At 37.5% G+C, this 72,089-nt stretch overlaps 1 protein-coding gene across 3 annotated transcripts; it reads left to right on the top strand.

The window, feature by feature from the left end:
- Positions 1-15,938: 15,938 nt before the first annotated feature.
- LRRC28 (leucine rich repeat containing 28) lies at positions 15,939-70,259 on the top strand. Of its 3 annotated transcripts, none has more exons than XM_055715851.1 (10): positions 15,939-16,055; positions 18,756-18,984; positions 23,532-23,572; positions 26,092-26,129; positions 26,887-27,024; positions 49,632-49,838; positions 56,238-56,340; positions 60,016-60,191; positions 62,813-62,972; positions 65,825-70,259. In XM_055715851.1, exons 2-10 carry the CDS (start codon positions 18,817-18,819, stop codon positions 65,895-65,897), a joined length of 1,104 nt encoding a protein of 367 aa, XP_055571826.1. In that variant the 5' UTR covers positions 15,939-16,055; positions 18,756-18,816; the 3' UTR covers positions 65,898-70,259. The 3 variants fall into 3 exon arrangements, with proteins under 3 accessions (XP_055571826.1, XP_055571825.1, XP_055571824.1); XM_055715849.1 differs by lacking the exon at positions 65,825-70,259 and adding an exon at positions 65,345-65,538 and having other exon boundaries at positions 15,951-16,055; XM_055715850.1 differs by lacking the exons at positions 60,016-60,191; positions 65,825-70,259 and adding an exon at positions 65,345-65,814.
- The last annotated feature ends 1,830 nt before the right edge of the window (positions 70,260-72,089 follow it).

Here is a 72,089-nt window from a genome sequence, read left to right as displayed (position 1 = left end):
AAGCTGCCATAGTGTTAAAACCACTGAGCTGTTTTTATTTGGAGATGATATAAGCACTTCCTACGAAAACACCTATGTTTACATCGACATGTATGTATTTTATTGAGTGACGAGAAAGTAACTCTATAGCTGGGTCTCTCATGAAAAAGAATTTGTATTTTTGATGGTTGGCTATTGATGGTAGAGATTAAATGTTGAAAACCAATGGCATTATACACGATCCATGTTAAACCTCTGATCATTGCCGCAGACTAGTATTATACCATGATATTCTGGACAGAAGTGAGAACAATAGTTTGGTTCTATTCCCAGTTATGAGCATTTTTAGCAAATGATAGGAGTACTCTGAATCCCAGTTTAACCATCTCTCAAATGAGTTAAAAGAACCAAACAGGCTTAGTGAGGCATAATAGTATTTAGGAAATGTTTTTTAGATCATCGTATCAAAGGTGCCACAAAATTGTAATACTATATTTTACATCATAAATTTTAAGGAAAGTACTAATGTACGTGTTTTGCATAGCATAAGGGATGACATATATAATAAGCGTGAAATATAATTTGGGAAAGTTTACAGCAAATAGAACTGATTCAAAAATGAGTGTGAATATGGCCCAAATCTGCTATTGAAATCCAGTACAATTAGCTTTGTACTGAACTGTGACAAGTGCAACCTGGGGAAGAACAGCAGGGTTAAAGAAATGTGTCTCTGTCTGGTGCCTGCTGTGTTGTGCGGACTCTGTATTCAAAATGCTCTTTAAAGAACACAGTCTGGAAGGGCTCAAGCATTGAAAAACAAAGGAGACAATTCCAAACAAGGCTGCCTGTGTGCAGCTCTGTTTCTGGTATCCCCCTCTGAAGGTTTCAGCTGAAGTACTCTGCCTCACAAGCAACTTCAGATTAATATCTTTTATGGAAAGAGCTATAAACAACAGGCAAATGTCTTGAATGCTTTTCAGTGCTGGGGAGAAGTGTTATTACAAAAGTCTGACACCAGCTGACATTGGACACCCTGGTAAGGCTAGTCTACCTCAGGTTATCATCATTTTGCAGGCTAGCATAGTAGAAAACAACTACAAGACTGTAATCAGTTTACTTCCCCTCTCTAAACTGACTGTGCATTCAGAAGAATTGTACTGAAAAAAAAAAAAAAGATGACCAAAATTTGTCTGATATAGCTGTTTCTGCAGTCATCTAAACCAGTATGAGCAGTTACTCAATACAGCCTGTAAAACTTGAAACTGGGACTGAATGCATTTACATTCTAAAGGTTTAGGGAAGATGATTATTTGTGGTCTGTATGTCTTTGTGAGTATTAGGAAGTCTAATAGAAATAGTGGTGATAATGACCTCAGAATGGACATCTGTGCCCTTGCATGCAGACCAGCCAGCCACCACAAGCGTATATAAGCATTAAAACTTGTTTTGAAATGAACCAAAATTTAGGATGGGTGAAGTTGCCAACATATTCTACCTAAATGTACACTATCAGTTTGCTTTTGGTGCAATTCAATTACCATTTCATAAGCCCCGATTGTTCTGAAAGCTGGTTTATCTGTGTGATCCCCTCTCATCAGCCCTGTTAATTAAGAAAATCAGGACATTACTTTTAATGTCATCTACAACTGACTGTCTTTTGGAATTGACAAAAAAGTCTTTGCAGAAAGTTCTCACCTCAGGGAATGACTGTTCACAGGACTTCTGTGCTTCAGGATGTAGCCGAAAACATTTTTAATTTTTTTCACCCTCTTTCTTCCATCAGCCGAACAACAGAAGGACAGTGTGACCACAGAAACTTTTCTGGCTGCAGTAAGAGCAGTGGGTTTTCTTACCCTTTTAAGGAATTTCTCTTTGTGGTCTCTAAGACTTGTAAATAGCTCCAGGAAATTAAAGCACTTAAAAATCTCAAGTGGACAATTTACATGTGCAGTTGCAGTTTTCTGGGAAAAGAGCTGACTAGCAAGCTGTGCCTAGAATTTATATGGTACTGCAGTCATCAAATATTGCTAACCTTATCAGCTGCACAGGTGAATTTGACTTTGGATTGTATGCCATCTTAAAATGTTTGTCACTGTCACCACAATGGAGATTCAGTGCAGCTGTATAGTCCCAGCAGTGATACAAGTCTAACCCAGGGTTTATCTATATTGGTATGTTAGTCTGGAGCCCAAACTTTGATCACTGCACTGGCTATATATGGGTTCCTTCCTGTCTCTCCAGGGAGGGTTAGACATGGAGAAAGGCTTGTACCCAAGCCCTGTATCTAAGGGTTGTGTGGGTGCCAATAGTTGGAAATATACAGAGCCATCAGCAAGAGTGCTCTTCTGAATATAACACAGATAGAACCAATGGTAGATATGCCCAGAGCTGCAAATTTGCTGGAACAGAACAAAAGTGGAAGGGGTATGGTGCTACCTCATGAGGGGACAGCCCCCGTTAAAAAACAAACAAACAAACAAAAAACCCCAAACTACAGGAAAGCTCTAGCAGGCAATAGATGAGGTATGAAAAAGGAGGACAAAGATACTGTTGTTCCATTCACCATGAGTTTGGGATTGAATCAAGCCTGTAGTATCCTGATGTAACCAAAGCTCCTTTCTCTGCCGCAGTGCTCAACAAAAATAAAGAATTTTCTGCTTGGAAGACATTGCTGTGTTTCTTCCAAAGTTCGTGAAGCAAGAAAGCAAAACTCCTAATAATCTAATTACTAAGTTAAAATAAGAAGGCAAATACACAGAAAAGCACAAGGGAAATAAAATGGTTTGTTGGCTAAAACACTGGTAGGAATAATGTAAACTTAGATATGATAATTATCTTTTCTGATTAATGTGTATTTCTACTTCTGTAATTTCACCGGACTTAATATCTAAGCCTTTTGAAGATAACTTATCTCTTCTCTGAGCAAAAGAAGAAAAGTCTAAAGGATCTGAAAACAGCAGAGAGTGGCTAAGTGTCATGAACAGTGCTACAGGTTTGTTTATGTCTATCACATGGGTTGGAAAAGTCAAATATTGCTGCAAAGGGGTTTTATTTCCCTAGCATTTACTTTCCTTTTATAAACTTGCAATCCACAAATCTTTCATGGCCTTCCTGTCTCTGGTCACTTGAAATAGCCTTTTAAAATATGCATGAAACTACCTTGCTAGCAGCGCTCATATAAACCAATGCAATACTGAGCATAAATCATTCCGTGGAAATACAATCTTCCTCCTACATGTTGCATTTAACTGATCTGCTTGAACTGGATAGCTAGTGCATGCAGGAAGGTTAAAGGATATGGGCCTATCTTTATCTTTGAGTGACTCTGTCTGCAGCAAATGAATTAGAAATATTTTAAAATAATTTACTCGGTTCTGCAAAATCCCTGTTTTACCTTGGTTCCTTCTTGATACCAATTCCTATTAAATAAACGTAGTTTCTTCCTTGCAGTAATATTCACTGGAGTTTGCTTTCATTGTACTTCCAGAGATGAGAGACTCTGTGCAACCCCTTGGCCATTTCACAGTATCGCAGTTAGAGCTATAATGTGGAAAGCAATACTATGAAGGAAATTGTGGTGTTCTCTGCATTGACATGAATTTCAGTTTTACTGAGTAATGTCTTTTTTGCAAAAAGATCCTCCCCTATTCTAGCTTTATATAAATAAAAGCATAGAGAAATAGTACTAGCTTTTGAGTAGAGTTGCAATGTTGTTCTTAAAATATCTACATATTGCCAAGCTTTCTGACACAGACAGAATTTAAGGTAGGAAAAGAAAACTGAAAAATCCCAAGAAAATTTAAAAAAAACAAATAGGACAATATGCTAATTGTGGAGGAATCCTAAACAGACATTAGTTAAGATGGGAAAAATTGATGTTGCTGCCCTCAAGATCAATGTTCTTCAGCTGCAGCAAAATTGTCCAGCAATTTACTCAAACATGTGGTTAGTTTGATGTTAACACAAAGCTAAGCCTTATCATTATTTTACGACCTGTCCCAAAGTAGCTGGGCATGTTATTTTTAGTCCCTCTATAGCTCTATCCTTTAACTTAGATGATGCTTATAAAAGCCACGGATTAGATGAGTAATACATAGCACAGAAAACTGCCAAGATGCCCTGAGAAAAAACAATATTCCATCAAAAGTACCGTGGAAAATGAAGTAAGAGATTTTAAAAGTTGAGATATTTGACTTAATGACACAAATATGATTGCATTCTGTGGGATAAGAAAAAAAATAAGCCAGCAGTAGGAATATCTTTTTTGAGGAAATCAAACTTAATAAATGCAATGTTGTATGCATTCCAACATGGTTTATCTCATTGCCTTCAGCTGACTTCATTAGTCATATGAACCAGCTTCATTCTGAAGTAAAGGGTAGTTTACAGAGCAGCTTCTTATCAACTTGCCAAATTAACTAAATAGCTATGTCATTTATGAGACATAAACTCACCTACTTTGTAACAGTCACTGAAATGTTTAACAGAGGGGAAAATAGCTAATTTGTTCTTACTTACATACCTGAGTTACTGTTGTTCACAGAAAAGTGTATATATTACAGCAACCAAAAAAACAAATTCAGCAGTATTTTGAAAAACTCAAATCAGCAACATGAATGGCAGTGATCATTTTTAACATATTACAGAACTTCTGTTGTGAGTTAACTCCAGCAGGCAGCTAAGCACCGCATAGAAAGAAAACTTGGGAGTTGAAATAAAAATTGTTTAATAGATGAAGGAGAAGCGGAAGAAGACAGAAATCCATTGCACAGGTTATTAATGAATGTGAAACACCGCATAAATAAACAAGCCAAGTGAGGAAAGCCTCTCCAGTATAAAGGACAGTGGCTGCGATAACCATACAGGCAGGCCTTGCAGATTGATTCCATCACACTGCCCTGAGCCTGCCAAGGAAAGTGTCATTGCAGGCCTCGATGCTATGCAAATGCTGTTCAGCAATAGCTAAGACATTAGTGTGCTATCAGGGTTGTTTTGGTCACAATTCTAAAACACAGCACACTGAGCTGCTATGAAGAAAAACAACTATCTCAGCCAGGCCCAGTACATTTTTAAAATCTGCCAGATGCAAAAATATTTTTAAACTAGTATACAAACTGTGCAAAAATACTTTTCTTACAATATTGAAATTAAACAGTTCAAGGACTCAAGAGTGCTGTGTTATAATTCACAACAAAGACTGAAAAATAAAACTCTCTCCTTGAAGAAGGAGAAGGAGCATACTTGAATATCTTAGCATGGAGCCACAGCACTAAATTTAATAGAGTGCTTTACAACAAATGCTCATTGCTAGTTCTTTGAAAGATGGTGCTTCTGTCTGAATAGGGCTTCCATGCTTACTTAACAAGAAAATTCCCCTTTACATGCTACATTTTCTGTGGGTTTTGGATTCTTCTTCTATTAGGTATTGCACAAACTCAAATGCTTTATGACAGCAGCAGAGGTCAGAACATTAAGACTCATCCATGCACTTATATTCTGATGCTTTTATCTACTTAACTTTGCTCCTTTCCCCTTTTGCTCTTACCTTTCGGTGTTGCTGATGTGCATTGATCCTTGACTTTCTCTTTCAGCAAGGAAAAGTACTGTCCTCCCCCCTAAGGAAGTGAAGGAAAACAATCAGATATTTTTCAGATGCAAAGGATTTAACATTCAGCCTGTATGGCTTTGAAAATCATGTACATGTGGTGAAAGAGGTCAGGGAGGGAACATCTGCAAACGGAAGTAGGAAAAAATTATGTGCTTCATTGACAGAGCTTTCTCTGCATCAGGGATGGCCAAGTCAGTGAGAGCTAAGCCCTGTCTTCAGCAAAATAAAATTTACCTTGTCATCAACCCATACAAACTTGACATATGCTATTAAATGCTGGCATGCTGTACCACATATATCATCTGTGGAAGTGTGCTTCTTCATTTCTTAATATCAAAACACATTATCAGTTTCCTCTCTTTCTCCACTTATATGTATTTTTTTATATATATACCACGTATACTCAGTGCAAACTGGTTTCCCCAGTCTATAACAAGGATTGATTAATGCTATACAGTGACCACATTTGTTATAGTAGCAGCAAAATCACTGTCCCCATAAGGGAACTCAGGAGGCCAACTGGCCCACCCCCATTCTGCTTTGAGCAGAACAAATACAGTGTTAAATCAGGTTTCTCACTACCCTATTTTCTCACTACCCTATTTCCCCTTATTTATAAATTATCTAAAATATAAGCAAGGGTGTGGAGATTGTCTATTATAATGAACAACTTCTCTGCAAAGTTCTGTGTCTACAGCTTAGAAATAGAATTCCTGTCAGATGGCTATTTAGCAGCCTGATCAAAGTGTTCAGAACAGTAACAGAACTGATAAATCTAGCGCAAGCCTGTGTTTCTTTAACTATATACTTTGTTTTTCCTGATTTTTGCTTTATTTCCCTAGATTATATTAGCCTGCAGAACTTGGTCAGCTGTTCTTTACATAGGCAAAGGAAAAAAAAAATTTCTATTGTTGTTTCCATAAAGTAATTGGGACGTGCCAAAAGAGTAAATGATTAAATGAATGGTCCCTTTGTTTGTTGACTAGAATGTTAAAGTCATATAGTAGTTACAGTACTTAAAGAGGAAAAGTAATGATATCATCTTGGAAGTTTTGTATCCCAAAAAACACCTGAGGGGGAAACATGAAATGAACAGATCTTCAACTGTGTCAAAATAAGGAATGAAGCTGTAGCAGTTTCATAGTTTACTTTACCTGATCAGTCCAAGGAACTATAACAAAGTGACCAATCCATAAACAAATTCCAAGATACACATCTTTTATTGCACTTTCTATGGAGAGATTAACCAAAGCATTTTTACATGTTGTGCCAAGTTCTGGGTTAAAATAGTCTCTGCTGTGGTGCCTATGTGTCACCTGAAGCTGTGTTTCCTTTGTCTACCAATATCAAATTCCTCAAGTTAGAATGCAGTCTGAATTATGGCTCTATTTACAGCTTGATTCTTCAAAACATTTACTGCTATGATTAGACTTTAATGTAGGGCATACTCCTGCTCACATACAAGATTATTGAGTACTGGTGTGCTTGAGATACTGAGTACAAAAAAGGTTATTTGATTAAAGCAAGAAGTAAATTTTTTTTAGAGATTTTTACCCCACATTTGATAATGGTAACAGAAACATACACTGAACCAATATACACTCTAAAATATTTATATTCATGAATGTATTGATAAACTCAGATCCCAATTTAGTTCTTTTTTTTCCTGCAATGAAATAAAAGGAAAAATTGCTTTTGACTTTAAATTACAAATTCTAGCCCCGATTAAATTAGAAACATTATAATCTTGTGGCAAAATAACAAATAGGTGGGTCAAAGCATATTTTAAATTCATCTTTCCTATTGTTCTAAGAGATTCACAGTAATTTACTGAGGACACACTGGCTGACTGATCCACCAATTCAAGGCAGGGTAAAATTAAAGAGAAACAAAAGTCCCATCTATGAAAATTCCTTTTCAGTTGCACAAAAGAACTGCAGCATTGGTACACTGACAGATGTATTCTCCAGCAGCCAAATTTTGTAAGTGTTTTGTATGTGGTTGTCTGTCTCACTTCTATTTTATGAAAGCTACAAATATTAATCTAAGCATTATAATAAAGTAGCAGCTATGCTTCTTTGGTAGTCTGTATTGGTAGGGCTATCTCTAATTTGTCACTCTATGTATCGATGGATTACTGTCATAAAGGTGCAATCATTCACTAGAGGGCAGCTGTTCTAAGTATATCAATGTGTATTTAAGAAACTTGAACTCACAGAGCATGACTTTAATGCTAAAAGCACTAGGTCACTAAAAGGGTTTAATAGACCTAATTACTTCAGTGTTCCAGAATTATGGGGCATTAATCCCTGGAAGACAATGAAAAGCACATGACTGTTTTTCCTGTGCCATTGGTAAAAAAAACAGTTTCAGTGTGAGGGTCTAGTTATACTCATCTGAAGTTACCCTGAGTCTCTATTTCAGATTTTGAATGGAGGCCAAATTAGCTTCTTTTGTCAGACAGAACATGTTAACCTGCTACAGGCATATGGTCTGGAATAGTTCCTAGGAGCAGAGCTGGTGCCAGGCACAATGCCACGTTGTCCAAAACACTCCTTACATAAGGAAAATGGGAGCTGGTAGTTAATCTTATGCCACAATTTTATAATTTGGAAAGGTCTTTATCAATGCTGTACTGCAAATGTGACAAAACCAGCAAGGAGGTAAGGACTCAAAAAAAAAGTACATACGCTAGTCAAGATTGCAAGACTCTTAACTGACCACTGCCTAAGAGCCTCCTCAAACCCAATTGTATGATGTCTTTTGTTACCTGTTTTAGCTCAAATATTGACTGTTAGACTTCCCAGTAACAAAGTGCTCAGGAATTCACATGAAAATTTTCTGAAAGGATACACAGAGCATAACAAGACAACAAGTACCTTTGACTCTTCTAGTTTGCTCTTGAAAACTAAAAATTCTGCATTTAACAGAAAGCAGTCTATTGAGTGTCTCCCCAACATGTGGAACACCTAGGCATATATTTAAGCTATTCCTAGTTTGCTCAATAAAAAGAAAGGTCAGACCCCAGCTTTAACCAGATGGATGATTTATATGAAAAGGAGAAGCCCTGCAAGATCTCTAAACGCAAATGGCCCACTGGTCTCAGGAACAGAAGATTTCTATATCTGACAGCACTATAACAGGTTCCACAATATGCTTGCATAAATCAAAGAGCTGTGTGTACACCATGCTTCCCCCTTTCACTATTTATATTCACTCGGAATGAAAAATAGCTCAGCACCTGCCCCATTTCTATCATAATGCAACAGGCCACAGAGTTAACACCTTTCTGATATGAATGGCAGAATAAAATTTCAAAAATGGTTGCTCTAACACAACCAAGATATCTGTTACCTTGCTTGGAACTTTTCCATAAGAAATACAAACATCTCATAAATATATGAAAATGTTATTTCAAGTATGTGTATTGTCACTAAAAAAAAAATTGCAACACAATTCCATTTCAAGATTACATGTAATAAAATTGTGGAACTGTGTGGACAACAGTATAAGGATTTAATATTTTATTAAAGGTTTTAAGTAAATTTATATGAACAATGAAGTTTTACTGACCATATGGAGTCTCTCTACAAGGTACGACTTTGTTCCAGCACACAGAAAAACATGAGACTTCTCCCTCAGAAATATAAATGGCTGAGAGAGGAGGAATAAAATGACATTAGGCAGCCATAGTCATATCAGATTAAGGAAATGGAGTAAGTTTGGTATCTGGAATAGGAACAGCTTCAGAATAAGCTTAAAATCACTGTTTTCAGGTGAATGAATAACAACTTTTGGTTGATTAGATCCAATGAATCCTTAGAAATACCCAAGAATCTTTTGACAATTATTGCAAGCTCAGCAAATGTGTGGGTTGAACTGAAGTGCAGTGAAGATGAAAGGAAAGCAGATCTTGGGCCAGGCAGGCAGAGAGATAACCACGATACAGCCTCAATAACAGCAGAGGGCAGTAGTAAAAAATGTTACTGAGGTCATATAAAAATAGACCAAAGAACATTTAATGTCATTTGCTGCCTGAATCTAATAAACATCCGTGGGCTGGCTAAATTTTCTTTCTAAGTTTTACTACTTTTCTAGTTTAAAGTGAAGCAAAACTGGAGAAAATACTCAAAGTGGCTTTAATTGAACCAAATCCACCAAGTTCAAGGAGTTTCACAAGGTGAATTCCAAAAGGCAAAATTTTATTCAATAATGCATTTGTGACATACAGCACTGCTGATAAGTTGAAAAATAATACTTGGTTAATCAAAATTAATTTTAAAAGTCTTGATTATCTTTTCAACAAGAGGTAGCACAAAATATCTCCGTATCAGCTAGACGCACTTTTAACAGTCATTTAAGAAGGACTAACAACTGAATAAGCCACGGAGAGCTGGCTGATTTGTGGTCATCCCATATTGAGATTTCTCGATGAAGCGGAGGCAGAAATGTTGATTCTACCTATTGTTATATTTGCTTAGCGCATTAACAGAGGAATTTGGTTTCTGGGGCAGTCAGTGAGGCATTGTTCTTTTCCCAATTGAGATTAATTAGATCAGTGGGAATTTAGAATGAGCAGAAACTGCATGATCAGGGCCCAAATCCACTGCTCGTTTATTCTGTGTTAGGGCTGTTCCATTCAAACTGCAGTTTGTCCAAACTACTAGTACTTTCCATTACTTCTTAGGAAATCTATTCCACAACATAATCAATGTGACTACCAGGAAATTTCCCACAAAAATTAATTCAGCCCAAACTAGCGATACTCTTAAAAGCTGCTATTTTGAGCAAGGCTGATTTGAACCATACCAGCAGTACAAGTAACTTTTTTTCAAATTAGCTTTTTCATTAGCATTATTGTGCCATTGAAAAAGGGGTCAGTTAAAGTTTAAAAATACAGAAACAAATAAACTTAAAACAAAAAGACTTCAGCCAAAGTCTAAATGTCTATGTTTAGACATCAATGGATCATGTCTAAACATTAAATACTGGCATGTTGGCACTTGGCATGCAGGAGCTCCATCTGCCTTCCAGTTTTCGGTACTGCTGCAAAAGCCAGTTTTAAATAAAAGGTTTATGGAATCAAAGTTAGCAGTACTGTGATGAGTCACTGTAACTTTATCCCACTCAAATAAGACAGCTTTGTCACTACACAAAAATTACTAACTGGAAGTTAGGAAAAACTTTATAAGAAGATTCAGGACTTTCTGGAAAACAGATTCTTTCTCCATCAGTAAAACTAGAACATTTTAGTGAGTTTATTTCTTCCTGGTATGAAAGGGGAATCAGTGCATGTATGTGTAATTAAAAAAAAACCCTCCTATGGAAGGAACAGATCCTAAATTCTCAAAATTTATACCAACTGAGATATTGTATCATTGTATATATGAAAGCTGTATATACTGGAAAAGCGTTATGTAAGACATGGTACAGTGAAAGCAAAGGTAAGTAGAATTAATAGAATTGAAATTCCAGAAGAATACAAATGCAAAAAATCTTAGCAGCAACAATCACACTGGCATATATTGTCTCCAGTACAGTAGGAGTATACTTCTTAAGAAGTAGGAAAGTATACTTCTTAAAGTCTCAGTTTGCAGAATCTCGTGATGACACAAGGCCCTCAGCTCTTGTTTGAAGAAAAATGTAAGTCAGTAGTCCTCACAGATGAGGGGAAAAAAAACACCCTCAGTGTCTGCAAGAGCAGAAAAACGAAATTGTGTACTCAACTGCACGAGAACTGTCAAAATTTTAAGCAATGTATATTTTCTAGGGATAAGCAGAAGTCAAAAGGACAGCACAAACCATCGAGCCCCCATACTGGAATCCTGCCATGTAAGGGAGAGCTCTGCCATTTTCCTAGAGTATTTCAAATATCCCAAGCATGTGTTAAGCAGATTCTTCTCCTGTCTGACCACAGAAAAGAAGTTCACTAGCTGTGAGACCTGGCAGATGTTCCAGACAGTCCACTGAGTTACTACTGCTTTCCATGCTTGTGCATGTCATATGCTAACACTCTAGTACACACCAGCCCTTCAGTAAGCAGAACCTAAAGACAGCTGAAACTGCATCTGTTGATCACTCATCAGTTGTTTCCTTGTGCCTACAAGATTCCTCCAACCCTCTGGACCTCTCTGTACCAGGTATAACTGCATGGGTTTCATGTTTAGTGATGGATTTTTGCTTCACTGTAATTCTCAGAATACAGTGATGTCCCAGAAAACCCATCTTGTACTGCTAGTTAACGCACTAAAGAGTGATGGTTAACAACATTTGTTAATTATCCAGCCTTAAAGGAGAAGCACACTTCCTGTCATGCATCAGCCACACTAAAGTTTCCTGCTGCTAAAAAATTACTTTTAATTGCTCAGTGAATATTTTGATCATAATCCAAACTTACACCATCTAATTTAATGCACATGATTCAGTGTAAGTGGTATCCACAGTACTGGGTGGAAAAGACTTACCCAGGATTAGGGAGGCTGAACCTCAGAGTGTTCAGAACTCAAATTCAGAAGCTCAGTAAGACATTTTGGATCTCCTAGTTCTGTGAAATTGAGAGCTAGGAATCTTGTCACAAAAACCTCAATAAAAATAATTTCTTCATGTTTCACTTGGCAAAACAAAAGAAAATGGTTGCATAAAGCTTTACTATATAAAGATATTTCCAATTGCATCTTCTCAAAGTTGTTAGTCTCAAATAAAGACCTTGTGTAATAAATCTGGTAATGTATCATCACCTCTTTTTATTCACACCACATTCATCTGGCTTGTGTAAGTCTGCCACAAACAAGGGATCACCAGCGAAGCTGTGCCCGTTTGCTCCAGCTACTGGATTTGTTCCAGTAAACCAACTGATGAAGATGCTCTTCAAGACACTGGCAACTGCAAATTACTTAAATAGATCTACTTCTTAAAAGCTGCACTTCAAAACAAGTTTTATGAGTTTCTTTATGTAGGCTCAGTTAAGATCAGACATCCTTCTGAGCAAGATGTAAATTTCAAGCCCTTTTGTTCCTTGCTCTCGATTAAACTAGGGTAAAGAAACAGTTAACGTATACTTAGCAAAGGGTATCCCACTAGTCTCACTTGTTAAATGGGAATGACTTGGCAACCACGAGGCAACCTTAACACAAGATCAGATTCCAACGCCCCCTACTCTGCTCATCATTTTTAGCCCTATGACTACACAGGCAAGACTGTACACCTGTGCTGTGCAGGATCAGAGCTTCAGGGATTGGCTTTCAGATCTGAGAGAGCAGTGCTTTTTAGAAGCATTGCACAAAATTTGATGACACAAGCCTGGGAGAGCGTGATGACATTGGTTAAGGAGAAAAAAAATCAGACTGAGAATGAATGAGTGTGACAATTGCAAGCTATGCAAGACTAAATAAAGACAGAATCCCGAGTGACTGCTTAAGGAGAAAAGATACAAGATAAAATAATGTGTGAACACTCAAATCATACTAGAAATTCTAATGAATATCATAAAGCTACAAGGTAACTGGCACTTACCTCTACATAGCTCATATGAAGCTGATACAACTCTAGAACAAGCAAGAAAAATGTAATATATTTGATGTGGGTGAGGATGTTTATTTGTCTTGGCAAAGAATAGTTCATCTCATTCTACAGACTTCTGAAAAGCAGTCTGGAGGGAATCATATACATTACTATTATCAGTAGGAAGAAGATACTTTAAATGCTGCTAGTAGAAACCCTCTCACTCATAAAACATAAAGGAGATTTAAAAAAAAATCTTTCAAATCCTCAGTTTTAAATCTCCCCACTGAAATATTGACAGACCCAGTACTTTATAAGTATTATTAATATCATTAACAGTTTCAGTGATCCTAAACTGCTCCTGTAGTTGTAGTTTACGTTGAATCCATGTGTATATTATGCTTTATAATCACTGAAGGCACACTGAGAGATGAATTTGTTTCCTTGACAGAGCAGAACCAAAGACATTTTAGTATTGCTGTCATCTCTTTAGTCCCTTTGTTGGTGTGAGCAGAAAAGAATAGACAAAAGGTTGCTCTCAAAAATATCAGAGTTCATTAATCTTATCTGCTCCCTCTTACTGTCCCCAAAAAATCCCCAGTGAAAAAAGCCAAAAACTTTGGAACCTATGTGTAAAGAAACACATTAAGTATCCTGCCTCTGTTAAGAGCTGGTCTGCAAAGAAGAAAGCTTCATCTTTCCTGTCTGTACTTTAGTGGACAAAGGCAGAAACAGTTTCTGTCCTGATCAATGACAGTCCTGGAGAGGAACATTTGGTTTGACACATCACTGAATTCCCTTTGAGGAATGTGTTGCTAACTGTGCTCATATTTAGCTTCTACTTTGGTCTGAAATATGCTTAACTTGGAATTTCTCAAACATCTATAATGTGGGACCAAAGTGACATTAAGAAGTGTGATGTAATTGCTGTTTTTATAACAATGGTGGTATACAAGCAGGCCACTTCCTGGAGTTTAACATCCGGCTGAGAAAAACAATCACATCAATAGGCAAAAACATCAATCACAGTAAGAACAAATGTGTGCAATATGATATGATAATGTCCTGGTTTCAGCTAGGATAGAATTAATTTTCTTCTTAGTAGTTGATACAGTGCTGTGTTTTGGATTTAGTATGAGAATAATGTTGTTATCAATACCAGTGTTTCAGTTGTTGCTAAGTAGTGCTTGCTTACTCCAAGTCAAGGACTTTTCAGTTTCCCATGCTCTGCCAGTGAGCAGGTGCACCAGAAGCCGGGAGGGACCTGAGCCAGGACAGCTGACCTGAACAAGCCAAAGGGATATTCCATACCATAGAACATTAAGCTTAGTATATAAACCAGGGGAGTTGGCCAGGAGCCACTGATCACTTCCTGGGGACTGCTGGGCATCGATCAGTGGGTGATGAGTAATTGTATTGTGCATCACTTGAGTTTTTTTCCCCTTGGGTTTTGTTCCTCTCTCTCTCCCCCCTCTTTATTACAATTAGTAGTATTGTTGTTGGGTTTGGGTTTTTTTGTTTCGGGTTTTTAACTTTACTTCAATTATTAAACTGTTCTTATCTCAACCCATGGGTTCTACCTTTTTCCAGTTCTCCTACACATGGGATGGGGTGGGTGGAGGTAGGGTGGTGAGCAAGTGGCTGCGTGCTACTTAGCTGCTGGCAGGGTTAAACTGACAGATGAATATGGAGAATGTTGAATGCTGAAGGGTAAATTATTTCATCTCAAATTATTTCAACAAAATCCAATCTATTTATTTGAAAAAACAATCCCCAAAAGACTGCAAGTGGCAAGGAAGACTGATCAAGTATGCTTGTCAAAACCAATTATTGCCTTTCAAGTGCAGGAAAATGACAAATGAGCAACTAAGGACTTCTATTCTTTATTTAGAACTGAAAAAAAAGAGATAAATGAGTTTGCAATAAAATATCTTAAGTTTTTTCTCCATGTTGCTTTGCTTCAAGTCAAAGTTCTGTGAATACATCGGAAAGAAGAAATGCCTTCTGCATGGTACTCATCTTCTACATTCAGATTCTTGGTTCCCCTGCAGACCTGCTATGTGAATCTTGTTAAGACAAGTTTACGTTAATTAGTCTGTGGGAACTAGAAAGAGGATTTCTGCAGCTAGGATTCCTTTTTTAGGTAGATGATAGGGCTAATATTCAGTAAAGAAGCACTTTTTGATACCCAGTAATATTAAATATTCTGAGTATAAGGGACTTTGCTGTCATTACAGTACTGACGTAACAGAAGAGCTTCCCTAGGATAGGGTTGATATATTGGGTCACCTCAGATGTGTAAATACACATAAAATTAAGATCAGGTGAACAGCATGTAGGTAAACTGAGCTTCCAGAATTCCCTTACCTGTTTCAACAAGTCAACTGTCGTGGGTAAAAAAGGTTGTGATAGGCAAGTTGTGGGTGTAGGCCGCATTGCCTAAGGATCTGCTGTTAAGAAAACTGCGGCACCAAAACTGGGCTGGGAAGATGGTCTCTGTCCACCACAACTTTTACCTGCAGATGACGTTCTCCCTCAAAAGCTATTAAGCAGGGATAACTCTTGTTGACTCTGCATTACAAACCTGGGAAGATGAACCGCGCCTACGCGCCGCCCCAAGCCCGCCCGAGAAAGAAAGACCCGCCCGCCCCCAGAGCCGGTCAGGCCCTCACAGCCGGCCCCGGGCCGCAGCGGGAGGCAGGCGAGGCGCTGAGGTGGGGCGCCCTCCCATTGGCTGATAGAGTGCGATAGGTGAGGGAGGAACTTGTGATTGGGTGGTGGGCGGTGGGGTGCCTTGTGATTGGCTGAGAGGCGGGGGGGCGGTGTTGTGGCTGGGCGCGAGGAGGGGTGGTGTCTCGCGAGAGTCGTGTGGCGGCCGCGGTCTCGCGCGGCTGCGGCCCGCTCCGCCCCCGGGTGCTTGTGCTGGCGGCGGTGCCCAGCAGAGCCGCTCCCCGCTCCGGCGGCACCGGTGAGTGGCTCGTTCTGCGCCTGGGAGAGGGACAGCGACAGCCCGGGTCGGGTTCTGGGGTGGGTGGGCGTGGGTGCCTCCGCCGCTCTGCCCTCTGCGGGCACGGAGCCTTCCCGCCGCCGGGCCGAGGCGCTTTCCTCCTTGCCCCTCTCCGGCGCCCCGCAGCCCTGGGGGCGGCCTCCCGCCGCCTCCTCAGCCCTCACAGGCCACTGCCTGTGGCGGCCGCCCTCACACATCGGCACAGCCGGGGCAGGCCGGTTCCCCTGCACCCACTCGTGACAAACTGGTCTCCCCCAGTTCCCGGGCCCAAGGAGCACGGCCACGGCGGCCCCGTGCACCCCCCCGCAGCTTGGTTCTCTTGTGCCCTGCGGCTCCTCCAAAGTTTTCGTCCGGCTGCCTTCGCGCTTTCCCCCCGCTCGGCTGGCAGAGGCCCGCAGGTTCGGCGGGGTCTGCTCAGCCTCCCGCTGTCACCCCTTGGCCAGTCTGCCCATCGCCCCCGCTCCCTGTGTTGTGCTCAGCGCCGGCTTCTGTCTCCGTCATCCTCTGCGAAACGCCGGGGTCCTCCGAGTGCCCTGGCTCTTCACAGGCCATCATCACTGGGTGTTACCTGTCCTCATCCTCCCTTTCTGCCTTCCTTCAAGACCACTATTGTGTGTCTTCCTTTTTGGGAGTGCTGTGTCTTATCGCTGGAAAAAAAGATGATTTAGAGAGAAAAAGTTTGGCTGCTGGTGGAAGGGAGTGGGAGGTTTTTCCTTTGAAGTAAGAGCCAAAATAGAGTACGTTACGGAATTTGCATGTGTGGGCTTGCATGTCTGTGTATTCATGAATGCCATGGCTAAATGTGGTCCACTTGGTAAATGGAGGCACAACACTGAAGAGAAGTCCGCAAGTGCAGAGCACCTAAAAAGCACCTCTGGGCAAATGGAAAGGCGATTGGATGTGTACGCATGTGTCTTGTGACTTTGTAGCTTTTCATTTGGAAAAAATACCTTAGGGAAAGATGAGCTTTCCTTTACTGTTTCTTACATTGCAGCAGTTAAAGCTCAAATACTCTCAGACTGTGCATGTTAAAAATTCTAATGCTTTTCCTTGAATTATTTTAATGTTATAGATGTGGAGTTTGTAATTGTAGGAGCTTAATTTCCTTTATCTGTTCAGCTAAAGTAGCTTTAATGTTGCTAGTGCCAAGGGTCAGTAGCATGTGCACCCTGTCTCCTTAAGATAGCTGATGAAGGCATCTGTTACAGCCACGGTTCTTCTCATACCAATACTGTTTGACCAAAGTTGGACTGATACTTAGTAATCTTATAAGGGATTCTCATAATCATTTGCTTACAGCACTGATCATACCATGGCTTGAATTGGGCATAACTCAAGACTAGAAAAGGTGTGCAGGGTATTATACCTAAGTGTGATTGGTAATGCTTATGGGACTCTCAAGAAAATAAATGCTGTATCCTTCAAGAAGGACATGGGTCACTGGTAAAAGCTGCTTATCTGCATATCAAGGGAATTACTGAAACTGATGAAGTCGCTTGATTTACATGTATAGTCCGATTGTCAGTCTTCAACTGGGTAAGGAGTTTTGTTTACGACTACCATATAGTCAGACAGGGTTCTTGACTGTAACTCAGTACCTTCACTTCCAATATCTGTTATGATTCAAATCTGTCCTTCAGTGAAGGAGTGAACTAAAATAGGAAATGTTATTGGTGGAAAGCAGTTAACACCTTGTCTTTCATTAATGGCAGTAGATTTATACAGATAAATCTGAAGCAAAAACTGTTAGCTTCACATTATAAATGGTCTGGATTTATTGTGTTCTCCTGACTTCTGAGACAGTTGAGAAGATACAGCATTGCTGCTGTTATCTAAATCTAGACAACATAATAATGACTAGAATTTTGGCTAGACATAAAAACAAGCTAAATAAAGTCTTGTTTCAGGTATGAGTTAATTTTTATGTCTTCATATGTATGTTCAAAAGTATGCCTTCATACCTTTGGTTTTTTTGAAATTATGACTTGAAGCTTGACATTTAGTTCTTTCTGGTATTTTTAGTAAAGAGTGCTGAAAATCTGCTGTCACATCTAGTGCTCTATAAATTACTGCAAGTTTCGGATTTCTCACATATTAATTTATTATTTTAAAATGGCCTTACTGACTGACCATCCCCAATAACTTTTCCAACTGATAAATTGTTCTGGTAGTCTTATATGGGAAAGCTTAACAGACTTTCGTTGCCTTTTGTCATTCAGGTTTAAAAGCTACATAAAGGCATTTTAGTCACCTGCGTTCTAAGTCCTCTAATAAATTGTGCATTTTTCTTATCTGTGGGTTCTTCTTTTTAGCGTACTTCACAGAATAGATGTAGGACGTAGGTAATGTTTTTTAGGGAGAGGTTTCTTCCTTCCGCCCTGCCACTTCTTGTGGTGGCAACTTTAACAAAATTATCTGAAAGGTCCTTTGAAGATGGATGAAGAAGAGCATTATACCTTAAAATCTTTGTATTGACAGTCCAATAACATGCTAAAACTTAATCCAGAAAATATTGTGTGGATGTTCTGGATACTTTATGTATTAACTGAAACAAGTGTCTTTAGGTAAATTATCAGATAATACGTAATAACTAATTCTGCAAAAGAATGCATGGCATACACCTTGATAATGGTGGGGTCTTCTTCTCTTTTTGTTTCTTAGAAATGGGTCTGCTTTCAGAAGACGCAATGCACTAGATGTGGTGCTTGGAACAGGATTAGTCATGGCGTCAGAACTATGTAAAACAATCTCTGAGGCAAAACTGGAAAAGCACAAGAACTTGTTCTTAAATTACCGAAATCTCCATCACTTCCCTTTGGAGTTACTGAAAGATGAGGGGCTGCAGTACTTGGAGAGACTTTATATGAAAAGAAATTCCCTGACCACATTGGTACGACAACCTCTTTATTGTAATGTTTACTGTCTGTATGTTTTAGGAATTCTGATATTTTGGAACAGAAAAACCAAGATAATTTTTAAAAAAGTAATGATAATCTTACAGCGAATCTGATCTTGAATGATGTCATCCTTTGTGAAATATGAGTATTTGCTTGTATTATGTTTGAACTTGCATAGGTAATGTAGAGAATAATAAATGAAACTTTGACATTTTATGGTTACCCTTTTGAAGCTCTGTGAAGATCTGCTGGGGGTTTTCTTGTGAAGTTTGTTGTCTTTTCGTTTGTGTTTTTGGTTTTTTTTAACTGCCATAAATTTTGCTCATGTAAATCATCAGGCCTTTCTACTCTTAGGTGATGCTATTCAGTCTAGTCTACATTCCTTCATTAGGCTAAACAGCCTTTACTTTGGTGCGTGCCTGATTTGAAAGGCATCATCAGTCCTACTGATTTAATTAATCTTATTGGCTGTAATTTGAAGCTTACTGTTAAGGTGCCAATGAAAATTTATGTCTGTGGGCTGCTGTTGATAGAACAAACAGTCATGGTTGTGGGATTTTCTGTGGTGGTGTCTTCTTGTTTTGTTGTTTTTCCTTGAACTGAAGAAATTCTCACCCTGAATGAATGTTGTGACCTCAGAATTCAGTGTGGCGTAGTTAAATAGCTGTGTAACACATCCTGAGCTGGTAAGACTATAGAGAGTCAAAACTTGCCACTGTCAACAGGCTCAAGTCTCCAAGTAATTCATGGGCTTTTTTGTTTGATTGTTCTTTGGGGGGTGTGTGTGTGGTTTTTTGTTTTTTTTTTTTTTTTTTTTTTCCTTGGGCTCTTCCATGGCATGATTGGTAAAATAATAGCCAGGGCAGAAGTGCTGGAGGGCCTGACTAGTTAAAATTCACCAAAATTAGATGGTTTTCAGTGCTTCCTAGAAAGAGTCCAGTGTTCTAGTTTAAGGAAGAGTATCACTGTCAAACCTTTACACACATTGGAAATCTTCAATAAAGGTTTCACTTCATGGGCCAGAGCTGAAAGGATTCTGAAGATTTTATGCCTTTTCGTCATCTTGAATGGGTCACTTCAGTTTGCATGTACTGTAGAGAATTATTTTGGCACTCGCCATTTTCTGGGCAAGTCCTTTGCTTAATAATTTATAGGATTCATGGTTACAAATTAAAGCTGCCTTAATAATTAAACAAAGACTGTAAACAGTTTTGTTCTGACACATTGTGAAATTCAGTTATTATTGGGACTTGTAAGGTTCATGAACTGCACTGCTCAAAAGATGAAACAACAATAATGAGGAGAGTTTTGCATATCACTTTCTTTATGTATGTGTTAAGACCCTGGTTTTGTTTTCCTCAATGCAAAACAGAAACCAAAACAAAGTCTTGCAAGTAACGGTTTAGTTCCCTTTTCCTCTTAATGTCTGTTAATAGTACCAGCCAACAGATGTGTATAATGGCATAAGAGTAATTACCCATGGTTACTGTCAACAGAAGATCTAGCAAATATGGAAGGCAGCTCTTGCCCAATACTGTTAAGTACGGTAATTGAGGCCTGGGATAAAGGAACTGAAACAATACTTAAAATGTAGATCATACCTAGGCAAAGTGACTTGCAAATAGTGTGAAGTAGAGCATTAGGATTCGGAATGATCAGGATAACTTGCTCATAATAGACTTGGTGGAATATCATTCAAATGCATAGCACTGTGGCTAGGAACTAGGCAAACAAAACAGGTTCTCATTCACTGAGCAGCAGAATAGATGTTGGAAGTTGCAGTGGACCAAAACAGATGAAACATGTTATTAAGAAAGGCAGATGTCTTTGTGAAATTTTCTGTGTTCCAAAATCTCCGTTGAACGCAGAAGGAAATAATTATTGGATACTGTTAAAGCATAAGCTGGGGCAAGGAGTCTCGAGTTTCGTACCTGGGAACAACCTAGGTAAATTGGAAAGAACCTAGAAAGCAGCAACAAGGGATCTTTAGAGAACGTGCTGCAGGAGAGAAGGTTGAGAGATTTGGGTTAATTCCTCTTGCAAAAAGAGAAGATGGAGAGGGGAAAAAATAGGAGGAATGGAGGACAGCAGCGATTGTCAGTATTTCTACAAAGCAGTATTTTCATAATGAATTTTTTTTTACATTCATTGCTGGTAGGACAAGTAATACTCTCATTTTCAGTAAAGAAGTAATGTTACACTGTGGGAGGGGGAGAGCTTATCTTATCTGAACAGTTGAAAACAAATGGGTTATTGAAGGAAGAAGTTTCTTTTGGTCTTGTACTCTTGATTGATTGCAAGATGATGAGTATTAGCTCATCAGGAAATACTTTAAGCTGTGTATGCGTTATGAGCAATCATTGCAACTAAATCTGCACCATATTTTTTAAAATTTAGATGGTGTTTTTGTAGCATCAGTTCATCCTTCAGCGTTCTGAAAAATGTTTACTAAATCAGCTTTTGTTCTTTGCTCTACCAAAATGACTAGTCCTTGACAGATGGCTCCTGTGAAAACATCTGGAATAGTTATGCTGACAGAATTTACATATACTTTCCCTAAGAATAATTTCATTTTTGTCTTCATCGGCAAGATGGAAATGATAGAGGGCTATGACATAATGGATTGAAAAGCTTATATAGCACACCTGTATCCCAGCATCAAGTCTTCTAGCTTCTCATTTAATGTTTGACTGATAACATTAGCCCTCCAGTAATCCTATTTCCCCTTTTATTAAATGGAAATATGAATTTGGCTTGATGGCTCTGTCAGAATCACGATCTACCCATATCAAAGAACAATTGTTCTTAATTTACTAACTCAGAATATGCAGTGCTGTCCTGTTCAAACTGATCAGGTTTACTTTTTGAATTATGTCCACTGGGTGTGAGGGCAAGACAGGCTTCACTAAACTGGTGGCAGAATGATGAATCCTTTATCATCCTTGTTTGTTGTCATGTTGGCAGTAGAGAACAGAGTTTGTTTAACCTCTCAATTGATGAATAATGCATAGCGTTTTTTAATCTTAATTTCATTGTGGGATGTTATATTGAACAATTTTTACTCAGACCCATTGTTTTTGTGGTACTCAAGAAGATAAGCAGGACTTCTAGTATAGAATTGCTAAACTGTAGTCTCATGAGTTTAGCTGGCTTACAGTAAGAAGCAGTTAAAACAAGAATAAAAGTATAACCTTCGTGTATAGTGTGAAAATAGTTTGCGATTCAGGTCAGCATCCTTATTCTAAAGGGTGCAGGATGAAAGTGCTTTTGTTTTTTCACATTCCCTCTTCATTTTTTTAAATTAAAACTTGAGCTTTTTTTCTGTGCTTGAGCGTGTTGCAGCCTTTGCGTATTTTCCCAGCCTAGGCGTTTCCCGTTGACCAAATAAAATTCTGTGCCGAGAAGATGACTGTCCTGTGACAAACCTGCCAGTAGGTGGCAACAACTGATTAGTTATAGCCTGTTTCTGGAGTCTTGACGTCAACGGTTTCATTTATTGAGCCATCGTTTGCTGCTCCATAGTTAAAAGCAGACTATTTTTTGTACTGAGATCTGGGATGTGGCATGTATGCTACAAAAGAATATTTTGATATTACTTTTTCAGGTTAGTGAATTCAGTCATAATAAATTTATACACACAAAGTATTTTAGATAATAATATACCTTAAGTTTACATGACAGTGAAAATTGCTAGGGTTTTTTTGGACAGGAAATTGACTATGTGATCAAGCTGCTCTTAAAATTTGTTTGGTTTTGCATATATGTGTGTTGTAAAAACTTTTTTCAATAAAACATATCTATGTTTAAAATAGATCTCTTAAGCAATAAAACTGTCTTAACTTTGAATAATTTTGAGTACATACAGTTCCCGACATGACATGTGAAACTTGTGAAGCTGATTTTGTGATACATGTTCATGGTTATTAATGCCATCAAGGAAAAGAATTGCAGGTAGGGATCACTCAGCAGTTAGAAAATTATATGCATGTTAATATGTAAATATGGAAATCTAGTTTGATGGATTCAGCACTTCTGGCTTGGTGATAATTGATTAAGCTACACAAAAGTTTGTAGGTCATTTACCATTTAGCAGCATTATGAAGTAAAACACATTGTGGTTAGACATCTTGCATAATTCTTTTTCTGCTTTAAGTCTGTAAAGGCTGCAGCTTCTTAGCAGTCTCTTGGCTTCACCGAACAGTTATTTGAATTATTTTCAAAAGTAAGGTTTTGGTAATCCATCTTTTTAGCCTCAGAATTCTGACTACTGTTTGATTGAGGACATGTTAATGTCACTTCTGGGCTGTAGTTCCATTTCAGTAGTAGAAATTGCTCACCCTTGATATATCCCAGATTGCACTGATAGAGAGTGTGCGGGGGTGTGGAAATAGGGTATTGTATGCAAACTCCTTGCTGCCCTTTTTTCTGTGATTGGCTGCTGACATGTTTTAGTATGGTTATTAAAATGAGTTGGGTACACAATATGTGTGTGTCTGTTTTTTGTTTTGAAACCTAAAAAAAATCTCTAACTCTTTTTCAGCCAGAAAACCTTGCACAGAAGCTTCCAAACCTCGTGGAATTGTGAGTTTCTGTAGGAGTTCTAATGTTTTTATTATGCTGATCCATCTTACCTAAAAAAAATTCTAGAATGTATTGCTTGCATATAACCTATCTCTTTAAGTGTGAAAGGTTTTCTTGGAGGGCAGGAAAGGGTTATTTTTTTGTTGTTTTTTTTTTGTTTTGTTTTTTTAAGGCAGTATATCCAGATGTATTCCTTTGCATGTTAATATTTTGTATAATTTCTTGTTTATTTTATAACAAGAACTGTTACGCAAATGTCTGTGCTGCTGAGGGAAAAAACAATTAGCCCCCAACTCCTGTGTAGATTGTTGTCACCCTGATACAGCACTAGAACCTCCAGATTTAATGGTCAGATGGTTGTGACAGAGCCAGAGGAACAGGTTACTGCCTCCAGCCCAGCCCTAGTTGCTCATTTCCACCCCAGCTACCAGGGGTATTATGATTTCAGTTTTGGTGATTGCAGTAATAAGTTTTTTTTGGAACCAAGTCACAGATTGTCAAATAGGAGCAGGAATGAGCAAGCAGGGGTAGTAACTATTGATGATTGCTGTAGGCAGAGTAGTTTATCCAATCTTGTCCAAAGAGTAGATGTCACATGAACTGTATAATTTTGGCAATTAATTTTAAGCTTTAAGCCCCTGAGTCAAGGTTTTCTTCCCTCCCCTTTTCTTGTAAGGTTATGATTTCCTTGTGTCGTAGCATGGGAGGGGGATGGGGAGGTGGGGTTGGTGGGTAAAAGGGACATCCTCTTTTTCCCTTTTAACTCATTTGACTCACTTTAAGTTGAGTAACTGATGAACCATTGATTCTGTTTATTTAATGAAAAGCTCCAAACAGGAGGAGGTGTGTATCTGAGTAGTTTTAATGTATTCAGCTGTCTGATCTTGTCATCTTAATTTGGCTCTTGAAACCACACCTTTCTGGTACACGCGACCGCAGTATAATTGAGCTGTTTTGTAGGTCACTGCAGTCTCCTACTTGCTTAAGAGACAGTCGTGTCTCATCATGCCTTGGTCTTGAGAGTAAGTTTATGCTCTGAAACAGTAAAATAAACATTTCTGTATTTGATATACTCTAGTACGTAGTTATTTGCCATGGGGTATCAGGAAATCTCCTTGTTATCTGATGGTGCCTTTCGGAAAACCTGGATAAATTACAGCTTAAAAGAATCTCTTACAGACGCTGAATTGTAGGAGTCAAATCTAATTAATTGGTGTTCAGTAAGCTTAGTTGTACCACCATTATCCCACACATTCTGGTGGTCTAGGGAGGACTGTGGTAGGCCTGTAGTTTGTGTAGCTGTGATAATACGTCAGTTTTTAATCAGACGGTAAGAGATGTTTTGTTGACAGAGACCACAAAATACAAAGAATTATTTAAAGAATTATTTGTTACAGTAGCTTTACATTTTTAAAGACAAACTTAACTAATTTTCATTTTCCTGAAAGTTAACATTCTTGGTGATTTCACTTTTCAAAACTTTCACTGTTGTCTTTGTTTCTTTATATATCATGTCCCTCATGCTGGGAATACTAGATGTAGATCCTCATATTTATTTTTTCGTGCTTGAGTGAAACAGGTCACAAGTATTTATGTCTTTTTCCTTGTTCTGCCTGTATCTCCCCCAAAAGACAGGCTTCTACTTTAGGAAGTGGTGTTTGAATATAGTGGAAAAAATAATGCTGTGCAAATAATTCCCATGTGTGTCTAAGCAATTGGACATTGAGTACGCAGTATTCCTTTACAATTAGAGATCAATATTTGAAAATTTTGCTACCGTTATTTTCTAAAAGACGCATTTGTTCATTTGAAGCAACATCGATTGAAAACTAAAATGTGTAAAATCTAAGAAGAGTTTTGATGTTACTGGTAGTACTAGAAGTGCTTCAGCAGAGGGTGCTGAATATTCTTAGTGAGAGATCTGGTCACCTTCAGTATCTACCTAAATGACCATGGGCAAGATCAGGTTTTTCTTTTGAAAAGTGTACTCTAGGTTTGAAAAACCCACTTGCAGTGAGTAGATCATGTGCTTGTTTCTTCAGTCAGTAGAGTTGTAACAGTTTATGTGTAGGGGAAAGTGTTTGTAATCTTATAACTTGTGTGGGTTTGGGTTTTTTTCATTTCTTGCCCAGCATTTAGTATGGAATAACCGGGTGATCAAATATGGTTCACTCTGGTTATTCCATCTGCTTTATTCTTTTTACTTTTTTTTTTTTTTTCTCCCTCTTAGGACTCTCAAAACTAAAGCCCTTTATTACTATAACTGTGAATGCTTTGTTTTAAATAATTATATGTAATTCTCTTTTATTTTTGTATTAATCATTTAATAGTCTAAGTGAAGCTTAAGTACCTGTCCATTGCTGGTTTATACAGTTTCCACAGCTTTTGTGGTCATAGAGAGGAATGGCTTTTGAGGGTGCTCTTTCAGTCTGAAATTGGATATTTTGCAAACTGATTATGTAGCAGAAGTCCTTGAGGGTAACAGGTGGTGTCCTCTGCTTTTTTTCTCCTCCCCCCAGGTACCTTCATTCAAATAACATAGTTGTTGTACCTGAAGGTAAGTAATCTACCAGCTCACACTAAGTGGCAGGAATCATAAAATATTCATTTTTCTTCTTTGAAGAGGCCTATTTTTCCTTTATTTTCCCATAAAACAGAAAAGATTTTCATACAAAATATGCCAGTGTGGCCCTTTGTCAATAATATCCTTGTTTATACTATGTTAAATTATTTTAATGAATTCTCAAATGCACCTTAATGCTCTTTGCTTCAGTTATAATTGCAGAAAGTGAAAAAGCTAAATGGTACTCATTGACAGAAGCAAAAATGGGGAGTGTTTTCTGCTTTCAGCCAGTTACCACACAGAATACTCTGCTGGTTTAGCACATGACAGATTAAAAACCTAAAGTATCAAGAACTTGTACTAGTTTCCCTTTCTTGTCTTAATTATAGAGTTATGTGCTCGAGTTCGGGGAAGTACTTCCGGCGCGCTCTGAATATATAAATTGGATAGGCTCAGAGCAAAGGAGTGGGAGAAGTGACTTCAGAGCAGAATCGTTTGAGGATAATCTAGAAATGAGAGTATTCTGTACATCACTTTTTTTCTTCCCTGTCTCACTGCCAGCAGTACTGTTTGTTAGATAGATAAGCATTTTCACAAATGATGTCAATCAGTTGTGAGACTGGCTTTAATATGTCAAAATCTCCTCAGATACAGTTGTTAGGTACTGTGGCTTTTTATCCTCTCATAGTCCTATTAAGATTTTAATGTTAATGTTGGGTCACATTCATGTTTTAATCTGTTCTCTCACAAGCCATTGGCTCCCTCGTTAAACTGCAGTTTCTGGATCTAAGTGATAATGCCCTTGAAATTGTGTGTCCAGAGATTGGCCGCCTGAGATCTTTACGTCATCTTCGCTTAGCTAACAACCAGCTGAAATATTTACCTGCAGGTGAGTACAAATGGGTGCGGGATTACAGTAATGACAAATTCCATTTGAACTTAATATGCATGGTGATCTGCTCTGTGTTTATTCGTATCTTACAGTTGAAGCATGGTAAAACTTGTACTTAAAGACTAGGCATGGATTGCCATTGTGTATGTATTGTATTAAATATACTCTGTAGTTAGAAAAAAGTCATGCTGTATGTACTTGAGGTAAAGTCCTGAAAAATGCTTCTCAAGTGGGGAAAAAATGTAACTGTTGAACAGTCTTTGTCGTTGTATCAAGAAAATATTGAACTGCCTTGAGAAGAACCAAAATGCCAGTGACAACTGTCATTACGATAAAATGACGTGATATTTCTCCCAGTTTTCCGGACTATAAAGGATTCCAGGCCTTCCTTTCTTTCTATTTGCCCAACAGCACCGTTCTTGTATTTTCTACGAAGACACATGTCTAGTAGGTTTGCCTATGGCAGTTATATTTTACTATGACAGTAAATAACAAATGTTAGTCTTGCTAGTTTATTATAAAAAAGCAAAATTTCTTCAAATTAAATGTGATACAAGGCCAGAAAAAGTTGGCCATAGGCAGATTTTGAATAAATTTTTTTTGCTATTTAAATACTTTGATAAGCAGACATAACTTCTTCCATTGCCCTTATATCTTTCCGGATAAGGTGATGGTGATTTTAAAATATTTTAAAATTATATTATTTTTTAATCTTTCTCTGGCATATTTGCATTTTCTGATCTGCAGAGATGATAAAAATCCAAAGCCAGCTTTTAAAAAAACTTGTCTAACTTAACAGGATTATCTTTTGGCCCTAGTTTTAACTAACTTCTCAATGTGACCTTTGTATGTTTGTAAGTTCGTATTATTCTCAAGAAATGTATTGCAATTGCTCCTTGAAGTTTTGGGTACAGAAATCTAGCTGTCCTTTCCTTGTACTTTTCTAGGTATAATAAGCTTAAGAACATGTCAAAGGATGGTTATGATTAGAAAGAAGAAAATTTATATGACTATGTAAATGCTCTGGAATGAAATTAGATAAACCTGTTAAACATTATGACCCAAGGCCAATAAAATTTCCATCAATTCTCAGATGTCCTACATTGAAAAGGAAGGGGTGATTGGAGTGCTTTATGTTCCTGAAAGATAATTTACCTTATGGTGCTGTACCATGAAAGAAAGACTTGTTCAAAGAAAAAGTGACACATTTTCTGCAAAACTTCACACATAACTTAAAAAGGTTCCAAAAAAGACTTTCAAAAGGATAATTTACATTACTGAAGAGTTGATTTCGAGTCTACCACATTTGATTAGGAACTGGTATCAGCTGCATAGGCACGCTGCATTTAACTTCTCCTGAAGCTCACAAAATTTGGTATGGATCATTGTTGCTAAGTGCGTTTTAGTTTTGTGTGCATGGAAATTTTGCATGCTTAGTAATAATACTACTATTGCCTACTTTTGAATCGGAGAATCCAGTGGTGACTGGTTTTGCTTTTCTTGCTGGTAGTGTACCGTCAGTTTATATATATGCCATTACTGCTGTCTTTACTAATCCTGTCTTTCAAATGCTGTCGCTATCAACATGACTGGATGTCATACAGCTTGAGTGTTACCAGTCTGAGCAAGATTAGTCGTTCACTTATACTGGAGAGTTTGCCCACTGGAGAGTTTGCCCACTGGAGAGTTAATCTGCTGCACTGAGAGTTTTCCGAAACACAACACTTCCTGAATAGGGCTTCCAAGCATATTTTCATAGTTTATTCTTTGTAAAATTGCGAAGATTTCAAAGGTGATTTTATAACAAAATCTTCTGAAAAGAACACTTACATTCAACAGCTGAAAAAATAGAGCAAAATAGTAAGTTTTGATGAATTTTTTTGTCCTTAATTATATTGGTAACAGAATCTTCATAGTAGTGTTAAGTATCATTCTGTCAGAAAACCTAGGAAAGTTAATCAAATAAACTAGCATGGGACGTGATTTTACTGCAGTACATCATTTTACTGTGTGTTAACTGCTGTCTTTACAGCAGATACTGCATTGTAATGCATTGTTAAGGAAAGACAGCACTTAATTACTCTTTATAATGAGTAACCATTTAAGATATAATTTAGCTCCTACTAGTGCAGCTTGTGCAGAATTTAAACATCTGCATTAAAAAATAGCTTTCAGCTATAAGTGATGGTCATTTACAGAAGTAACTTTTCAAAACTTGTGGCCATCATTTTCTTCCAGACTTAGTTCTGCACTTATCGCACAAATGGCAGTGAACGGTTTATCACAGCAGAGGACCCAGTTAAGGAAGGCTGATCAGTATTCACCTTGTATAACTACATAGGCCAACTTGCAGCATAATGATGTCATCGCATAAAAAGCTTACTTCAGAGTTGTTGCTGTCATTCCTCTTGTGTCTCTTTTCCCAGTGTCTGGTGTTCTAAGTACCCTCAGTTTTTGTTGAAACTACAATGGATATCTAGGAGGATCATCTTAGTAGTATCCTTAATTGTTAAAAAAATTATCTCCCTTAAAACTGCTGAACAGTGAGGTGGTAAATGTTTGCCATTAAGAGCCTGAACACCCATGCTTTTCTATTGCATTTTATATTTTAAGAATTTTTCTCTGTTGTGTTTTCCTCGCGAATAAGAACTGAAAGGAACAGTTCAATTAATAGTATATGTTGATTCATTATCCATTTTTAATGGTTTTGTTCCACAAATGTGCTCTTAATATTCATTTTTAGTATTTAAGATATGCCTAGCGTAACTCTAATTTTAAAACAACTGAAATGATATGCATAATGAAGGACTATAAAGATTTATGTCTTCAGTCTGATCGTAGACATTTTTCAGGCTCTAATAGAGGTTGAGCCCGTGGTGTGGTTTACCTTCAATGTGATGAGCAAGATTTCAGTCTCCAGGTATAAATTTTCATAAAACTTGTGAGAGTTTAGTAATGAAGGCCTCACTTCTTTTTTCAGGTTTGGTCATGATTGTCCAACTAGTTTTATAAAGTTACTTCTAAGGGAGGAGGTTGGGGAGAGTGATGAAAATATATGCATACAGCATGATTATGTAAGCCTTAGTTTGCTGAAGAAATTGGGCAATACAGGACTGATGAGGGGGAAAAAGGGCATTGGGTGAAGCATGGAAATTGTGTTCCTTGGAGATCAGAAAGCACATTCTATGCTGTGGCACTCTTGTAGTGCAAATAATAATCCTACCTTTGTGCTAAGCAAACACTAACAAATCAGTGTCACTCATGGATAAGATCATGTACTTTGGCCTCAAGGCACTTGGTTTAATTGTGCACTGCCACTGAAACAATGGGACTTCGATCATGCATCATTAAATTTTTGTGAGGATTTTTTGAAAGGTCCCTAAGCTAAACCTGATGAGAAGTAAAGGGAAAAATTTGGTCAGAATAACCATGTTGAAATGGAAATATAATATAAAATGGCTGGAAGAAAATGCTTTGAAACTCTTGAAGTCATGTTTTGAATATACTTTGGGTAAGGTTAATAATTGGACCTGCTTCTGCTAATGCAGTCATCAGTATCTAGGTTCTATTGTAATCAGAATCACTAAGAGACTCTGAGAGGAGAGCTGATCAGAAGGATTGCAGATAGGTAAGAAGATGAGATTTAATATTAAAAAGTTCATGGAGTACTTTCCGTTGTTGAATTGCGCAGCATTTTTTTGTTCTGCAAAATGAAAATCTTGTAGCTTCTGTCTAACAATTTCTTGGTTCTTTTATTTGGCTCTGGTATATGTAGTTTTTGAACACAAAATTTTCTGTTATTTAACTGTAGCACCAGTAATCTAAATTGTGATTTGGCCATCTGGAAATATGTAATGATGGATCTTGTTTGAAAAAATCTTAAAGAGTTGCAGCATGAAAAAAGGTGGTTATTATTTCATGTTATTATATTTATGTATAAGCTTGACTTAGTTTTGAGATTGTTTTCATAGTAACTTACCTTTTTTGTAGAGATTTCTTTTTATTCAAAGAATTGAGCTAATTTTAATTTAGAACTGTAGAATTAGTTCTATACAAATGTGCTGTCAGAAGTAAATTTTCTAATCTTCTCGCTTATGATTGAATAATTTGAAAGTTCCCCTTTGTTTCTGATGTTTGTAATGCATATGATAATTCAACTCCTGTTTTTTCTTTCTGTAAGAATACTGCATTATTTGAGGGGAAAAAAAACCCCACAGTGAGCTGTACTGTAAAATTATATTTACAGCATCCCAAAGCCAAGGTCATCTCTCAGTTTTGCTTGCTGCCATTTATATTTGAGTTCACTTCAGCCTTGGAAACTTTTTTTGTGAAGTGATGGCTCTTCAGGTTTACATTTTGGTCTTGTAGTTGGTGAATGCATGTTTGGACAACAGATGACTTGAAAGAGGGTGGGTTGTACTCAAAGTTGGACTTCAGTTTCACATCTGACAAGGATTAGATTTTTTTATTGCACATTACTTAGGAGATACTTCTCCTTAGAAATGGCAAGTTGTATTATCTTGTTCTAAGATTTAATTAAAAATGAGGTTATGTTTACTCAGCACATGTTGGAGTTAATTATAGATTTACTAAAATGAAAAGGTTAATGTTTTGCCAAGTCAGGAGCAAAAGCTAAGTAACTGAACAAAGAATAGGGTATGGTTTATGATCCCAGCCCATCTTTTGGCAAAGTTCCCTTTAAGAAAGGGAGGAGGGAAAAAATAAAAATCGGCAGTTGTCTTTACATGGCCTAGACCAACTTTCCCTTTGTGTTTGTTTAACAGGAACTTTAAAAACCAAAAGTTGAGTATGTTGATCAGGCCAACCCCCCCAAAAAAAAAGCAAAATGCCATTAAGTAATACCAAACTTCATGTAAACTGTGCAGTGCTATTTCTTCAATCTGTAAAGTGAAAGTGCAGGGAGCACCAGCGGCTGCTGTTGCTGAAGGGGCATATAGATCTCTGCAAGAGTCAAAGGCAGGGTTAGCAAATGCCTGTTCTTCCCCACATGAGGAAATGTGTGGCTTCCATTTCAAATTGACATTTCTGTGTTGTCTCTTGAGACTTCTGCATATTGCATCCACTTGTTGCTGTTTTGCTTCATTTAGGTAGAATCCGAAGGAAAATTTATTCATCTGCCTTTGGTGTTTTTTAAAGTACAAACTGCAACAATATTCAGGGAGGTTAATAGCACATATACTCTTCCTTTCATTTCTGTTCAAATCTTTTGCCTTTCTAAGGCAAATTGTTTTAGAAATATAGTCAGTTTAAGCCTCATTAAAATACATTTGTAGGCTTATAAAACTTCATCTTCAAAGCACTTGAGAAAGATCCTGTGAAGCTGATAAGGGAGTGTTATCCTCCCTCATTTTACAGAATGGAAAAAAGTGTTTTTAACAGAAGTGATTTGCTCCAGGCCACAGCAGGAGTCAGTGTTAGCCAGAAATAGAACTTGGGTGTTCCCATTCCATTTGTTAAGACCACACCTTTTTGAGGTTGATCATATTTAATATTGGGGAGGATTGAGTCTTTCCACCCATTATTAGGAAATTAATAATTATCTCTCCTTAATAAATAACCCTCTAAGTTAATAGGAAATTAATAGTGGTAAGGTCAGTGAGATTTTGTAATTGAAACAACTTGTACTTCTGGAAGGCTCGAAGAGGTCATTCAGAGGAATTTTGAAAAATATAGCTTACAGATAAATATTAATTTTTTTTCCCCTTGTGTAGGTAACTTCAATGGTAGTGACAAGAAGGGTTCAGTCGTTATTAAAACTAGACATCAAACTATAATTGTTGATTACTGCTTTGTCTATTTATAAAGTAATCCTCCAAATGTTAACTGATTGTTGCCAAGCCTTTTGCTTAGGGATTTGCTTTGCAAATTGGGGGCAAGAGAAACCTTAAGACATGAAAACTGCATATTCATTTCTCTCACTTTTTTAAAGTTGCTATAAAGTACAATATCTGTATTTACTATTCATACTGGTATTTCACTGGTAAAGACTTCTTGAATACTCAACGTAGTGATTCTGAATAGAGCTTAATATAAGGTATTTCAGTAAGTCTTAATTAAAGGCATATAAACACAACTTCTTACTTAACCTCCTTTTCACAGTAGATTTCCACTGATTGTAGGTACAGCATGCCAGTTATTCTGTTCTGGCATTAAAATATGTAGTCCAAAGTAATTTTTTAAACTTGTTTACCGTATTTGCATTTAGAGCCTTCAAGGGGGGGTGGGGTGGGATATAAATTTGTCTCTTCCCCCCCCCCCCCCCCCCCCCAAGTATTTCCCTTTTGCTTTTATTACCGTCTCTGATTAGAGTAGATTGCTTTGATACTTAGGTTCAGTTTTTGTAGTAATGATTGTGACTTTAAAAGTAGAGGCACAAACTGACGCAGACCCTGTTCTTTTTTCAGAGTTGGCATAACCTTAGTCCACTCTGCTTTCCTAACTTAGTAACATGTATAAAAATATGCACGACAGGACAGGTTTGGTACACCAGGCACCCATCCAGGAGTGTGGTGTTTTTAAGTAAATCGACTTGTGGGGATTTGAGAAAAACATTGACTAGGTTACATGAGCTTTGTACTTTATGAGTATGTGACTATTTAAAGGAGCATGGACTCCTAAATAAAAATATCTTTTAATTATTATCATGATACATTGTTTTCCTTGAGGTAGGTTGGTGTCTGATTATTAAAAATAGGTTTCTTTGCACAGATCTGAAAAATACATGCTCTGTTTTATAATTCATTTCTAGATTCAGTCTACTGTGTAAAACTGAGTCAGTGTCCTCAGGATTATGTTAGCTCTTAGGTTCAACAACAATAATATTTTTGCCTTCCCCCCCTTCCCCTTAAATCGATGCCTGTTAACTGCATTGTGTTTTTCACATCAGGATTAGTAAGGCTTTGGTAATTATGCTGTAGTAATGTAGAAGCACAATGATAATACCTGATAGTATCTTGAAGACATTCTTTGCATTTCCAGGAGGAAAAGATATTTTACATGTTTTGATCTTACGTAAACTTCAATAAGGAGTAAGGACTTTGAAATTATAGCACTCATTTATTCAGAGCTAGGAAGAAAATGGCAATGTGGATGGTTACTGATTGTCATTGGACTTTGTGACCTAATGGGAGGTGACCCAAGCACAGGTAGTATATTGTACCAGTGGTATCCTTACAGATTAGCTTTCACGCATGTCCGAGCACAGTGGTACCTATTTAATTAAAGGATGTTGGTTGTGTGAGATTTTGAGCAAGGCAGACTGTTATAAACATTTGGTTTGGGTTAAATTGTCAGGAGGTCTACTAGTGCTTCTGAGAGCTTTAAACTTAGGTGGAGGGAAGTGAAGACAAAGAATAAAAAAAAAATCCATTAAATTCCTGGAAATTTTCACTAGCAGAAGTTTTTCCTTTATACTCTCACCTGTATAGTGTGTCAGACTGAGTCACCTGTGTATAGAGAGCTGCACACTATTCTGTGTTTGTCTGCTTGCCTGTTCTTACAGTTGTGTTGTGGGTTGTTTCCCCCCCTCCCCCATCGAGGGGCTTTTAAAAGCCTCTTTGTTCATATCATACAACTTTCTAGTATACCACAGAAGATTTGTAATGTCACTGGATGCTGGTAGCAAAAACCATATAAACATATAGTCAGAAAAATCCTAGAGCTATTTTTTAAGCTTAAAATGTTTTTCTAATGTATGCTTTTGTCCCAACACTTCTTGCAGATATGCTTCTATTGGGTGTACTGGAACTGAAATATTTCCCGTAACTGTAGCAGAAATGACGTTAAGAAACAAAAAAACCCAACAAAACTATCTCTTTCAACAATGGTTTGTGGTATTCCTCATTATGGTGTTGCACAGCAGGTTTTCAAAAATGCATGTGCTAAGTATGTATGTGTTGTAATTCATTAATCTGAAAACTAATAGGAAACAGTTGGAAGAAGCCATCAATGTCTTTCATTGTAACATTTAAATTATGTATTCAAATATTGCTTTGTGTACTAGGCTTATTGGACTAGAAAATTCCATCTTCAAATTTGCTATTCTAATTTAGTGCAATCACTGGAAAAATATTTGGAAATTAAGCTGTTTTAATGAGCATGGTTTTAGTTAAGAAATCATGATACAGCTCAGTGCATCATATTTCCAAGTACCTGCAGATTTAGAAAACACGGATCTTAAAACAGCTTCTGTGGTGATTACGTATCTAGAAAAGTGATCAGGGGCAAACTGAAACTGGCATTGAGGTTTCATGTCAATAAATTGAAAGCTAAAATCCTGTTGTAGCAAAAGGCAAATGACCAAGCTTTTGAGTTTTCTAATGTTAGTTCTTACAATATTGAAAAGTCGCTCGAAGTTGTAACATAACTACTGATTCCAGGTTTTTTCTTCTTACGTATTTCAGAAAGATAATGATTTTGGATCAATGACACTTTTTCTTAAGTCCATACTTTAGGTTTCGTGATGCCTTAACTTGGAAGAAACTGCCTGCTTGAGTTTTGACTGTATTTAAAACACAGTGTGCTCATGTAATTACTGAGCTCAAGAACAGATCCAAAAGTGTCCGAAAGCTGAGTGCTGTGCATCAGTGTTTCAGACCATGTTAATTTAATTTGAGTTCTTCATGTGATCTGGGCAGAGACTGACCTGTAAAGGTTCCCTTTTTATGTGGCAATTCTTACTGGCCACAGAATCTTAGTGAAAGTTATGGTGGCATCACGTGTCTGGAAAGAGACACCTCTTGGAATGACACCACGTGAGTTCTGATCACTAAAATACTTCTTTATTATATTAATGGATTTGATTTTAGAGGGTAAGACTATGTCAGTGCAAGGCTGCCGGTGATCTGCTGTTGCCCAGTTATTTATTTTCAGTCTTTTATTTCCTCTAAGCATCCAGATGCCTCTTTTCAGTGCTTTGATACTACTTTCTGAGAATGGGCCAATGTTGCTGTTTGTTCCTTACTAGTCCATGTGGTATCCTTGTGAAAGATACTATGCATCAAACTTGCAGCATCTGGCTCCACCAGCCCCATAATTACACCCCCAGCCTCTGCACTGTTCCTTTCCTTCTCTGAAAAGGAGTTAGTAAGAAACCTGGTGAAGTATAGGTAAAATAAGGATGGAGCAGAGAAGAGCCAACCTAATTATTTATTACCAGTGGTTCTCTCAAGCTTGTTGTGCTTCTGGCTTTGCAGTACTCGTGAAATGTAAAATCTTTGCAGGAACACATATTTTCTAAGCTCTGGGCCATGGGCTTTTCCCCTGGTAGCTGTCCCCCTCAAGGGCTTTTAGGTAGGAGATGAAGGAGTTGTGCCAATATAAAGGAGTTTGAGTGCTGCTTCTAATGGTGAGGTATTTGGATGATTTGTGCATTCCTGAGAGTATGGGAGCAGATTTAACTGGATTCTCTATACTGCCTCTTGAATACTGGCTCATGCTTCTCTTCAGCAGTCCTTGATTTCTCAAGTCACTGTAAGTGTTGTTTCTCCAGAGGTTTTCCTTTTGTGTGGGAGAGGGGGTGGACAGGAATTTTGAAGATTTTTTTAGAGTCCTTTAAGTAATTGTGACAAGCATTCTATGGAGTGGTTGGAGATAGTACATGTAACTGTGGAAGCATGGTAGTTACGTCGCTTGTTCTTATGCCTTTTTATTAAATAGGGGGTCTTAAGCAGAACTCATTTCAACACAGTTCATTAAACATAAAATTGCATAATGTTTTTCTAGTAAACTCAGTTTGATATTTCTTAGTAAATTGTTAAAATACAGATTTTTAAAAAGTTTTGCATGTCCAAGTATCTTCACAACTTTGCTTTGAAAAGTCAGCCAGTCACATGGGATATGCAAAATAATTAATTGAAAGGAATTTATAATGAAGTACTGATTTCAGTACTAGAGTGAGAAAAGGTCTTTAGATGACAATAAAATCAGTAATAGGGTAACATGGAAATGCTGCTACCACATACAAATAGTTCATACAGTAATGTACAAAGTAATCTTTCAAACATCTGACAGAAGAAATTACAACCTGAAGTTTCTAGGGTATATGACAACAGAGCCCTGATGGAATTATCTACCCTGCTCTACTCTCCATTCCTGCAGTCATTAGAACTGCCACTTGGGAACGGAGGGCTTCTGAAAGAAAGTCTCTTGACCTTTGAATATACTCCCAATGACATGCTGAGCCGGAGGCCACAAGACAAAAGTGGGAAGTTTATGCTTCAATATATAACTTTAAAGAACATTAAGTTGTCATTGCTGCTTTGATCAGTGATAGAGTATACTTTGATAAAACTCAGTTAAAGGGCTTCAGGCTGTAGCATCAAAACAATGCATTCTGTTCCTTTTAGTTTGAAAAATGTATTTCTACAGTCTGTTTTTAAAAAGTGGATTGTGCATGTGAGAACTGATTAAACCTGGCACAGAGACCCAAATAATGAAGGTCAAATAGAATTACTTGTTTTTTCATGTTGTGATTGTTTGAGATTTATGGAGAGGACTCATAGTGACACAGTTATATACCACAGAAAAAAATAACTCTGGAAGTGGCCACATTTGTGTTTGAATTCAGTAATTATTCCATTTGTGGTGTTTGTTTTATGTGAGTTTATTGACTGCATAGCAGAGGAGAGGAAGGAAAAGTGGACCATCTTTAGCTGCTTTTGTTCAGTCTTACTCCTGTGGAGTTGAATCTAGGATGTAGTAAAGCAGACTAGCAGGAATTTAATTTTGTAGGCATGTAGTTGTGCATTGTAGTCTTGTTCTGAGTGCTTGAAGGTGTAAGTTAGAGAAATGTATCTAAAAAATGAACATTCCTAGTTGCTTTAATTTTACGTATTACCTGTGTGGGCTCTAAAGCTCTACAGATTGATTCATAGCTATGGCAAATCTTTTCCTGCCCCTCAAATTCTTGGTTGCATCTCTATAATCTTCATAACTGAGAAAGTATGATACTTCATTGCTTGTCCAGCTGATTTGCTGTACAGCTGTTTTCAGTACTGCTGAAAATGAATGCAGTCACTGTTGTGTTAATTGTAAGAGAAGGCTTGGATCTATGTTAAGATATGGGGGAGGAGGTGTTTGCTTTTGTGCGTAAAAAAAACCACCCTGAAACGGAATCTTTAGCATTTTTCAACTTTATCCTACATAAGAAAAAGCTACATTAAAATAAAATTCACACAAGTTACTGTAACTTTTTTTTAAGGTGTCAGTCCCCTCCTTTTGGAAGTTCCCTCAACATGCTGAATCTTCTACTGAGAGCACAGCAAAGCCTCTTCTTTGGAATTTGATACAAGGGGTTTTCCATGTTATGGCTGGGAACAGTCATGTTCTGAGTAACATACCTTGGGGCTGTCATGAGGTGGATTCTCCTTCTTGCACAACGCGTGTATTAGCCTGTCTTTACATTGTGCGAGGAAGAATGTGGGACTTCTAGTAAGTCTTTTCCCTTTGACTGTTCTTAAAAAAAGCATCGCTTATTGACAGTTAACGTATTTCAAGAAATTAACCTGAACTTGAGTGGTCATACAGAGGCTAATATCAGACTAGCTTCGTAAGTAAAGGAATTCCATTAAAAGTTGGTTTGTAACTCGTCTGCCAGCACTGAATTCTTCTGATGATGATTCTGATAGTAAAGATACGACTTTACCGATTGCCTGGTTCAGGACACGTGTGATATATATGAAGTTCACTTCTGAAGCTTCAGAACAGATGTTCTTTAAAATATTTCTAAGTGTCTTTGTTTTAGAACTGGTTCTGAACGTAAAACTGTACTTAGAGTTTTAAGATGCTCAGGGCCTCTCTCATAAACATTTTCCAATAGCTGTTCACATGGGTGAAGACAGATGTGTATTGACAGGGCTGAGACTAAACCACAGAGATGGAAAGTTGGATGTGTGCTGAGAAAGATGTGTTTCATATACAAATGGTGTTTGTGTTTTTGTATTATGAAAACTTCTTTAATACAGACAATCTGTTCAATAGTGTTTAGTCAGGCTTTCAAAGAACCTCAGCTTTGAACAGATATTAAACTCAAGGTCTTTTTTTCTCTGAAATTTTTCATCGGTTTGTAAATGTGTGAAAAAGGAAATGGCAGTAGTAACTGCTTTGCAAATGCCAGTTTACAGTAGAAATGCTTTACTGATTTCAGTCTGCTGTACTGCCAAAGGTCTCTAACTTTGTTTTGCTGCACTGACTTAATTCAGGAGGGTCCTAAGCAAAGGCAAAGTAAGCCATACAAGCAAAATCAGCTTTTCAAGAAGATTATGTCCATGCTTACTGCCTTTACCACCGTTGTTTTAAAGGCAAAAAAAAAAAAAACAAACCAGTGGTCAACAGCACAGTTCATTGTAGCTATCACCACTGTAACAAGGCTGGTAAAAGTTAAGAGTGTATATCCGCTATGGCAGCGCATGGTTGCAAACTTGATCATGAAATTCAGTAGATGTTAGTTGATAGAACATATTCAGCTATTTAGTTCTCAGAAGAAAATTATCTGTTAACTAAAATAATCGGCTACTAATTTTTTTCATGTAAAACCTCTTAATAATTTGAAGTTGTCAAGATTCTTTTCTGTTGCACCAAATTAACATTTGTGACAGAAAAAGTTAGCTCTTGAAGCTTAGTTTTTGTAGTTTTTAGGGTTGGGTGCTAAAAGTTAACTTGTTTTCCCCTTAAACTCTGAAGTCTTTATAAATAGTTATCTATGAATGTACTTTTGTCTCTTTGGTTCCCTTGTTTGATTGGGTTTTTTTTGTTCCCTAAGCTCTCTGTAACTTATGTGCAGTGATTAGGTATATTAACGGGTAGTTAATTTTACTTGTGCATTAAGCAAATGCAATTTACTAGTAGTACTTGAGTGTTCAGGGAAGATTGGAGAACAAAGTCATTCAGTCTTAGAAAGTGAACAAACACAGATTGTTAGTGCTGTGCAATAGAGGAATTTTATAATGTATTGATTTCCATTTTGACCTTGCTGGCCAAATACAATTTTCTTTTATACTTACTGTTGTGAGAGTGTTAAAGTGCTACTTATCGACATCCTTGTTTTTACTCAGGTAGTCTATTAAATAAACTGAGGCAAAATAAAATGCGTCATTTACTGACACTAGATCTAAATGGAAAAAGCCTTTAAAGAGAATGTGTAGAACTGGAGGTGTTATGTGAGATTAACTTTCCTGTGGTTCATGTCACACACACAGAGTTTGATACCTGTATTTCAGTTATCTTAATCTTATTGCAGTAGTATTTAAAATAAAGACCTGTTTACACCTTAGTGTTGTCCAAATCAGCATTAAATTGTCATTCTTTATGGAAGGCTTTGATACCAAGCAACTGCAAGTAGACTCCAGTTGGTAATTATTTGATGTTTGAGAGCTTTATGAACTAAGACTACTTATTGGTGTAGCTAAAGGTATGTAGTTCGTAATGACAGAGTGAGGGGTTTGGGGTATAATTGCAAGCCTTACTTGTCTACTTGGTGCTGATTTGAAACACTGAACAGCAGTATCTTCCACTGATTAAGATAAGGCTTGTAGTTCTCTCAGCTTTTTGAAAATCAGGACATTGCTAGTAGAGTTTGAAGTCAAATGTCATCTTTTTTGGTGATAATGTTAGTTAGAAGCTGTTAGTAGCTGGTACATATCATTTTCTCAGTAACCACATCATTATAGTAGTAGCTCCTGCCTACCCTTTTCAGCTGGTGAATTAGCTAGTTTGCTAGGTGACTGCAAAGACACTGCTCAGCACAAACAGTCTGGGCAAGTGAGGAGGAGCAAGAGAAGCTACTGCTGCTAGAAAAGGTCATTTGGATCCATAGTCCATATTTGAGAAGGATGCGCCTCTATTATAGTGGGCCTGTTTGCTGTGAATGTTTAGTTAGTCCCTTCTCTGTAATTACTGTTGCAATTTGTAGTAACTTCCAGTGGCGTGGTAGAACGCTTTGTATTTTTTTAATAGGACTTTCAGTTAAGACAATCCCATCCATTAGTATTCCTTCGAAAAACAAATACAGTGGCTCCACTGCCATAGGTGTTGTTCCAAACTTAAGTTCTTGCTTTGAGTCTTTTCCTTTCCCTCACCCTACTCAAATTTGTAGCTGCTTTTTTTGTTGGGGTTTTTTGGGGTTTTTTTTGTTTTTTGTGTTTTTTTGTTATAGAGGCAGAGGTTACCTTCAGGGAAGAGGGTTCTTTGATATCTTCCAGTATTAAGATTGAGCATAACTTGGCTTGATATAGCATAATACTTCCACTGAAAGATGAAAGTCTAACCTGGGCCTATTGCTTTTGTTATGCATTTAGGTACTTCTTGGAGAGGAGGGGGGGGGGGGGGGGGGCGGAGAAGAACCTCACTAACCTCAAGAAAAGGAAAGAAAGATGTGCCTGTTTTGACTTGGTTGGAAACAATTGATATTAACAGTCACAACAGCTAGGTCTTTGCTTGGGTTATTTAGATACCAGTGTAGTAATGGGTTAGGAGCTACTAATCTGCGTTTGTCAGAGACCAGTCCATTGTGTTCATCTGAAGTTTTTCCTTTGAAGAAGAAGAAAGGAAAAAGCTGTCCTATAATTTATAGCCAGGACTGGCCCTGTCTCTGTGGCTTCCTGAGCTATCCTTAATCTCTCTTTAGTATGCTTATTTTGTTTGCCTTAGTTTTAAGTGATTACTGGTTTGTTGTACTTAATCAAAACAGGCACTTAAGTAGCCATCTCTAGCTGGCCAGCATCTTGAGTTCAAATCATTTATCTCTTTATTTTTATGCACAGAGTTTTTCTGGAGGGCTTTTTTCCCCTTTCTATACACTGATATTAGTGCATAGTGAATTGTAGACAATGTGCAGCAGTGAAGATGGCAAGACATAAACAAGAGAAACATAACAGGTCTCATGCTTTATTCATGTCACATTTGTTTATGTTCGTACCACCCAGGAACACCTAGAAAAAGGAAAGCAGCTGCTCCTCAAAGGAAACACAAAAGCAAAAATACATCACTGCCTAAATAAGAGACTTTTCTGTAAGGTGCTAGCAGAACTTTTCATGCAATGTACTATTCTATCTCTTCACACTTCATTTTGACTCCTTTATAAAAAATTTGGGATATCAATTAGTAAAGCCATAGAATAATATTTATATATTAATTTCACACCTATTATTTATTTGCATAGCAATAGTACCTTGCGGTGGGGCAGTAAAGTGCTAGGCAGAGTACACTAGAACAAAACAAAAGGATAAGTTGTTGTCTTACAGGAAAAAAAAAAACCAACAAAAAACCAACCAAACCCTTAAACAAACAAAATCTAAAACCAAACAAAAAACCCAGCAAACCTGATGGTTTCATGGCCTTGAGTTACCTTTGTGCATAAACAATTTGTTCCCTCCCCTACCCCTCTTGCCCTTCCACCCACCTTTTCCACTTTTCTCATGCATGTTAATTTCTGGTATTTTTATCATCTGTTTTGTTCTGAGTGTTCTCATTGAGACCATCAAATTATGGAAGAAAATGGAATTCCAAACCTGCACTGAGGGGAAATACAGAGCACAACCTAATAAGCACTCTGGATCTGTTCGGTGGTGCTTCAGTGCTGATGGGCTGATGTTGAGGAAAGCACAGACTGCTGGACCCGTAAAATACAGAAGGCTGCCAGTTTTGTTAATTGAAGTTTAATTGTGGTAAAAGATGGGGTACCACTGACCTTTGGAAGAGTTTGACTTAATGAGACCCTCATGCTTGTTGTCTGTTTTCGGCTGGTTTTAGCTGAACTAAAATTACTGATTGGATTTAGAGAGCCACTTCTCTCACCTTTGCCTGTGAATGATGGTACGAAATAAATAGGGCTTGGTACTGAATTTGCATGTGACATTTAGCAAGGCTGAGAAAAAAAAAAAAGATTCTGTTTGGGTGTGTTCAGAAGTATGTATCTTTCACTTGGGTTTTGTTTGCTGCTTTGGTGTTTTGGAGAAGAGACAATACAGTTTATGGTTGAAGTAGGTGGAACTGAGAATTGGGTTACATGGCTATGTTTATTCACAAGACAATCCTGCCCCAGAAAAATCTTTTGCCCTATTCTTTCCAGCTAGGATATTTATGTGAAGAGCAGCCATGAGTATTGCCTTAAAAGTAATAGATTAAAGTTTGATCAGCTGGGATAGAGGTACTTTTTTTAAATAGATTTATTTTATGGGTTTGAACTCATACTCAGGACCTTACTTAAAAACAGATTATTTGTAAAATAGTTGCTGCAGTATCACAACATCTCTTCCAGTTCCTCTTCTTTGTTAAAATATTGAGCAAATATTAGGCTACATGGGAAAAATACAAAAGAAAAAAAACATCTTCAGGTCTCTTAGTGAGAGAGTTTCTGTTCTGTTCTGTTTCTCAAGCCTAACAATACAGTAAAAGATCTGCATACAGTAGTGTCAAAATGTAAATGTGATTCAGTTTGCCTCCCCCTTTCTTTGTCCTTAAATCTAATGATACCGGTTTTCAGTTACTGTCAAACTTCCTTGTTTGAGGATGGCACAAGTCTATCATAAGTGCCAATTTGTGCTAGAAAATTTAATTTTTATAGGCTATGAAATGTGAGCTGTGTGGTAGGACAGTAAATGTAATGTAATATATAATAGGCTATTTAATTTGTTTTAACCATCTTAAAATCTATTTAAGTCCTCCTGAGACTTCCCAGAACAGATCTGAAGGAGATCTTTTCCATCAAGCTCTTAGTGATTTAAACATGTATTTCCTGTCCATTACAGTCTTAAACTGATAATAGTATCACAATTCAAATTCACAGGCATGTACAGACTTGCGTTTTTTGTTTCTAATGGGACAGGTAATAAGCTTTGTAAGTATTAAAGACTTCTAACACCTTTTACTCACCATTGCATGGTTTTACAGGTCTAATAGGGAAGTGCAACTTGTACTTGGGTTCGTGGAAGTTGATTAATACATTATTTCAAGGGTGAAGTACAGTAGTCACTTTTAGCACTTCTTTTCCCAAAGCCACCAACTTTCTTCTTGGGTCCCAGGACAGGAAAGGATCACTGGTGCGTGAAGTCCAGTGCTTCACAATTGCAGCAGTCATTACAGTGCCTGATTCTGTAAGGGTGCGTAAGAGTACGTCCCTTCAGGTACCACAAGTGGGGAAAACATTACTCGGTGGTATACAGCGGAGATTTTTAGTATAGAGTGCTGCAGCCTTGGAATGGCGACATGCTGCTGGCGTTGCAGAGTGGATGGCAGGCAAGAGAGAGGATCACCCCCGTGTTAGAACCCTTTGGTAGCGGAGTGTTACATGTGAATGTTCGTATGATAACAGCAAAACTATCATTGTTGCCTTCAATACAAAGGTATATTAACATACTTCATTGCTCCTAATAAGATGCTGTCTATAAATAGAAATTCCTTATTTTCACTGGTGGCTTATTTCCATTCAATAGTGAACAGGTAAGCCCAGTCTCTGCCTTGATTGTTTCAGAGGCCTGACTTGAGGCACCTTCTTACCATGCTTAGTTTGTTATTCTTCATTCCATTTCAGTCACTTAAGTCTAAAAGTTCTTGCTCTTTTTCCTGTATGATACTTCAGTTCTCTACCACGTTACCCGTAATTTAAATGCTTGTGTTGACAGCAAACCAAAACCTAGTGGGTTTTTTTTTTTTTTTTTTTTTACCAAGGTACAAAATGGAAATTATAAACAAAGTAGACCCTTGAGGAACAGCACCACGAGTAATTTTTTTCCATCTGAGTAATTTGCCATGAGATGTGATACTTAGGTGTTACCATTAACCAGGAAATTGTATCACAGAAAGATAAGCAAGTACAATATGATCTACACTCAGAAAGATCCAGGTTGCACTTACATTCTGCTTTCTATGTTCCAATCATTGGTTACTCTGGGTTGCTCTTTCCCCTTAGCACAGTTGTTATGCTGAAGAGTGCCAAGTTCAGGCTTCTTTGAACACAGGTTCTACATTTCTTCTCCAACCCTAGGCTGTCACCCCAGAAAATTCATTGAGAATCCTCATGCCTGAGTTTGCAATTTTGATATATAACCCATTTTTTTCAGTATTCTTGGATGAAAATTTTTAAGCAGCCTCATTTCATTTTCATAATGGATGTGGTAATTTCCAGTGCTTTGTCCTTGTTCCTGTGAGGTATTCTGTCTCTGTCCTCTTATGCAGCATTATTCTTACAGGAAAAATGATGCAAAAAGCTGATTTAATATTTGGTCTGTCCTCCAAATTTCTACCCCTTATTGACACCAGTTCTTCATTCCTTGGTCTTTATTTCTTGTTGAGAAACCTTTTGTTTGTGAGTTCCCATTTTCTTGGCCTCCTGGCAGTTTTCATTAAATGCCTGCAGCCTGACCGCTAAGTGCCAGCTCCCTTTGCTGATCAGTCCCTTTTTCCATTCCTTGTAGGTTGTCTGCTTACTCTTAATGTCCTGCTTTGAGGTGCATTCTCATGCAGGTAGGTCTGTAGCCCTTTCCTCTCCCCCTTTTTTCCTTTGCTTAGATGGAAAGACTTAGATACCATTTGATTTAAAGTAAATCTATGCCTTCCATGCACTCAAATCCAATTGTGTATGTGTTTCATATATCTTTGGATGAAATTTTGGGTTATGGCCCATCAGGGAAAGGTGGGATTGCTCTTGAAATGTGAAGAAAACTGTTAGTTATTTTTGAGTCATGCAGCTGGTGAGGCCTGTGCCCCCAGAAGGTTAAGGAAGTTTGAATTGCCTTTGGCAATTACTGTATGTTGCATAGGCTGCTTACTTCCAGATGTGTTTTTTTTCCTTCACATAAGCCCGTGAGAATTAATTTTAAAAAGTGGTGCCTAAACCCCCTGAATCAGAAATAGATTATTTTTTTTTTTCCCTGATGCGATGCTCGGTATGTTTATACAAATGCATTTAGTTTTGTTGGAAGGCCAATACTTTTGGAAATTTTCTGAAATTCGAGGTTTCACTTTATTTTGTTTTTTAAAGGCAATTTTTCTTTTTTCTTTGAGTTGAGAGACAGATCTATTTGGCAGTTATCTTTTGAAGACCCAAACACATAAGATGACAGTTCACTTGTCCCTTTCTCCAAGTGGTTGGGAAAGCTGTTACAATGAATGCAAAGGCTGCTTTTTGGAGCCACGGTAATTGGTTCTGAATGTTCATGTTACTGAGGATGAAAAAGATAGAATTAATTACGCAAGCACTGGCAGTTTTAGAATACAGCTTGAAGTATTTATATGTATGTCTGTGTCACTGAAACTACCTTCAGAAGGCTGTAGGAGGACTCTCACTATAAGCCTGTATTTAAGTTTCTATGAGGTAAGGTAGTGTGTGGATTTACAGTCTGTCAGCCACTTTGTGTGTACTACGCCATGAACACATTTGTACCATATGGCCAAGCCACAGAGTTGCCCAGCTATATGTGAAGGCAGTAATCCGTGCAGATGGACACAGCTGAAATAGTTGAGTCCAAGAACCAGCACAGGAATTTCACATTTGGACTCTGTGTGCCTCCACAAATCTGGATCACGCTGAGTTGGGGGTTTAGCAAAGCTACTGAGGACTTTTTTTTTTTTTTTTTTTTTTCTGGGCTTCTGGTACCAAAATGGGGCTGAGTGCTCTGCCATGTTGATTTTGATAGTGTTAATCCTAGAGCTAATAGAAGTTTAAAATTACACATATATGAATTTCATTGAAATGTAATTGGAACTCCTCAGTGTGTTTTAATGGTGATGTATAATGATTGTCTCTTTCTTATCCTTTTGGGGTGGTGGTGGTGTAGGAATCTGAATAAAAGCCCCTTTGTCAGTTCTTTTTGTCTGGGAATAGCTGTTCTCTTTTCTGGGTATGTCTGAAATTTCCAAAGTCCACCTCTCATGTGTCTTGGTGCTTGATGAGGTGATAGCAGGAGAGGGATTTGTTAGTCTGTGTTTGTTAGCTAAGGCATTCTTCAGTGTTTATGTTGCAAGATTTTTAAAGCATGGATAATAGTATTTATTAACTAAAAGCTTGGAAAACTTATTAATGGGCTATTTAGATTTTGTGTTATTCCTCTTTATGGTTTTCCTTTGCTTTAATGAGATTGATATCAATCTATTTTCATTAGTGAATGTCTGAGCATGTTCTTCAAAATGAGCTTTCAACACCATGGTGGGGAGTCTGGGGGTTATATCTTTAATCTGATGGCACTTGAAGTTGTTCAGTTTACTTTTTAACTTCATTATGGGTCGGTGGGTGTTTCTGTAACATATGGTGCTGTATGTTGAAAGTAGATGTTTACATCTGGTACACATTGGAAGATTAAGGTAGAGAGGATGAAGTTTTGGGCAAGTATGTGTTTTTTGGATGAAGGATAAAGCGAGAATACTTTTATTTCCGCTTAGATTTGAAACATATCATTCTAGCAATGCCTTTGAAACTCTGCCAGCTTTGCCAACCATAACATTTATGGGCTTTTGGACCTAAACTGAACTAGAAAACTGTTTTTAGTGGCAGAGAAAAAGATTAGTGCATGAAAATAGCTAGGTCTATTATTGACTGCATGTGGTCAGTGGTTTGGCTGAATGTAGGTGGCTCTCTTCCTGTCACTGTTTTCAAGCATATGGCTTTGTGATGAATATAAAACTCTTTAAAAATGAGCTCTACTGCAGTTCTTTTGCACAGTAGTCTTTCGCTATTTAGTAGTGATTATTTTGTTTTGCCATTCATTTTCAAACTTGTAGTTAAAAACCCACACACAACAAACTTTTAAAATCTTATGATACCTCTGACATCAAAACTAAGGTTTGAACAATATGATTGTCTGTGTATAGCAGCTGCTTCTGTCAGTAATGTTTTATAAAAGGATGCGTATACTATGTTGATTCTTTGTTGTAGTTAATGCTGGGATTGTGGTGGGTAGAAACTCCTTTTAAAATGTGCACACACATTTTGTTTAATTAGTAGTTCGAAAATCTCTAATACTGAATTAAAACTTTCATTTTTTTCCTTTTTGTGTTTTCAGTCTTGAAAGTAAAGTTTATAGCTGCCTTTCCCAAGGTCAACTTCAGATCGGCCATTTCTTTTTCCTGTTGTGTAGAAGACAGCTTGCAGTGAACCTAGTGTTTTGTTTTCTTCTTTGGGTGTAGTATACAAGGTGCTACCTCAGAGCTCAGGGAATAGCAAATTTTCTAGCTCCTGCTGCAGAGAAAGCTTAAGGGCACAACAGGTTCTATTTAGTTTTAACTTGAACAGTGTTACCCTATTTATATCTTTTTTAAAAAATTCTGGATGATAGGTTGTAAATTGTGCAGATTGTCTGGTGTTTTCAGTGTACAACATTCTAGTGAGTCTTGTTTTAGTAGCTATCAGATGCAAGATGCAAGAACTGGTTTCATTCAGACAAGAGCCAAGTACGTTTGGCTCTGCGAGATGCTGAAAACTGTAGTAGGACTTGGGGGCACCAAGCACTTAATGAGTTGCTTCCATTGCTGTAGAATATTTAAAAAGAAAGCAAAACTGTTTACAGTTTCCCCATGTTTGGGGAAAATAATTTATAGAATTACCCGATTTTTAGAGGAACTGTTAAAGAATAACTAAATCCACTGAGAGTTTCATGTTCTGATCACCCCATGCCTACTTCCAAGAAGGCTTTTGGGGTTTTTGGTGGTGTTTTTTTTGGTGTGAAGGAGATAGCCTGTAAAGCTGCTTAATATATTTGTCAGTCAGTCCTTGAAGAAGTGCATCCTGGTCCCAACAGGCCAGACACAGGGAAAATCACTCTGTTGTACAAGTGAGGCTACTTGTGTAATCACATCTTGCAGACTTAAAAACTTGTTACCTACATAAAAAAACCCTATACAATACTACTTAAAATACAAAATCTACTTTTAAAATTCTCAAAATGTTAAAAAAGAAAATCTTTGTAAGCTGTAATTATTGCAACTATAGGTTAGAACTTACTGTAGTATCTTCCTACAAATATAACAATATAACTTACAGGTTATTAAGAATTCTTTTTCCTAATTTAAACTAGCCTTTTGAATTGTATTATGAATAGAGAGCTGTTGTTTCGAAGTGTGCTTGGGTGAAAGACTGTCACTAAGCAAGAAATACTATGCATGTGTTTGTAAGTCTCATTGCAAGAGAATCTTAAGTAAGATGGATATGAGCAGTGCATCCTCAAATGTTTTTTAAAAAAAATTAGAATTTGCATGAGTTTGGGGTCGTGCAAAACACCATCAATAACAGCAAGCTATGTATTATGTTTTGTTTCGGATTGTTTTTTCCAGTTCTGATTTAGGACCAGGAAATTGCTTGATATTTTTGACAGTAGTAATTGTCACAATTCAGGAATGCTCTGTCTTGAGAGATGTCATATTTAAACCTACAGCCTAACTGTTCTTTGTCAAAAAGATTTTAAATATGAAGATGATGGAGATAATTAGTTTCGGTTCTCAACAGGGATTGATAGAACAGTATCTTAAGAAAAAACCACAACAGCTAGGTGATGAACTTCTGATTTTGATCTATGTGAGTGTTGGTTTTTTTTTGCAGTCATGTTTGTGAGAACAGTTACGTGAATAATTCTGAATGCCTTCTGTTTGGATTGTAGAGGTTGGAGACCTGAGGGAGCTGCAAACATTGGACATCTCGACCAACCGTTTGATAACATTACCTGAAAGGCTGCATATGTGCCTTTCGCTGCAGTACTTGACTGCAGACAGAAACCACCTGTGGTATGTTCCCCGCCACCTGTGCCAACTACCAAGCCTCAATGAGCTCTCCATGGCTGGAAACCGCCTTGCATTTTTGCCACTTGGTGAGTCACCACTGTTGCTGGGCTGGAGAGTGGGTTAGAGAAGAGACAGGAAAACAAACTTTCCATCACACCCCACACACTCCCCCCACCCCACCCCCCTCAAAAAAAAATAAAAAAAAAGGGGAGTACCAAGTGATTTTCTTCGGCAGTCTCTGCAAACTGTTTATGGAGTTGTCACAGTGATCATATTGTTGGAAAATATGTTAATTCAAAAAAAATTCAGGTTGAGGTTTCATGTCTGTTTTAAAGCAATAGGTCAGCAATCAAATTTGCTTTATTTTTAACTAACTGAGGGGAAAAAAGCTTAAACAATGTTGTGTTTAAATATAGTACTATGTAATCTGAATTGTACCACTTTGGGTAATGATCTGTTTCTGTTTGCTGGATCTGATGATTTAACTTAAGATTCTTCATCTCTAGTTTAAAACTTGTTGTGGAAGTCCAGTAATACCACATAAATTATTTTTCATCATTAGGAATGTCAGTAGTGAAAGTTTAGTTTGTGCTGTGTGTAGGCATCCATCAAAATTTCCATGGTAGTAGTGCAGGAGAGAATTTATCTGCCATTCCTCAATCCTTTCGAAGTTCGGAAGTGTTGAAGCAGGTCTTCATGAGTAGGAGGTGCAGTCAGTGTGTGGTGGTTTATTGTGGGAAATAGCTGTGTTGTCACTAAGTGTGGATTGTATATTCTGCTTGTGAAAAGCAAGTTCTCTTCAGTTTTTGTTACTTTTTAGCCCTGCCATGGGCTAATCTCTGCTGAAATATAGACATGCATACAGATCTGACATGTCGTTTGAATAGACATTAATAATTTTTCTGAGAATATAATCAGAGTTTGGTGTTAATTAGGTGCAGATGAAATTATGATAATGATGTTGAAAAGAAGCTGGAAATTGAGGTGGCTAAAACTGAGATAATTTCTAATTTAATTACATTGTGTGGGTTTAACTTAATTTTTTTAGTACTTGCAGTTTAGTCTTCAAAGAAGTCGATGAACTTCTTAATTTTTTTTTAAAAATGTTTTTTTAGCACCTTAGTTTATATTACTGGAGAGTAAGTGCAAATAATACCTCCAGACATTGTGTTTTAGTGATGTCCCAACATATATCATTCTATAAATGAGAAAACGAGTTCCAGGATGCATCATCCAGCTTCCACAGTACTAACTAAAACAACCGAAGTAACTTCTGCTATGTTGGCAAATATTTCTAGCTCCCTTTCATGAGACAGGAAGTTGAATCTTTTTAATTTTGCAAAAATGAGATGCTGTTCAGTAAGACGAGATATGAAATATTAAAGGGTAAAAGTTTTTGCTACTTCTGCTCTAGTAGCTTATCTGTGAGTGAGCTATGACCTGGATGAGCCATAGATCTGCTGAAGTGTTTTAAGTTCAAAAGGAGGAAATAAATCTCTAATATAATGACACACCTTCTTTTTTCTTTATTTTTAGACTCAAATTCAAAACATTCAAAAGGAACTTTTAAAATAACGGGAAACATCAAAGACTGTCAATTGACCTTGTTCAGTAGTTCTTAATAGTGACTCACTGGTGAACATTTGGAGATAATTTGCTATCTGTGGATATGAAACTGAATCATAAATCCTAGAGTTCAGAGGAAAAGCAGCACAGTATAAATGTAAATGTTTAATCCTTCCTCTGAAGAATCAGGCAGCTTCAGAGTGGTCAAGATGTGATGAAATAAAGTAGAAGAGAAAGTTAGTGCATTGAAAAGCAAAAAGATTAAATCTGTCTTCTGTTGTATGGGAAAATATTTTTCTTGGAGTATTACTGAAGTTAAGGCATAATTGTAGCATTTTTTCTGCTAGCTGCACATGTTGTTGAAGTTTTTTGTGTGTGTGTGTATTCTTACATCCAACTTCACTTTACTAGTTAATGACTGAGTAAGGACATAAAATAATAGTGAAGGATACTGTAGAAATATCTATGATATCTATAAGTGATATTCAAGCCAGGGTTGTCAATTTTTTTGATGAGGGAGTTGATTTCAGAAGCAGACATCTTATTCATCTGACAGAATATGGGTTTTTTTCTCTTTCTCATCTCCACGTTAGAAGAAATAAGTTTGTAACATACTGCTTAATGTTTCTTAAAGTGTGTTTTATTTCATATAGTGGTTGACGTCTAGTATGCCAAGGAATCCATTCTTCCTCATCTAAGTATGTCCCTTGTAGCTGCTAGTAGAACTTGTTAAGTGTAATGGAAATCTGTGTTTTCCTGTTCCTAGATTGATAGGTGTAAGATTTATTTCAGCAGTACACACTCACGGCACTGCGGGATAAGGTGCTCTTGTAGCATTTTGTCCTGTATGTTCTTCTAAGGTTGCAGGCACATGTGTCACAGGAAAAAAAACAACTGTAACACCATTAGCCAATTTTACAAAATACAATAAAAATACCTGATCCCATACTCTGACTTTCAGAACTGGTATAGAGACAAGGAGATGGGTAAACAATAATGAATTAGTGATTTATTCTGCAGAAAACAATTCTTGGATATGCCAGTATTTTTTTAAAAAAAATATTATTTTTCTGCTGTTGACTATTCCACTCCAGTTTCAAAGAAACAAGACTGTGTGGATCTGAGCCTTTGGACCTTCCTAATAAATTTATTTTTTTTTAAAAAAGTAATTTCTATGTGTAAGTTGAACTGGAAACTGCATCCTGGACAATCCTGTTATTGTTAGGATAGCTTTCATGCTGCCCTAATATATGGTCTTAGGAATTCTGTTCTTGAATGGCAGATGGAACTCCTGGTTATTTTATATCGATCTACTTAAATTTCTGTCAAGGGATAATTTATATTTTAACTTTAAAATTTTACTGTTAGCAAATGCTTCAATGCCTGAAAACAAATTCCATTGCAAGCAGAAATGTGAATCTAATGACATTGCAGAAATAAAAATGATTTATGTAATAAAGTACAAATATAATTAAAATAGGCCATAAATTCTCAAGTGTACTGGCAGCACAGGGGATGTTATGACAGCAAATATTCAGTGTTATATCACTTTATTGAGGGTTTATGTGCACTTTTTGTTTAGAAAATGGGTCTAGTAATTATCAGTGCACAGTAAACAATGGTCTTATTCTACCTCAGTATATGCTGCTTTTGTGTCCTTGCCCTCACATTATGGTTAAAAGAGCATCAGTACAGACACACAAGAGCTTTTGTTCCATCTTCAGCCATGTGGAATGCATATGCCAGGCCCCCGAGGTTAAAAAAAAAAAAAAAAAAAAAAAAAAAAAAAAGGAGAAAAAGAAAAAAAAATAGAATTGGGGTTTGTTCAGGACTCATGGCATTTGGTCATTTCTGGGAGAAAGGTCTTTGATCTGGGAGCCTGGAAGGAGGAAAGTGGAAATGTTTTAGACACAGTACAGTGCTTGCAAAAGCCACATGAAAACCTTCTTTGTAGCTTTAGCCTTTTCATAGATGGACAGCTTCCTTATTTTACCAAGTTCTTCAGAAGCGTGTTTCTTAGAGAACTTCTAACAATATTTGTTGACTGATACAAGACATAAAAATCAATGTGGATGTGATACAAAGAACTTCTTAAAAAGTGATTTATTTAAATTTCAACTTCATGGATAGTGTTTGAAACTGGAAAAAAATCTTTTGGGGACTGGAAGATGCTTGGTTATTTAATGCAAAGAAACTATATCAAAGGAACATTTATAGTTACAGGCTATTTGGCTTTGGGAATTGAATTTTTCCTACAGAGATATTTTGTCTAACATCCAAAAATTTGCTTTAATTACCTAGGAAATGCAGTCAGCTCAGAACTTAGAATAAAACTTAGCATAAGATAAAGACAGAGGGAAGAGATGAGATGCAGCCTAACTCCCCCCCTCAATGTATATGAAAAGAACAGCTTTAGGGCTTTTTTTGACTTGCCTGATTTTCAGCCCATTTGCATACATCTGTGTAGACATTAGCAAGATGAGCCTCTTTTAAAAATTTTCTTCCATTCTCTAAATTATTAAGTTAAACAGTAGCATATGCAAGCTACCCCAGCAACCCATAGTTTTCTGCTCCTTTTGGTGTAATTGGCTTCTGCAACATGAGGAAATATTCTCTTAAGTGTTAGGTGTGCCATGCACATGCTATCTGCTTCAGATTTTATTGCCTGACCCTTTTCCAGCCTTACAATGTTTTATGGTGTTATAGCACTTCAGTATTGCAATATTTCTATTCATTGTAGGATAACAATGATTTTGTTTCATCTAAAAATATCCCAGAACTTTACTAAACTATTTTCAGCCTGCAGCACTGAGCCAAAATAAATCATCTTTTTGAGGTGTTAGCTCATAATGATGCACAGCAGCATCTCACAGCAGCGCCCATCAGTCAGCAGAGATATTTGTACTTGTTGGGGCAGGACCGTTGATGGATGCAGCATGTTTTTGGGACAGGGTCAAAGAAGGATGTGATGGTTAAATGTGTCCCATGATGTCCAGTGAATCTGGTTGGAACAAAGCCCAGATTATGGTCCCTGAAACCTCCATAGATGGTTGCAGGGTAAGGGCCTGTATTAAAAGAAAACCCCCAAAACTCAGTTTTTCTATGTTAACATTTTTATTTCAGAAAAGGAATCTATTCGTTTTCTGTTGGTATCATCATTTGTTCTTTGTATCAAAGATTTGATAATGTGACACCCTCTGAAGCTCCTCCTCGGCGTGAGCTTTTAAGGTTTCTGGTGCTTATGGCTGCCATTCAAGTGAGTGACAGCTGAAGACATTCTGTATATTCTAAGATGGTCAAACGTTTTTTTGGGGGGGATCACTCAAAATATCATTTGCTTTATCTGAGCTAAGTGATTTCCAGAGCTTTTGTGTACAATAAAACTGTTCAATTATAAAGAAGGGATTGTATTACCTATTGTCATAGTAGGGAATGATAAGAGCTCATTATTCAGAATAGAATTTCTGAATAGAAATATCATGGAAATTGTTTTAATTTTTATTCTCTTCTTGGCCAAGATTACAAAAGGGACAGAACCTATGCTAATTTCTTTGTTTATCCTTAACTTTATGTCAACCAAGGTAATTGACAGTTGATAAAGATAGGAAGTCAGCATTAGTTGATATTAGTATTGTCTTGCAATGTGACTGATGCAGCCAAATGCTTGATTATCTTGCCTAGTTTCTATAGCATACTCATAAAAGTTTTCAGAAGTTGAGAGGCATACAGATTAATTTATACTTTTTTCATAATGCAGTTGGTCTGGCTTGCAGCTATCCCCTCCCAGGCAGAAGGCTTTCAAACGTTGTTCGCTTGATTTGTGCTTTGTATTAAACACGTATGTCTTTCCCTAATCCGGCATCTTGAACAGTGTAGGAGCTGCAGATGAAATGGCCTGCCCAGATGATTCTACATATCAGCTTTCTTGCCAGTTCAAAACTCTTTTAGACTATTCTTTTTAGTTCACAATTTGCTTTGGTTTTTGTTTTTTTTTTAAATGTCTCGAGCATGTTTTTCACTACTTCTCGTAGCAGGCAGTTTTACCACTGACTAGATCTTGCTGATAAGCATCATTCTTATTTCTGAGAATTCTTCCTAAAAGCCTACATTTTCCCTTTTATTTTTTCTCCATTTCCCCACTTTAATTTTCTAAACAAAATAAAATTATTCCATACCTATATGCTCTATGTGGAGGTATTTTAATGTGTTTCTAGTCTATGAAGGTATTGCTTAAACATGCTGTACTTGCTGCTTTTGACTGCCAGCCATGAATATTTTAATAGAAATAATGTAAGAATCACACCTTCAGATGTATCGATTGTTTACTTGTACCAGAACTTGTAGTATAATATTCTGCACTTTATTGTATATATTCCTGTGTTTTGTAGTTTACTGCACACAGAGACTTGTTTCTGAGTGATATCTGGTTGGGTTTGGTTATGGCTAATTGAATTGAACAAGTATCTTTTCTTGGAGAGTGGTACAGGCTAGATTCTTGTTTGTGTCTTTACCACGTTAGCAAAGATAGTGAAGCTGCGATTTCATTGACATGAGGCCAGTTAATGAAAGCAGGTTTGACCTTATGAACTTGGAAGTATGCACTGTAGACTTGAAATCAGTTGTCCCTTTGCTTCTTCAGACTGACTTCAGAGTTTGTCACTGTTAAAATTTAATTATTTATAATGGGATTTTCAGGAATACTGAAAAGGGGTTTGGTTTTGTTTTAGTGGTATTTGCTAAACATCTTTTCAGCTCATTCATAATAAAACCACTGGCTGAAATTTTACAACTGAGAAGCACTAATTTGTTTGCTTACATTTAAGTCTGATTAGCTTATTTATAATTAAAGAGAATTGCTTTGCTTATAATTGTCACTGTCATCCCTTCTCGCCCTGACTTTTCTTGTTTTCTAAACCCAGATTTAGGTCGTTCTCGGGAGCTACAGTATGTTTATGTGGATAACAATATTCATCTGAAAGGCCTCCCATCTTATCTGTATAATAAAGTCATTGGTTGCAGTGGGTAGGTATGAATTAATTCAGATGTCTAGCATACCTGTTCCTTGTAAAATTTCTCATAAATATCTTCCTGTATGATACAACTGATTATTTTTGTGTGTGACTGATACAGAACTGATGTTACTTTGAGGGGATTACTGGAGCTCCTAGTTCTGTTTTATTTTTGTAATAAATCTTTTGTGTTAATTGCTGACATGGAATATTTTAGTATTAAGTTGTAACAGTCAGTGCAGTTATTCTGAGGGAATTTGTAATGATAATGTAAGGCCTAAAGCTGAATCCTAGCTGCATTTAAAGGTTCTCCAAAAACGTAGCCTTAATAGAATTTTCAGGACTAGAGAATTAAAAAAATGTGTTTTTTAATGTGTTGCAGCATCTGTCTAGTTCATAAGTTCTCAAGTTTCTGTAAGTGATGGGCCATATCTTGGAATGTCACATGCAGCTGCTTCACTCATTTTACATCCCAGTATCAGCTTCTTGTAGGTCTTGGTACCTACTAACTAAAATAAGTAACTTTTTTTAGGAGTTACGGATTGACAGGTATATTTTTACATGTGGATTTTAAAAATATCCTAGGCTGTCTCATGTTTGTGGTTAGGATGTGAGAAAAAAGTGGTCTGTCTAGGACACTGGCTTAATTCTTTTTCTACTGACACTAGCATAAATTAGGATCAGCACCACTGATGAATGGAGCCTTACTGATGTAAAACTGATCAGAAGAGGATTGTCCCCGTTACCATCTAATTATAAATTTCTGGTACGCTCACTCTCAGCAAATCTTGCATTAAATATAAATTCCCTCTCTACAGCCTGCACTCTACTGCAATATGCGAGATGCTGAGTCTTGGCATTTTAAGGTTTTGCTGATATTCCCATGTCAGCTGGTTGTGTGATATTTAAATACTTGCAGTTGGATTATAGTTCTGATGAACCGTGTGCAGTCAGTCTCAAGATTCTACTGATTTTATTTTTCAGAAAAGAAAATCTAGTCTTTGTTCCTTCAGAACTGATTGTAAATTGTAAGACAGATATTAAATTGACCCTAAAGGTAATAACTGTATTGATTGCGACCAAAAACATTAGTGACAAGGCAGGAAATGTTCCAACCATTTGGTCCAATTGTCCTGCCTATTTCAGGTGGTTTTAAACAACCATGTCTTATTTTTTTTTAATGTTTTAAGTCCTTATTTTATACTTGGTTGAAAAAAAAATTATCTTTGCACTGACCTTTTGAGAAGATGTTACCAGTTCTTTTTGCTGTGATTACACGTACGCTGCTGGTGAGGCTAGCTGCTAGTATCTCTGATGGAGAGTATTAAAAATCTAGTAGAGAAGAAACCAAAAAAGTTGGAAGTGTTGCAATGAAACTGATTCTTGTAATGCTTCTGTGGTATAAAAAAATTATCATTTCTTTTCCTTAATAAAGTATATAAAAAAATCTGTTATTAGTAAGCGAAATAGTACTTGTGTTTGTCTACCAAGCAGGTATTTGTCTTTATGATGTGAAACCATCCTGAAACATCATAGATTATAAAGAAAATTTTCAACATAGGAAGGGCACTATTTAAGTTATTATGTTATTAAGAAACCAAAGGTTTTATTTTATAATGTGCTGAGTGATGTTACAATCGTGGACTAATGGTTATGTGAAGAATTTCTGTGTTCTTTCCAAGAAAGCATTAATAACCAATGCAAGGTTTTCGTGGGTCAGGCAAGAGTTGACAATCCAGCCTTCAGTGCTCTGTCTGGTCATCCACTGGAGAATAAAATCTGACATGCTGCTGTTACTAACATAAAGCTAGATTTCTGAAAATAGAATATAAATTGCATTGTGTAAGTAATGAATCTCTGTCTGGGAATCCTGCAGTCAGACGGACTGAAAAAGTCTTTTATGTAAGAGGTGATGATCTCAGCACTCAAAATAAATTTTGATCTTATTTTTTGCAGATTGGATTTCATAGTCTCCAGCTAGGTATCTGTCAGTCTTGTTGAAGGCAGCAAATAGGTGTCATGGATTTCCCCCACCCCACCCCCCGGTTACTTATTCACCAGAGTTCTTCTGCGGCTCCATTTTTTTCCAGCTAGTTAGACCATCCTCTATTCCACCCATTAACTTCAATGGATTTTTGAGTGGGTTTCCTTTTTAATTCTTTGCTCTTTTGCACCAAGTGTTACTTGTACGTTGAGATGCCTTCCCTAATCCATCCTGATTTAAGACGGTATATGTCTTGCATTATTCCTCTTGGTGGTGTGTTTTGCTCGTTTACTCTATTTTTCAGCCTTGTGATCTGGTGTTAGTAGCCTCACCCTTTACGTAAAATAGACCAAATGGCCCAGCTCTGAACTGCAGAAACTGTAGTGAGTTTATGGATGTGTCTTCTAGTTCGGTTGGTAAGGGGTTAATCAGCTTGAAAATACAACATTATAGATCTATTTGTTGATAGCTGATTCATTGGGAAGGGATTGTTGGAATATTGGATCTCTGAATTTCCAATTATATATTAAACTTGTTAATGGTTTGTAGGAAAGTATTAAGTATTTAAGAAGAGGCTTATTGACTTGCTGTTTGATGCAGCCCTTTTTTTGTTTTTCCAGGGAAAAACTCTAGGCTGTTTTTTCCTTTAATCAGAAGAGAAGAGATTGTTTGTTATCAGAGGAGTGCTATGAGATTTCTTTAATATCTGATAAGGTTGAGTGTAGTTACCTCAGTTTTAGGTCCAATATCTGGGAAGGCTGACAAATTTGGGTTTCTGTTCCAGTTATTAAGACTGGCCCTAACAAGTTGCTCTTGGCTTCAAATTTAAGTTGTCATAAACAATTCCGATTCCCCTGTTGACTTCCCCAACCTCTTAGTAGAATTTTCCTATGCGTGTCTCTTTGGTATGATAGCTTGCAACAGGGATCATCTAAAGAGTTGTTATTTTTACTACAAGCTAAGTTTCTCTTCTTGGATCCAAATAACCTTCCTTTTCCTTGTATGATTTGGAAAGGACAAGGCTAGTAGACTTATTAGAGTATTTTCTCACTACAGCTTAGTTTGTTGTTCTTATTTTCCCTTCACCCGTCCCCCTGCGCCCACCAAGGGGACTCTGTGGATGGGGAAAGGTGTATTACAGAATCACCCAGTGGCACTTAAAATGATATTTTTTGGTGGTCGTATTTTGCCTCATGTATTACACTTGAGAAAACTTTTACCATTCTCAGCTGCTTGATCCAAGACACAAGAAGCTAACTGTTAGGTATGAAATGCTCCCCTATGTAAAAAATTTAGTAATAATGGTATTCAGAGGCTAAAAGAGATGAATATATTGGCAAAGCAAGGGACACATAGTGCACTTGGTTCACCTCCTTGGGATTGCGTCCTCATTTCTCCAGCTTTTGAATGTTGTTTGATAAGTAAAGATCTCCAGATGTCCCATGATTAACCTGTCACAGAAGATGGGAATCCATAGAAAATGTGTGTCAGCACAGAACTACAGAGCAGTTTGGGTTGGAAAGGACCTTTAAAGGTCATGTAGTCCAACCCCAGCACGTATTGCACTCTGCAAAGGCTCCCTGAATGGTGCTGCACTGAAAAACAGTATCAGGCTTAGTTTGGGTTGGTCATCTAGGTTCCCCTGTAAAGCTACTTTTACTATTTTTTTTCTAACCACTTTCTAAATGTCTTGTGTCCTTCTAGTTGTGGTTCTCCAATTCAAGTTTCAGAGGTGAAACTGCTCTCTTTTTCATCAGGCCAGTTAACTGTGTTCCTGCCAGCAGAGGTGAAATCTATAGGGACAGAAACAGATCATGTGCTGCCTTTGCAAGAACTGGCCATGAGGACCCTCTATAACACCTACTACAGGATTTTAAAAGGTATGAAATTTATGCATTCTTCAGATTACAGAAGGAGTGGAAGTGATTTTCTGGCAGTGATAATAGGAACATTACAAATAGCCCTTCAAAGAGCTTGGCAAGGATTAGTATTTTAAAAGACTTATTTAATCAAATTGTTAGAAATGCTGTATTAGAACAAAAATGTCCAATATCAAAATACAGAGATCCAAAGACTATTTCTAAGGTCGAGTGGTGCTTACAGATGGTTTCTTCTTCAGGACTGTATAAAGAAGGATGTTTTTTTCAGGAGAAGCTCTTTAATAGAAATATGAGATGAGAAATACAGTTCCTGAGGCGAGATTAGATGCATTGGCCAACAATGCAACTTCTTGCCAGGCAGCACGGCTCCCAAACTGGCAGACTTGTTACACATAAGGCAAAAAAAATGCTAGCAGCCCTTGGCCATTTCAGTACAGCGTGACAGCTGAGCTGTTTTAGTTCTGCCCCAGTTCAGACTCTTTGCTGTTAAGAGGCCCTTGGCTCATCTGGTTATGCATCATGCAGTCACGTGAGTTAGCAATACCTGATGATAACCTGCAGATTTGGATTTTGTCAGATTTAGTTGTGTTGTGACTCCCCCCTATTCACAGCACCTTGGGAATTCATCCGCTTTAGAGGTGGAAGTAGAAAGCAGAAGGGTGAAGAGTTACAATGGAAAGATTAGAGGGTTTGTGCTAAGGAGTGACTGGTGCCTTGGCTGCTAGAGTAAATCCTAACTGCTGAACCATTGCTTTGCCAGGAAAAGGTACAAGGAGCAAACATGCTGTAGGGAAGAAGCTTCATGTTGAGGGATGGGACAACCATACAAGGCTGTTTCCATAGGAAATGGCACTGCTTCATGGAGAATGTATTTGGTGACGTAGAGAACGTATTCATTGACCAGTTTGTGGTTGTGTAGTTTTTCTATTTCTGCACATGGTGAGGAGAGGGTTTTAGTTGTTTATTATCTGGGTATCAGCTGCACCAAAATTACACGGTGCCAAATGCTGTTTTGTTTTGATTTGCAAAATTGTAGTCTTTGAAAAGGACTTTGAGAGTATCAGGTATGTAATCTTTTAAATGATCAGTAACTACTTTTCTCACCAGTTATAACTTGCACATTAATTTCTGGAATATGACTCTATGAATGTGGTTCCTGAAGATACTGATGAAGTTTGGCTTGGGAACAGCAAGATAGTATTGCAAGATCAGTTTAAGAAATGGTTTGTAGATGGTTTATACAAGGCTGTGAGGGTTATACCCAGTTGCAGCCAAGGTGCAGAACCTGAAAAAGATGGTGATTTTTTTTTTTTTAAATGTCTTGCCTATTTCTAGTTTGCTACGCTGGACTATGTAGTCTTTTTTTATATTTAGATATACATACACACACATACATATCTATATGTAGATCTTATTCTGAGTGACATTATTAAACACTATGTGCATGACCACTGGTGACGCCCACATTTCAGTGAGGCAGGAGTAATGCATAGTTCAGACAGGTGTAAGACAATGTTGTGCTGGGGAAGCAGGTGGCACATTTCATTACAGTAGCAGATTTGATCTATCACTGCCTAAATTTGCAGTTTGAAGGGTGCTGTTAAATACCTGGTGGCTACTAGGTATGACAGAAGTGACTGGACTACTTTTCCTCAGTCTTCGCTTGGTTATAGAATGTGACCTTTTCTTTCTGACGCAAATGTACTATTCATCATGCTTGTCATCTCAATTGAGGCTGTTGTGGTACATTGTGTATGGGGTTAAACCTTACAGTGTTTGAAAGCTGAAACTAGTGTGACATTGGAAAGCTGATTTATCAGGTACTGCATCTTGTCTTGATTACTCAGCACCTAAACTCATTCACCTGTCTTGGCTGTCTCAGTTTCTAGATGGAGATTAGCATGTTGGTTTTAATGTATAAAACACTATGTGGCTTGGGCCAAGCCTGAGAAAATGATTGCTCTTCCCCATGAAGTGACCCTGGAGTCTCTTTTGGTGAAAATGATGGCATCTTGTAAACTGTGGGGGCACACTTAAGAGATTATGAATGTATTGATCTTTTTAGAGTGGTCTCTTTGGACCTATGAGACTTATGCTGGGCTGGATTGTATTTCAAGTAATTTTAAGTATTTCCGATCCCTTTTTGCTGATGGTAGAGTTTGGGCTTTTTAGTGAGCTTAGCCAGCCTGCTGGATTGGGTGCTGAAAGATTTTAGTAAAATACTACTGATGGCCTTTTCAGATTATTGTATTGGTTTTAATTACTAAACACCTTTCTAGATCATCTTTGTGTCTAAAAATGCTTTATGATATATTGCTGGATTTTATTATTTGCTTGAGCTGCAATATTTTCACCTGGGTATTGGGGCTCAGTTCATCTTATGCCCACAGATGGTAAACTTACGCATTTAATTTTAACTTTTTTGAACTTAAGCATGGAAAGCACCATGTGGTTCACCCTAATTGTGGTAATTTGTATTACCTTGCTGTTTTTTTGACAAAGTCTTAAGAATGTAAGACAGCTGATTTTCTGAGTTGTTCATGGATCATACTTGTGCTTGACTTTATCATGCTATTGCAATTGTTCTGTTACAAGCCTTTTTTGTTTCTTTTCTTCTTTAGATTTGAACTTTTTGACTCCAGTCTCGCTACCCAAAAGCCTCTTGGAGTTGCTGCACTGTCCTTTGGGACACTGCCACCGTTGCAGCCAGCCTATGTTTACCATCGTCTACCCAAAGCTCTTTCCCTTGAGGGAAACTCCAATGGCAGGATTGCATCAAGGGTAATTATACAGGAAATTACACTGGGGTTTCATTTAGGAAGAAAAACACCTTATGATACAGAGCATATTCTTAAGTTGTTTTTTTTTTTTTAACTTAGCAGCCTTTCAGTTGTAAAGCCCCTGTCTTATGATTGCATGTAAAAGTCGACAAATCTTTTATTTTACGATACAACCAGAATACTGCTGTTAGATAACAAGGGCTACCACGCTTGCCTGTACTAGGCAGCTGTAAGATAGTGAAGGGTTTTGATATGATGGGACTGACTTGTTTGTGGTAGTGTAGCACCCTGACTTCAGGAGAATGTCACCACCAAACAAAAGTGCTGTAGGACTAAAGATAGAGGAAAGCTCTAAAGCCACAGCTTAGTTAAAATATTCTGCGGTAAAATTCTCTTGTTTTTCTTTCCACAGTAATTAACTTGAGATACACTGTGGAAGCCTTCTGCATTGTTACACACATTTTGTAGCAATACATCTTTCTAAAAGTGTCTTGGTTTGTGGTTGTAACAGTCGTGGATGTGTCTGCAGGATTCACAAGTCAAGTAGACAAGCCTACACAGGCTTCCTGACCTGCTGGACAGTAGTGTCATACAAGGGACTCAAAACTGGGATAGGGTTCAGGGACTATTGCCCTCATGTAGATAAAGATTTAAAATATCTTTAAGGTGAGCACTGATTGCTTTGCAGCTCTAACCCTTATTAGTCTGAGTTGATACTGTAGTGTGCCATGAGCCATAATAGCAATAAATCCATTTTCTGCAATGGAAAAGCATCAGCAGAGAAATTTCATCTGGCTCTACCTGGACAAAAGTACACTACTGTTAGAAACATAATAAGGTTTAAAGAAGAGTCAGTTGGAGTTAAGCAAGCACATGTGATATGTAGGTTCTTTTTGGAGGATTCAAGTCAAGCCATTAGTTACGAAGCATAAGCCTAAAGGTGGGGAGCGTAAAAGAAAGGTGCTTAAAAAAGGAATGTTACTGAAATTACTTGTCAGTATATATAATGCACAGGAATTCTACTTAGTTCTTGTCCTGCTGAAATCTATTTATTTGATAGTTATCTTCCATAAAAATAAGAAACTGCTTTTCAAGAGGAAGATCTTTAAGAAAAAAGACGAGACTAATTGGTGTTTCAGGTTGATGGTGCCTATTTTTCACTGCTGTATCGCAGGTTATTTTGCTCTGAATTCATGGCATAAAGGGTATCTGATTTGTAAGCAATTCAGCTTTATGAAATGAGAACAACTTAGGTATGCCAGATCTGGACAGCAGCCAGAAGGCTGCATAAATGCTATTTTGGAAAAGTCATCTTTCTTAGAAAGATGTGATTGTAGAGATAGCATACTTCAACTTGCCATTCCGTTACACTTTAGTCTTACGTTGAAATGCAATGGATTATATGTTGAGTAAAATAAATTGCTTCCACATTACAGTCTTAATATTCAGAATGGCATAAGATGTTATAATCGTGCTGTAAAGAATTTCAAGCATTGGACAGTATAATTTTCTAAGAGAGTGATGGAAAACTACTTGCTGGTCATAAATCCTTATATATCTCAAATAATCCAACAACAGGAGAGTCTGGACTAGAGAGTTCAACTTAATAATTGCTAAGCATTACTCATTGTAGAACCTAGTTACGAGATGATAGACATGTCTGTAGACAACTTTAAGAACTATTAAAGTTACGGCTCAGCAGAAACACACTTCAGGGCTATTTTGGAAGAACACTATATTAATATTCTAAAATATATTAATTGAAAATACATATTTCTGCATGGTTTTCACTTGTTTAAGTAATGGTTATCATTTCTTCCTTTAGGCAATAATGTACTGTTCTGCAAAATGCTTTAATGAATACAGTGTTAAGTAGCTGACATTTGATGCAAATCCACAAAAAATGAGATGTAAACAGGGTAGCCTGTCATCCTTATCTCTGTAGCTTGTGCACTTGACATGGTAAGATTATATGCAATTGTGGAGGTGTGATAGCTGGTTTAGAAAGACATGAAGGACGGGGTTTCTGTTCTAAAGAGCTTACAGTGACCATGAAAACACACACAGTAGGGATCCAGAACGTTTGAACAGCACTGATTAGCACATGCCACATCCATGCCAGTAACTTCTGTCTGGATTTCCATATCACACTCTGTATCCTCTTATAGGAAAGGATAGTTAAGTGTTGAAATGGATTTCTGTATCTGAAAAAGCACAGATGACATGAGCACTGGGTAAACTGTGCTTTCTGGGTTAGTAAAAAACAGATGTTAACTTTTTTAAAGCGGGTATCTAGGTCCCTGCCAGGATGGGGGCAGGAGGAGGGTCACAGGGAGCTAGTATCATGCTTTCATGTTGCCACCCCTGCTGCAGTACCTGGCACAATGCAACAGCGCTGCCCGTCGATCGTCCTTTCTGAAGATCTGGGCCCTGTTTGTTCACTTGGCTGAATCAAAGGAGGACACCGGACTTCAGTTATTTCATGCCTACAAGCAGTCATTTAAGAAACACATGAGGAAAGCTGAAGCAAAGAATTACCCAGCTATTTTCCTTTTAGCTGTTAAACCTACTGGCTGTAACACTCAGCCACACCCTCCACAGAAAGAAAAACCACATGCTGCTTCGTTAAACTGAATACAAGAAACCAGGAAGGTTTTTGAGAACCCCTGCAGCGTTTCCCTGCCTTTTTATCAGGCACTCATATAGAGCAAATGAACCTTCTTTTTCTGAAGTGGTGAGATCTGCTAATCCTGTACTTTACAAACCAGCATATTGTCTGCTGTGGAACGGGGCCAGGAGCTTTAATCTTTACTGACAACTGTTCCCCCCCCCCCCCCCTTTCTTTTTTTCTAGGAGGACAACTGTTAGTTTTGTGGCATACTGCTGCTCCACCCAGTGTCTGCAGACTTTTGACCTACTGAGTTGATAAACATTTAAAACTGCTCAGGAGTGCTGCCAGTGTAAAGCTGCATTAGATGTCGTATCCCATTGGTACTGGAATACTGTGTGTGTGCGCGTGTGTGCCAAAGCAGCAGAAGTGCCCAGTCGGGAACACTAAGAGGCACTTAAATCATGTCCTATCAAATTTGGATGAACTGCAGAAACTTTTTGGAAGTGTAAATACCAAGCTTTTAAAAGTATTAACTTCTCCTCTACGACAGCATACAAACCAAACAAATTCACAAGCTCTGACTTCAGGATTTCCAGTATTTTTCAAATGTGGCTGTCTTCAGGTTGACTTACGGCATCATTTGAGGCAGTTTTCGTTCCTCTAACAGGAAAACAACAAAAAAGGGGGGATTCAGATATGACAAAGGAGTTTTTGCTTACCTCCCCACCATCCTCTTCATCCTTTCAGCTGGATTCAGGTGTATAGATCTAAGCCTACAGAAATCTTTGGTGGATCCCAGTGACTTTTCCATAGAATTTAGCCTTATTTTCTCTCTCTCATCTTCATACTTTCTCCAGCAGAGTTAATCCTAGTTGTATACCACGTCTTTGACAGTTAAATGTAGTATTTAAATCCACATATTAAAAGCAGATCTATCTTTATGGTATCATTGGAAGCCGCACTGATTTATTTGGAGTAACAAGGATATGTCTGGAGACTAAAGATCCTGTTTCAGTGAGGAAGGCTGGAACTGATGCCTGCACCGAGTGGTCTTGCTCCAGCATGTTTGAGGGTGTGTTTTCTTTATTTTCATTGCCTGAGTTTTTTGTTTTTTAAAAACACTTCCCGTCTTGCTTCTTTGAGTTTTTCAGGAAGAAGATGACTTTGTGTCAATTTCACTTGAAAAGAATAGTAATATGGTAGTAAATATTTATCTATATTTATTATATTTTTACAGTTGCAGGCTGTAGATCTGCAAAGAGTTGGTCATCTTTTTCTAAGTTCAGCATTTGGCTGACTTGAGGAGATCTTATCAGTGGAGCGTCTGCCTCAGAGAAGGCTGGCAATACCAGGGGAGGTATATATAGTTCCATGCATAGGTATAGATGCATACATAGATCTTCACAGAAGAGCTGTAACATACATTTTTGTATACGATTGGCAGATTTAGCGCAAATTTCCACTCACTGTCATATTTGTGGAAATACTTTTTTCTTAGATCTTGTTCATTTCAAATGAAGGACTAAGGATGGAAAAAAGGCCCAAAATGCCTGCATGACTTAAAATTTTAATTTTACAGTGAAACAGTTAATAGAAAATTAGCCTCTCTTGACTTGTTTTGGAATATATAACTATTTTCCTGTAATATAATGTGTTCTTTTTTTTACTTTCTATTTCTTAGCTATAAGCTACTTGTTTAGCACAGTGTGCTACTCTGCGCAGTAGGTAGTTACAAGCTGAAATAGATATGAATGAAACAGTTTGTTATAAAAATGGCAAGATAAAGAGACTTATTTGGTAGTATATTAGCATATGTTGTGGTGAGGTGTGCATAGTTTGAAGGGAGGAGGCATTAAAATGTTTTCCTTTTGCCAAAGAAGCATTTGTTCCCGCTGCAGGCTTCCTGGCATCTCTTCAATAAATAGAGTATCTTAAGAGCTTAGAAGAGTACCAAAAAGGCAGTTTTGAGGGTGGAATTTTTAGGTTGTGCATGTTACTTGTAAAAGCTCTGCTGGTTTTATTGGGTTGGTTTTAGAGAGTTGAATTAGCATTAAGAAATGTAGAACTTAATCCTTCAGGAATGCAAGTATCATCTGCTGTTTAAGAATTGTGAAACTTCCTAAAATCCCATTTATTAGAACTGCTTTGCAGTAGGGGAAAGAGCCATGTCCAAGCAGGCTTTGTACTATTGGATTTCTGACTCTGTCATTTCACTAACTTGTTTCAATGTTGTATCCCCAACAGGCCTTCCCACCCAGCGGGGTTTACTGCTGAAGCAGCAAAATGAATCTTCAGCTTTTTTCTTTTCCTTCAGTAGCTTGCCCCTGTACAATTATGCCTATATCAGAAATGTACAAGTATAGTGCAGAATCCATTTTTTTAAAATGGTTGATGAAAGAGCTGTGGTAGTGTTACAAACATTAGGTTTTGATAGAATACTCTGATCAGGAATTTTCAGTATTGTTTTTACTTCTTTGAAGGAGATGTTTTGGTGGCAGTTTATTTGTCCTCTTTTTATAGCAGTTTACAGACTTTAGAACAGTTTCTTGAATTCAGTCTGTAAATATTATTTTGGAGTTAAATCTTTTTATTACCGAAAAGGCATTAGCATTTGTTTTATTAGGAGTCAGATAGTAAGAGTTGAGCTTGATTATTTTTTATTTTTTATTTTCTTTATTCTTCCCATAATCATTATTTTTTATTGATTTCATATCAGTCTATTATTGTCTCAAGTGCAGTTCAGAAGAAATTCAGTCTGTTCTATAAGCAGGATGAATCTTAACGAACACTTTAATAGATGATATTTCAAGAATGGAATGTTCAATGAATAAATGACTTAAACATGCAGTTAAAGCTGAAATGTCATACCCTATTTTTATAAAACAAGGAAGAGGAAAGCAAATATATAGACTGGAAATGCAGCTTAAATTCATGTTTCTCTGATTTATTTTTTTTAATACAAACAGTGTTTGTATTCATCTGTATCTTTGGGTGATACTGTTCTAGATTAAAATAACTCCATTCTCACTTGTCCACATTTTTGTAAAGTTGTTCTACTATAAGAGTATTTCATAAACAGCTGACATGAAAGCGGGCTATGCAAGTTGCAGAGGGGAGATGGAGCTTGTTGCTGATGGAACTGCATCATTTTTTTTTCAATACAAGATGTCACAGTACTTGGACTTTTTTTAATGCATTTACTGCTAGGTAATTTTTGATTGCTTGCTCTTGTCAGGTTAGTTCACACTGAAATAAATCTTCCCTTATACTGCAAACAGGTTCAAGCCGTTGAAAAAAAATGACCATTTTTGAACGTTTTTTGCCATAAAAGTATGTCTTAACTGTTCGCTTGGGGTGATAGCAGGAGAAGTTTCTGGAGTTTTTTTCTAGGTGTTATAAAGAGGTGCAGATAGAAATGAGAGGGGAAAAAAGGTCTTTAACCCATTTATATTGGTATAAATTTTTCTGAGTAAAGATGAATGATGTGATTAGGGAGCATAGGCATAATTTTAATGTGATAACAAGTAACGTGTTCATAACATTGGGACCCTACTGCTTATAGAGATAACTTTTTGTTCTGCCACAAAGGAATCTGGAATCTCTGGCTTTGTTTAAAAAAACCTACTTGAGCAGTTTTACCATGAACACTGCTACATTTGGGAACCTTCCTGTTACTCCCCCAGAGGATCAGAAATACAAATGTCCTTTCCTGTGTGAAGAACAAGGTCTAATATCAAGATGTATTTTTCTGTTTTGGCGTGATGTTTCTCTTGGGCTTTTACTGAAGTTCATTACAAACCACCTATTTTCTTCGTTGCGGTGAGGTTAAGATCTTACACTGAGCAGAGTGGAGCTGTTGATTGCCAAGTTGGCTTCAATTGTTATATATCGAATTCTGCTGAATCCCGTTTTCTGGCATGAAGGGAGGATGAGACTGTTCCAACACCCGTGTGGTAACAGCGTGTCAGGTTTTACTGACATCAAAGCCAAACTGAAGCTTGGAGAGTGACAAACCTTGCACTAGGGGATGACTTTTTTTTTTTTTTTTTTTTTTAAGGCCATTGTGGCCTCATCAGAGTACCACTGATAACAGAAGAAGTTTTGCCGGGATGTCAGTGGAGGATGGGTCAAGTTTTAATTGATGAGAGAGAAGAATATGGTTTACCATGTTTCTATTTCTTCAAAAAACTGGGACAATGACACTGAAGCCCATGCTGCTTGCTGCTAGGCAGCCTCTCGATCTGCAGCTGAACTTAAAGACGTAGCTATCTTTGCCTCTTGCCTCCCTGTTAATACAGCTCATGTTGCTGCAAAATGTTACAGTTAACTTGTGATGGAAGAGGCTGAGTAAATTGAATCCAGAGTTTTTATTACTTTTTGTATTACAGACCTATTTTGTAAGAGACCAAAGGTCTGGTGGAAAGAAATGGCAAGGTTCCTGTGAAGTCGTCTTTGCTTTTGCTTTTGTGTGCCCTTCTTTGGATTACAGCTTGAACTTGGATTGCAACTGAATTCATTCTGTGTCTGTTGAAAGCACGTATATATATTGCTTTTTTGCTCTGTATTAACCAAATGTCACTTAGTGTGAAGGTGAGCTTGCTAGATGTTTTCTTTAAAGTTAGTGGTGCAATTTATTGTATGTGTATGCTTGTTAATAAACTATATTTTTGGATAGAATTGCAGTCCATTAAGGTTAACTAAATTCTTGCTCCTGGAGCTATTAAGCTATGTTAGGATATAGTATTTAATTTACATTTTAGTTCATTTGCATAGTAATTAGCTTATAATAATCTCTTGTCCCAGAGCTGAAGAGGTGGGGTGGAGACACCTCTTAAAAGACTACCAAACCCAAGGCACTACTTTAATTCACTTAATCCCTTTGTCTCAGACAATGTAGTTCACCAGACCTTGCATAATAGGAACAAAACTCATATAGAAACATTACTTTAGACCCTTCTGTGGATTGCTGAAAAGAAAAATAACTTTCAATAGGCCTGTATGAAGTGCCACCCTGATAATCCATAGATGTGGCTGTGGTTCATCTATTATTGACTAAGCAGCATTCAGCAGCTTTTTTTCCCTCATCTAGCAGATATCATAGGAACAAGGCTGCCAAAAATAAGTAGAAATCAAGCATCTGGTTTTCCAGTTATTTCACTGCTTGTGGTGCAGCATTTTGCTTCAGTCGGAGCTGCTACTCTGTATGTGTTCTGATGAGTTCTTTTGAGTTGGATGCAGTCTGAATTGTTGTATGTGTATTGGGTGAACGCTAGCATAGTCATTCTTAAAGGATGCGTATGTTGGTCACGGTGACTCTGAACATCAGTTATAATGCATTATCTCGAAGGGTTTAGGTATCATTCAGACTCCTCTGATGCTTGTTTGCTACTGAATTTACAATGATTTGCCTTTTTAGTATTTTACGGATGGCAACGTAAATTCTCCTACCCCTGCAGTATCGGTAACCTCTGTTTGTGAGGCAGCAGGAGGAGGATGCAAGTCTGTTATTAAGCGAGATGGGGGGGAGAACAGCCCTTAACCTATAACTTTTACCAGCCACTGCTGTGTCCCTTATGAATTAGAAAGAAAAAAATGGGAGAGCTTAACATCCTTTTCCTTTGCAATTAAAAGTACTTGGCATAAATGCAAGCTAAGTGGAAACTTCAGTGGCTGAATAATGCCATTGTATGCAGGAAATGAGAGGAGCCGAGATCTCACTTGGAAAGGCACTGGATGTTTTGTGACTTCTAAGCCAAGATTCAGGGCTGTTCAGTGTGGTGACATTTTGGGAACTTGAGAGCTGAATTGAACGACTGCATCTGCATCCCCCAGCTTCAGTGATCACTGGCTACTACAGTAGAGCCCTCTCTCTTCTGCAGTGAAGAGCCCTACCGCTGTTCCCTGTAGCTGGCTCAGGAGCCTAGTAGTGGCCGTTTAGAACTATCAGATTTCTGTCTGCTTTTTCAGTAAGAAAGAGAGCAAGAGCTGACCAAATTCTTTCTTCATCTTTTGACGTTTTAAATAATAAAACCCTTATAGCATGCTTTTTCAGCACCCGTTATGCCCTTCAGACATCTCCCACTTCCAGGCAAAAGACCTTGACACATCTGTGAGAGTTCTTGAGTCTCAAGAATGAAAGCAGTTCTGTTGTTGGAGGTGCTGAAGTGATTTGACTTTCTGATGATGCCTTCCGAGTGGCAATCAAGGGCTAATTTCTCAAGTACCCTGATGCTCTTTTGTATGTTCATGAGGAATGTAAATATTGACTGGCGCTTTCTGTCAAATAAAGCTGTCAGTCATGGATGCCTGTTCTGTTGCTAAATATGACTACAACCGCAGTATGAGAACCAGTGCCTTGAAGGTGTTCTGCTGTCATTATCTGTGAACCTCATGAAGTTATGAGGTTTATGGTTGGGTTGTTTTGTTGGGTTGGTTTTTTTTCAGATGAGTTGAGAAAGCTTTCTTGTAATGAAAAATGCAATACTAAGTTTGTTTATTGATTGGTAC

Source organism: Falco cherrug, chromosome 7, assembly GCF_023634085.1.
Source record: "Falco cherrug isolate bFalChe1 chromosome 7, bFalChe1.pri, whole genome shotgun sequence".
In the NCBI taxonomy this organism is placed as follows: Eukaryota; Metazoa; Chordata; class Aves; order Falconiformes; family Falconidae; genus Falco; species Falco cherrug.
The sequence above is the reverse complement of the archived record's forward strand: the minus strand, read 5'-3'. Positions and strand labels throughout refer to the sequence as shown.

Coding starts and splice junctions, on each gene's coding strand:
- LRRC28 (XM_055715850.1), top strand. CDS start 18,817: ATGGCGTCAGAACTATGTAAAACAATCTCTGAGGCAAAACTGGAAAAG. Junction 26,130..26,886: donor CATAGTTGTTGTACCTGAAG/GTAAGTAATCTA, acceptor TTCTCTCACAAG/CCATTGGCTCCCTCGTTAAA. Junction 56,341..62,812: donor AAAGTCATTGGTTGCAGTGG/GTAGGTATGAAT, acceptor TTTCTTCTTTAG/ATTTGAACTTTTTGACTCCA.